This window comes from Cyprinus carpio, unplaced genomic scaffold, assembly GCF_018340385.1.
Source record: "Cyprinus carpio isolate SPL01 unplaced genomic scaffold, ASM1834038v1 S000006749, whole genome shotgun sequence".
In the NCBI taxonomy this organism is placed as follows: domain Eukaryota; kingdom Metazoa; phylum Chordata; class Actinopteri; order Cypriniformes; family Cyprinidae; genus Cyprinus; species Cyprinus carpio.
The window spans coordinates 664989-737077 of record NW_024879348.1 but is presented as its reverse complement, the minus strand read 5'-3'; the positions used below and the strand labels follow the sequence as shown (position 1 = coordinate 737077).

General features: G+C 36.8%; 1 protein-coding gene across 1 annotated transcript; it reads left to right on the top strand.

Moving 5' to 3' along the window:
- Positions 1 to 21595: 21595 nt before the first annotated feature.
- Positions 21596 to 68241, top strand: LOC109071522 (ephrin-A3-like). The gene is made up of 5 exons (XM_042755794.1): positions 21596 to 21650; positions 56981 to 57442; positions 60365 to 60430; positions 62332 to 62403; positions 66371 to 68241. The coding sequence occupies exons 1-5, from the start codon at positions 21596 to 21598 to the stop codon at positions 66487 to 66489; spliced, it is 774 nt and encodes a 257-aa protein (XP_042611728.1). The 3' UTR covers positions 66490 to 68241.
- Positions 68242 to 72089: the final 3848 nt, after the last annotated feature.

Sequence of the window (72089 nt, the reverse complement as noted above, 5' to 3'; positions counted from 1 at the left end):
AAGTTAAAATCAGCGCAAACTTCCAAGCGAAGCGAATCCATTTCATTATGGCGCGAGGCGCGACATAGTTCGACTCCAGACGCTCAGATTAAGTGGTGTGGACGGGACGTCATTACATAGGAAATTACATACAACGTTACTACTCATGGGCAACAGAGTAGGAAGTCTCAAAGACAAGTTAGTGGAACTAATGCCTACTTCATTTCTTAGGTCTAAGGAGCCTTCATCAGCGCTCACTCCATCGTTCTTATCACCCTACATTTGTTCAGTGATTGAAAAACAAGACTACAATTATCCTCAATGTGTCATCCTTGAGCGAGCGAAACGGGAAATGAAACCTTCATCTCCATTGATTGAGCTCAAGCTGCCTTGAGTCTCTCAGTGTCGCCCCATTTCACGGCTAAACTTGGACCAGAAAGCACAAACGGGGATCGATACTAAACCCCTCCCCTCCCGACATCGACATGGGCAGCTCGGGATTGTTGCGGGCGATGCTCCCTGCACGTTTTAGCCTCATCATTTACTCTTGTCTCGTGTAGGCCTGCATCAGAAATCCATTTGGCCGCCTTGATGTGTAAATTTCTTTATGGTTAATACATGAGCACAGGCATCATCTGTCTACCCTTTACAAACATTCACAAGTTTTAAATCTCTGCTATTTCCATTGATGCCGCCTTTGCCATACGTGTCTGACCAATCATTTAGCTTATATGCCTTGCGACATGCATGCAGTGCATCTCGATGTGGACGGCAGAAAATTTGGTCGTTTGAGCATAATAGAGCATCGTTCATGGGTTTATCCCAATATTTTTCTGGGGGGAGCGAAACCTGTTTGTGTTTACAATGCGCAGAGCAATTTGATTGGGAATAATGCCGTGTGCGCTTGAGTAAATTTGTGTACATTGCGAGCTAGTCTGCCTAATGATGATACTGCGGAGGACTGCGGCTTGTGTGTGTGTTAACTAGGAAAACTCTCGGAGAGTCCAGATCTCAGATCCCAACCACAGTGTGTGTGGGTGTTCTGAATATCAATGTCCTGCTGTGCTCTCTTCTCGTCCGCCCCTGAAAGCGAGCGCGCGAGAGAACGTGTGCGTTGTGAAGACTCTCACACATAGGTAGCATATGCAGTATCATTGTTTATTAAGCATACATGGGTTTATTGTTTATTTTGTAGCTTATTGTGGGTTTTTGAGGTGCAGACCATGTAGGTACCTCGGGCAGGATGTGTGTTGGTGTGTGAGTAGGTGGATGCATCACCGTGTCGAGTGTTTACAGTTGCCTGTGTGGGTGAGGTAGTTTGTACGCAATGTCAGGGAGTCATTTGTGGGGGTCTTTGTAGTCGTCCGCTGCCCACAAATAAATATGTGTGAGTGTTTCCCGTTAAAATACACACTTGATACTGGACACCTAATTCTGTGTGGGTATGAGAGACAGGAAGTGGTTTTATGCAGCCTTTTAGAATAGTACTGCTGAAGCCCTGCGTCAATGGAAAGTCCCAGAGGAAAGGACATGGATGTGGAAGGTGTGTGTTTTATGAGTGTTTGTGTGTTGGGAATTGGCTTTTATGGCCAATACAAAAGGTTATGTTCGGAATTAAATATTAGCATACTGCTTGCTGCATGCCACTCACATGCAAGGTGAAAAGTGTGGCTTACTACTGTTTGAAATGTTTGATCATTGTCCTTCTGTGTCCTATTTCTGGAAAATATGTAACAGTAAACATTTTAGACTGTAGTATGTAGGGCTGCTCGATTATGGCAAAAATCATAATCACGATTATTTTGGTCAATATTGTAATCACGATTATTTAACACAATCACGAGGGGGCCATATGACCAAAACTTTATATGAGTGATTTATTTAAAGATAGTGATACATATCAAATATGTATTTCCTGTAAATAAGGTTGCTACAATCATTATAGCTGCACTGTTTACTTCACTGGTTTGCACTCTATCTGCCATGTGCCTCGTGCTGCTTTACTTATCTTTCTATTTACATGACCTATTTGTATATTTGTATAGTTGTACTTTATATTTTTATTATCTGTATTTAGTGTTCTACTGTTAGTGTTATCTGTATGCACCAAGGGTCTGAGAGTAACGCAATTTCAATTCTCTGCATGTATGTACTGTACATGTGGAAGAATTGACAATAAAGCAGACTTGACTTGCCATGATATCTACATTGTAGAGACGAGCGGAATTTCAAACAAACAAAAAGTCCTCAAAATTATTGAAAACAATTAATCTGTATTTATTGCAGTTTATATGAAAAGGTTCATGTAGCGTGGTACAGCCTACTGCAGAAATTAATAATCAAATGTAAAATAAAATATAGCCCGCTGTCACTTTAAGAGCCGCACGGATCCAAATTACTGTTACATACATATTTTCATTCTCAACTCTTTACATTCATTACATGACCGACGAAGGTATACATGAATAAATCACCAAGCACAGCATTTTTGCATGTACTTGACCGATTAGGCGCGCACCTTGAGCTTAAAGATGACTTTAAATGTCCGTGTTCTGTTCTGTCTCTGAGCGCTTATATCTTCCTGAGGGGCAGCGCAAGTTCTCTTTCACGCTTTTAAAAACACGAATAAATATACTTTGATAATTCAAGCAGGTCCCTTTTTGCAAATGTCACGTTACATGATTTTACTGATTTGCACGGGAAATTGGGCTTTTATGGAGGAACGAAAGTGCAGCACTGCAAAAGGGGGCAGAATGGGGCACAATAATCGTTTTATCTCGATTATTGGATTTTCATAATCGTTGGAGGCCAAAATCTAAATCGAATCGCTTTTTTCGATTAATTGCAGAGCCCTAGTAGTATGCTACAGTGTTGCGTGTCACATTCACATTCTATGTTTAGGCCTAATTCAGGAAATTAATTCAGTTAATCAATGCAGATATTTTGCATTTTAATTAAATTTTGGCTACCCAATTAAATAATCCAATTAGATTTTAAAATTTGCAGTTGTTATTGCTACTAGTTCATTTGTCTGGAAATGGAGGGTCCAGCTCAGATGCAATATCCCACATAGTTTGCTTAGGTTGTACCCTGCAAGTTTTAGCAATTAGATAATCTGTTTTTTCCATGGATGCAGAATGGTATGCTAGCATACTACTTTTTATTATGTACTTTTCTTAAAACAGTACAATATATCAAACTGTATGCAAGGATAAACATTTAAATCAATGCTGCATTGTCCCATGACCTTACTGTTTTTTTGTGTGTGTGTTAAATTCAGCTGATATTGTCGGTGCTGATAGCCTCTTGTGCAGCGTGCCAACATATGGCAGCACAGTTGCGCTTTGGGTGTCCAGAGTTCGAATCCTACCTTGTGGACCTTTCTCAATCCTGTCCCTCTCTCCCCCCTTCACTTTCTGTCAGATCTCCACTGTCCTATCAAGAAAAAAAAAAAAAGACCTGATATCTTCTCTGAATTAAATATAGTTATTTTGCTTTTTTTTTAATTTTACGTCTTATTATATTTATTCAATTAGCTATAGCTTTTTTTGTAAACATGGTTCATTCACAACTGCCATGCAGCATTCTGAGCAAATATTGACAACCATTCAGGAGTAGCTACATATGTCAGAATTTTGTAATCAACATATATTGTGAATTTTTACATTGAGATGAGAATGGGAATGCTAGCAGATGGCTTTTTCTGTGTTTTGCAAATTTCTCAGTATGCAATGCAGAGTGCCCAGGTTGAATACTGAACATTTTGGGGAACGTACTTATTCATCAGGGTATTCCCTGCTTACAGATAATTTCATACAGTACCTGCTTTCGAAAATAGTAGTCAGCGTGCCGTTCCAAACCCAGTGCATTTAAATGTAATTCTGAAATGCAGGGGTGCAGGGTTGTGATGCATAGATTTGCTTTTACAGCAACTTAGATATTCAAACCAACTTCCTGAGAGAGGGTGAGTGAGAGAGACAGGATAACATATAAATAAAAGTAGGAGAAGAAAGAGAAATTGAGAGAAAGATACAAACGGGAGCTATAAACACATTTTTTTAAATAATGAGAGGCAGGAGGTGGTAGGATTTCCGATAAGAGGGATAGAGGGGAGATACTAAGATTGATGGAGAGACAGACAGAGCGGGGAGGGAAAGAGACAACGCAGGCACTGAGAATATTAATGTTGTGTCAGACAGTTGAGATTCTTCATAGGCCACGAGCATTTCTCCCTCAAGACATCCACAACACACACACATACACACACACACACACACACACTGAGAGGTACTCAGACAACAAGGGCCACCTACCCTCATGCATTCAGAGACAGACCTTCCAGATTCACACTGTAGAATAAATCACAAGCACACACACACACACACACACACACACACACACACACACACACACACACACACACACACACACACATTTAACAATAAAATGTACTCTGCCTGATGCACAATTATGGAATATTTTAGTTGCATCACCACTGCAGTAATCTTCAATCTGAATTCATCAGCATCTAAAACTCTGGGTGCCCTTCACTGATTGTGGATCATTGTAATCAAGCCTTGATGGTTGTCTATAGCCTGTTACGCTTCCATCACGCAAACCTGCTCAAACGCAATTTTGTTATGACATACACACACATCCATTCTTACAGGTGCTTTCCAAGTTAACACTACGTCAGGATTGTGAAATCTCTGACAAGACCTGTCACAGGGCACATTCAGCTTACAGACAGAATAAAGAAGACAAGCAGGAGAAATAGGAGGTGAGGGAGAGAGAAAGTGGAGGGTAAGAAAAAGGAGATTTTTTAGATGTTCATGATTTGTAAGAAAAGAGAGAATGTGTCCCATTGTTCATATATAGCTGAGTGAATGGACAATGACAGCTAAGGTTATATCCATAGAGGAGAGAGGGAATAAAGCAAATATAGAATAATGGAATAGGAGGGGAATGTGGATATCACATCATGGGGAATACTAAACTTTAAATAAAAGACAGCTGGAAAGAATACTGAGGAGATTTCCACAACAAAACGTCAATATTATCTCAAGCTATGAATCATCAGTAGGCCTACATGGATTGTATTCTTGAAATTCAACATTGGGGCATTCTGGAAAATGCATTTTCCAGTTGTGTTACCGTCATTTTTTTCTATCCAAAAATCCTAGTAAGTGTTATTACAAAGAACTAAGACTTACTGACTTGGCTCCCACAGGGTATAACAATTGAATGAAATTTAGTTTTTGTACTTTTTTAGTGCTTTTTTTATTCTTTTATAGTTACACACAGCATACGAGTCAATAGGTGTCATCATCGTACAGTCTACATGCATGTCGTACCCAAGTTTATTAGATCCATGTTGCATGTGTGATTTGCAAAGATTTTATAGGATTGCTAAAATCATGCAGTGTGTAGAAGGCTTTAGACCTGATTGATCGTAGACTTCATTGATCTGAGCTTATGCACCTCAGTTTTTGAGTGTACATTGCCAAAATTATCCACAAAATAATCCTTTTTTATGGATAACGCATAAGTTTAAATCATTGATGAATTGTGTTCAGTCGGTTCAAAAAGAAATACAAAACCTGTGCCATTTGAAAGAAAACAAGTTGACAAAAAGATTGAATCCATGATGTGGTGGTGTTGTACCATAATGACAGATTTGCAAGCAATTTTTAAAAGTCATTTTTTACCGGGAACACCAAATTAGGTAAAGGATTTTCAGCACAGCACAATGGTTAAGATGATTTATAAATTATGTTTTTGTAAGAATAAAATGCTCTATGTGTTTAAGAATGTACTTATGTGTTACTAAATTGCATTGTGCCATCTCATAAATTTCAATTTATGTTGGGACATAATTATGCCTTCAGACAGCTAACAGGGTTGATGGTTTTATTTGACATTACAAGCCTTGTGCTCAAGGTTGTAAAGCTACAAGGGGAATTTAATTCTGATACTTCCACACGTATACTTTTTTTAATATTATCGATTATAAGTAATGTTAATTGGGTTGACATTTTAAATCCCTATAGAGAAACATCATGTTAAAAGAACATTAATTTGTTCTTGTAGCCTTTTTTGAGAGTGATTGATTGCGCTCTTGAAAGGATGATGTTGTCATTATGTCAGTTTTTATTTTTAATTAACGTGTTTTACTTAAATGGGAATCATTTCTCCTTTATATGGTACTAATTCTTTTAGCTGTCAGCAACAGCTTATGTTTAAAGAAAAATTCAATTCAGTAGTTTCCCCCTAACTAGTGAAAATGCCTCTGAATTGGTTGCTGATAGCTGCAATATTAGCAATTGTTCTTCATGTCAACTTTGAGCCAACACCCTAGCGATTAAAAAAGCTATCAGATTAAATTTAGGGGAAATTAAAACTTTAGACAGCTAAAGAAAAATACTGGATATCCACAAAAAGCTTTTCAAACAAAGTGAGTTGATTGCTCTTCTGTATGTCGTCGTCAAGCAGAAGGAGAACAATAGGAATTTGCAGTGAATGCGCCATCACACCTAATCTTGTTTTTGAATGGAGAAATTTAGTGCTGCCCTCTCTCAACTAATCTTAGTTCATCTGAACACATTTTACCGTATTTAAATCAGTTTTACAAAATTCTGGACGTGTTCTCCCAGGCAATCCAAAGTTTATTTTTGTCAACTCTACATGATTTTTGCATTTCTCCACATTACTGCCCAAAGCTCTTAACTACCCAAAGGTGCCGCTATTATCCATTTAAAATGTGATAACCTGAGGCATTATGGTTTAATTGGCTGGTTTTATTAACTAATTGGCTCCTGTTTAGCTGTAATTTGTGTAGGTAAATTCCAAATTACTTCTGAATGACTGGAGCTTGTGGAAATCCCCGTTTAGAGTGTCAGAATTGCATTATTTTCCACTGATTTTTAGCATGTGGGTAATGGCAGTGCAGTATGAGCGATGGAGAGATATTAGCATTCCCATTGCACAGATTGCCTGCGTAGTCACACTTTTTAAACCCAACACGAAATGAACCGTTGTCAGCAGCCCCACCCTCTCCCCTCATTAGACATCTCATCAGCAGTCAGTCGTCTCATGGATAATTTATGAGTGCTGCGTTTTGGTTAATTTCGCAGGCAGCGCAGGTTTGCTTTTTAGCTCTTGCGCCACACAGGGGAGGTTAGCATTAGCTCATTGTCTGCTCTGATTTTACAGCCCAGAGCAACAATGCCATTTAGAAAATAAAATCAATCCCAACAGGTACCGACGAGGTTTAGTCTCAGGCACTTGATGGCTCCAAGATGCACGTTTCTAAAAAACCTTTAGCAGGATTCGGTAAGCCGCTGGGTTGCTAAATGATTTATCCAGCTTTCGACTGACCCACAGGGTAACCCTGTTAACAATCACGCCTTTAATCATTGCACTCCTGTTGAGAGTGTCTGGATAGACTGGTGATTGGCTGAGTGGATCAGTGTCGGGAAAAGGAGACACTATACCAACAAACCACAATGCTCCGCTCACCCACACAGCGCCGCTACCAAAGATGGTTTTCTGTGACAGTCAGGTGAACAGTGCTGAAGTCATTTTACAGATAAGAAAGTACACTAATCCTTGCATTTAAGGTTTTAGTTCAATAATAAATTATTATTTTTTCATCTTTTATTCACTCTCAGGTTGTTTCAAACCTGACTCTCTTTATTCAGTGGAACACATAACTGATCATCTCCTCCGCTTTAATAATAAACATGAATAAACATCTGAAGGCATGTTAAAATTGTACAGAGTATTGTTTCAACTTAGGAACGATGTGAATGTAACAGCTTGTAAACAATGTCACAATATGTCACATTAACCTCAGAAAAAAACATATTCTGTGAACTCTTTACTCAGCTAGAAAAATTAACTCTGAGGAGCATTTTGCTAAATATATGCACCATATAACATATTCATTATAATTTTTACTATTCTTTCAATGTTTACTTTGAACATATCTATCAAATTTTTATGACAGCCACCATTTAAATGTTTGTTGCAAAAACTGAATTGGAGTAGAAATACAATTATGTAATTGCAACTTTATTATTATAAAAACTTCTTTAAGGTGTAATTAAAGCATTTGTATATAAATCAGCTAATTTTAAACTTCAATCTTATAATAATGTAGTACAAACTAATGTATATTTTTCATGTATGTTTTACAGCATTAGTTGCGAGAGTTTTTTATTTCCTTGAGAAAGTTTGGCATGTACTGTACCTCATATATATTCAGAATATCCAATAATGAATTGAATCGAATCGAATCTTAACAACCACTAAATAAAATGACTTGTACTTTCAGAAGTTAATTTCAGATGTATTGAAGAAATGATTTATCTTTTAAAAATATGTAATTTAAAAAATTTTGTCTGGCTAAAAATGAACCTGTTTGGAATGACGTGAAAGTAATTAAATGATTACAATTTTCTTTTTTTGTCAAAGTTCACAAAGACCGAAAAACAAACAAACAAATGAATGAATTTGGTGTGTTTACATCAAGTTGTTTGAGAGGATGGCGGTGATATTGATAATCTGCTAACCAACAGTTATGGAGAAACTGGAGAGACACCATCAGTGCAAACGGCTGATTAGTCACATGGGTTTAATGTTCTTTACATCAGAATTTATTCTGCAAATGCCTTTCCATACACCATTATTTGCATTAACTCTTTTCAAAAACCACCTCAAGCAGGTATAAAAACTTTTTTGTGACTTAAGGAATTTTTTTCCAAAATTTGTATTTCCATCACTCAATTCTGATGCGATGCTTCAAAATGTGTATAAAAACAAAATGATGATGGAAACATACTGTGGACAGTAGAGTGAGGACAGGGAAACAGGAAAAGTCCAAGTCGCACTCAAACCTGTGCTGCCAGTGTATGTGAGCATGTGCGCTAACCTCTAGGCCACAGCTCAAGCCTAGACCCACTTTTACATAAGGCTTCTGCACCTGCAGCGGAGCACAGAGGTGAAGAATTACAACCCATAGCTTGAGTATTTCATCAACCTGCAAGCTCATTCATCTCCCCCTGCAGATAGCATATTGCAAGCAGATTGTAAGGGGTGCATGTACCTCGCAATATACTAATGCATGAGTAGGTGTTAATCCAGCAGGACCTCTGTAGTTCTTTCTCCTTGCACCTCTTCCTTACCTAGATCTGGCACGTGTGGTCCTGACCTATGAAGTGGGGTGATTAGCATTAGCTATCATTGGTATTCATTTCCAGCTCTTAATTCCCCAGTCTTACTCAACCTCCCACTCCCAACTTGACAGAGGACCCGCAGGTTAAATGCAAGGGGAACACTCCATCACGACTAGATTTGATACAATTAAGTATAGATTTAATCAGGCTTTGTGTTTCAGGAGGTGAATGCGCAATGTGATCCGCACAGTAACCGCCGACTCCTCTGCATGGGCTTTCCGGCTCAGTTTGCCACGGGTACTGGCTGAGATTACGGGCTGGTGTGTGTTTTTTTTTTTAGTTACAGTTTTTGAAAAATGTACTTAAAAAAAACAACAACTATTAACAGTATAATTATTTATAATAGATTCTATATACAGTGGAAAGTCATCAGTGTCCAGAGTTTGTTAGTTCGCTAGAGAAATGAAGTCTAGAGAAGAGCATTTCGCAAAATATTAGACTGATTAAATTTTTTTTTAGCTTGTTAGTGATGTCTTAGTTATATAATTCACATTGAAAAAAATTTGTTATGAAACAAGTTATGACAGCCACTGTGTAAAAGAATATATTTCAACTACAAATAGAAATTTTGGAATATAGAAGTTGCTGCATAAAAACTGCATTATGTGCAATTTTACAAGTTGAGGTTTATCATTATATTTAAAATTAAATAGTAATTAACTTTAAGTTTGGGCTCTGTAGTTAATTGTAACTTTATAGTAATGTAAAAGGGATCTCTATAGCTTAGAGTATAAGCTGAGGTAGATTTTTATCCCTAGGAAAAATTTTATTATAATTGAATTTATTTAAAGAGCAAAAGAGCAATTTGTTCAGTAAACCAGTTTAATAAAAAAAAAAAAAGTTTAGTTTTAAGGAAAACCATACCGAACCATATGAAAACAATACGAAGTCAAAAACAAAATACATATCGAACTGTCATGTTTGTGTTACTGTTACACCCCTAATACAGTATATGATAAATCTGATGCATTTTTCAAACATAGTTCAGTTTATTTCAGTCAGGCCAGTCCCAATATACTTTGTCTGGATTATTGAATCAAAATTTCTTACTTTTTGTGTCGAGAAATGTTGTTAGCACATTATTGGTTTCCTGTAGAGTTGTATCTTCTTGATAGATCTTTTCTGTATTTTCTTCGTTATTGTTGAAGAAATCAAAAAACCAAACAAATACTCTTAGACTTTAGGCGTCTTTTTCAGATGTAATGAAGGAGAAAGTTGGACAGACCTGAGCTTGAGAGATAGGGATGTAGAAGCATTGTGAGTTTTATGATTGAAATGTGAATGGCAGGAGCAGCCAGGAAATTACATCTGTAATTTTCTTTCTTTTTTTAGTTCTGAGTGGAAATTAGCCTAATTCACTTAGCAAGCAATATTCAATCTCCCACTTTCGCTATTCCAGCAAAAAAAATAATAATAAAAATAAAAGTATGTGCTAACCCTTTCATTTTGTAGAGAGAAGGAGCATGGGAATGATAAAGCGTGTTATCGCCTGACTCTCTTCGCCTGAGTTAGCACATCTAAACACAGCGGGTGATTATGCAAAAAGAGAGAGACGAGCACAAATTCTATGTTGACACAAACACTCGATTATTTAAATAATGAAACGATTGAATTATCAGCCAGCAAGAAGACAAAGGAGCAGTTCATCTTTCATTACAGGCGGCGAATACAAGCCTTTGTAATTGAGCACAGAAAGAAGAGACACGTTTGTGTGTGAGGTATTGCTAACGGTTGTGGCGAGTTACAGAGGGTCTGTGAGCTTCTCAAAGTAGAAACTGCATTGCTGTTTGAAATATGGCTCCCTGGTGGCACATCTTTCCCTTGCTTTCTGTCTCTACTAAAAGTGCAGCGTCACCTTTACGGTTTCTGGACGGGGGGTCTCATTAATGAAGGTTGAGTGATTTAAAGGGATATTTCACCCTAAAATAAAAGTTGTTTGCATTTACTCATTCTCTAACTGTATGATTTTACTTCTGTCAACCATAAAATTCATAGGGTTTGTATGGGTTTAAAACAACGTGAGGGTGAGTGAATGATTTCTGGGTGAACTGTTCCTTTAAATGGCCGAATGTTGAGATCATATTTCAGCTCGTCCTCAATTCTGTGAGATCATCAATCATGACAGACCAATGTAACCACACTGGACTTAATTAGAGTATCTGCGATATAAGTGTAAGCAGTTTAGAGAGTTCTTCTTTTAGTGCCATCTGTATTTATGGATGTAGTATGGACTTTATGTAGTCTTATGGTGATTAAACCAGACCAGAAAACAATGGAAAGATGACATGATTTGTGGAACGATATGTAATGATCTTGCAACTTGTATGGAATTTTAGGAAACTCTTTTAAAATGGCAATAGTTTGGTGAACCCTTCAGTTCTTATTCATTGTGTGTCTGTATATACTTAATTGGGTCTGTGCCCTTCTGCCGGAAAGCAAGCATTAATTTTACTCTAAATTCAGAGTCAGTTCCCTTCCGTGTATTTTTAAGTTAAGGGCTCAGTCTTTTAAAAGTCCTCAGTTCTTGTGGTCCCTCAGGTCCTCTCTCTTGAAGAAAATGACACAAAGCACATTCAGAGTGCTTAATTTTTGCCCTCAAGTGAAACAATTATTGGAGAAATTGTATTAAACGTCATTGAGCTCTCAGTGAGCCAGTCAGCAGTATCCAATAGCTTCAAGAGATGGAGACTTTAATAAATGTTTTGAAACTGTTCATCAACAAAATATTTGGTTCTTTTTTTTACACGGGTATTTTTTAATTTCTTTCTTTAATTTTAATTTAATATTTAATATATATATATATATATATATATATATATATACTACCAAAATGAATGCTTTCATTCAGCAGGGATGCCTTAAATTTAACACAAGCAACTTCTCCATTGTAACAAAAGATTAGGTTAGGATAGGTTATTTCACACTTGTTATTCATCAAACAGTCTTGGTTCCAAATAAATAAAATTAGCAGCAGATCTGTTTTCAACATTGATAATAAGAAGAAATGTTTCTTGAGCAGCAATTATTTCAAAGCCTTGGTGAGCATAAAAATGTAATTCTTCCAAGCGATAGACTGATACAGTATGTTGAATTTGAAATATATATATATATATATATATATATATATATATATATATATATATATATATATATATATATATTATTAAATTTATATTGTATTGCTTATTATAGTTTTTGTAGACCACTTCAATTGAAGGAGGAGCCACATGTGTTGTGAATGATTTTATTGCAGTTTTCTGAGGTTGTTGGAAGGAGGACAGACCCACGAATGATTAGAGAAGGGCAAACTTCAACACCAAACCACTAATGATACAGGAATATTAATGCTGCTGCTAAATATTTTGATTTCTCATAGAGCGATTTAACACTGCGTCCTCTACCCTTGGGTTGGCACCATCGACTTCCACCACGCCACTCCAGAGTCACGGTCTATAATTGTATTCAAGATGGGATGAAAGCACAAACAGCCTTCCCTCCTGTTGTGTTCAGGTGTGAGCAGCGGAGGGAAAGGTCACCGGTAAAAAGTTCTCCCCTAGGATCCGCATCTCTTCAGGGTTGAGCTCGGCTCACCTCCTGCCCTAGCCTGATAGCTCAGACTTGCTTTCTTTTTGTTTTTTGAAGTGCTCAGTTGGGCGTCTGGTGCAGCGTTCGCATGCCGCTCAGCTTGAGCTGCCAAGCACCGCCCCCCGCACATACACAAACACACTCTCATGCTCGTTAAGCATCTCCTTTCCTGCATTTGCATACGGAACAAACAGGAAATTGTGTTCATTTGTATGCAAATGCTTTTGTCCCCAAGGCAGCGCTTTTGAATTAAAAGTTTTACCATCCCATTAATTCCAAATTACAGTCAGGCACAGACACGGACGGCCATCTTTGCTGTGACGGAGAGGATAAGTACCGAAGGAGGGTCCTCATCCCAAAACAGCCGCTTCTGGCTGGGGCACGTTAGTGTGCCATCTGCACATGAGGTCACAATTTGGCCCCATCCAGTGGTCCCCAGATTGATTGGTTGTGCTCTGTCCCGGGCTTTATGCAAACTATCCAGAGAGGAGTATGTGCTGATTTGGCGTGATTGATATTCCTCAATATACTCAAGGACGGGTGAGCGGAGACCTTGCTGGAGATTTGATGGACAGGTTGTTAAGTAGACAAAGAATGGTGAAGACCAAAACTCAATATCTTGAGAGAGGGTGCGTTGACATTATTGATTCATTAACATATATGTAGAGCATGTATGAGCTCTTTATTTTTATATCTGTACCAGTACAGACACATGGGAAACTGTGCTCCTGCATAAATATAAATATAAAAAACTCTATAATGTCAGTGTCTTTGTATGTTTTATAATTGGGGGGGGGGGGGAGATTTGCTCTGTATTATACTGTAGACTAGCCAGATCGACTTTTCTTGAAAAACAGAGGAATAGGAAAATGAAATCCCAGTTGAACTGAGCTGCATTTATTTATCTCCCTGAAAGTCAATGGGCTGTGAAAGCATAAATAAGAATAATAAGATTAAGAGGATTAGTTAATTAATTGATTGGATTAGACATTTGCTGTTTGCCTCAGCACAGGTCATGTGCAGAATGCTACTCTTTCTTTACTTGCATTTCTAAACTTTTCTTCTCCGGTCTGTGTGAGTTGCAGTGCCTTTCAGCTGGAATTGAGAGGTAAAAATAATCCTAACAGCATTATTGCAGAATTCATTTATTCTGTATATGGGTCGTAAGCTTCCTTGAATAAAAGCTTCTTAACTGCAGAAACATAAATAGGCTGATACTTTTGTAGTATTTTACAAGCTTAAAAAGAGTTAAACTGCTAAGAAACTAATCCAAACCATAATCTATGCTCATTCAATCTGAGAGATTGAAGAAGAAAAAAAGAAGCATAAAAAACTGCAACGGCAAGCTGAAGAGGATAGGGAAGATGACACCTCGAGTACACCTGGCGACCTTCAGTAAACATGGCATCTGTCCTAGAAATCCAGGTAGTGTAGTAATGAGGGTTGATGGGGACACAGTGATGGAAGAGAAGGCAGTAACAACACAGCATGCTAGCTGCCACCACTGACACTTTCACAAGTCTGAAGACAGACAGCAAGATGACCACATGCCTGACCACACTCAGACACTAATCAGAAAAAAAACTTTCTGATTTGACAAGATCTCGTAATGAATGAGAGAGACTCATTCTTTGAGGGTTTCCAAGGAACAGTTCACCCATATGTGAAAATTCAGTCATAATTTACTCGCCTTCATGCCATTCCACACCTGTATGGCTTTATTTTTCCAGGGACACAAAAGGATTTTTTTTTTTTTTCTTCCAAGAGGAGAATATTATAAATTTTTTATAGAGAGGGGAAAATATCTTTTTTTTATCTGTATTTTGGCCAATATTGAATATACCATTTAGAAACAATCAACATGTATGCTTGAAATATTGTAGTTAAAAATTTACCCCATAAAGCCTACTTTATCACATTTGATTTGCACATTTCTAAGGCCTCTGAATTATAAACAAGATCAAAACTTAAAAAATCATTCGTACACACATTCTGTCGTCTGACTGATAGTTTATACTTTTTTTATTAAGTAAAAGGCTTTTTAGTATCATTCTAAATATATCCTTTGATCCCAAAACCATAACGCCGGGTAAAAACTGACGCTAACCCTTTACCTGGGGTTAAAAGCAGTGTTCGAAAGACAATGACCCAGGGTTAAGAACAGTGTGAAAAGCCCTATAGAGTGGCAACAGATATTTATATGCATTTATGCAAGTAGTCTAATGTAACATTAGAAAGAACTTTCATCTTACTTTTTTTTATTGTGATTTTTTTGATTTGCATTTTTTTTTTTATTTTAGGTGAGTTTGGCATCTAAATAAAATGTAGGTGTTATTTTTTATTCTTGAGTGCGAGCTCCATATTCTCACTATGTTATACTATATGAACCATAAAAGCATGACCAAAAAAAACAAAAAAAAAACATATGCAAACTTTGTTTTAGATTTTTTACTATATATATATATAGTATAAAGTTTCAATGAACTGTTCCATTAAAAAAAATAAATAAAAAAAAATAAAGGCTTTTCAGGTTTAATAATATTTAGACACAACAAAAGAAGGAAAAAGTCAGGAGAGAGAGGCAAAGGGTTAGTGCTTGAGAGTGGGAATGTTTTGATGATTGACTATTCCAGACTCATTTATGATTGTGTAAGAGATGGAGAGCTAAAAGACTCAATTGAACACACAAGACATTTGCAAAGCTAATCGTAACTCTTGAAATGCTCCGCTCTGCCTTCCAGTGTGACTTTATCCTAACCTTATGCTTGATGCTTTTTGATTAATGTTTTAAAAGCCTCCCTGCCCACAAGAAAGTCATTTGAGAGCTCTCTCATAACAAAGGGAAGAACATTGCGTCTAGCATAACAAATGCACTATATTATGCTTTGTAATATGCCTCACCGCCTTTGCACAATAAAACTGAATCCACCACTAGAAAATATTCTGTAGATGGGACTTTGCACATGTAAACTTGATAATGACTGGTTTTATTAAAATTTATCATTATCTTTAAACCAAGCAGCTCACTTGAAAGCATCATAAAGCAAACTTGCGATAGGTCAGATGCTAAATTAAGTCTGGAAGGCCATGGTCTTGGCTTGCTTCCATAATTGGTTTATTCACTGCTGATTTGTTAGGTAAGTAATTTTGGTATTCTGATTTATTTCTTTTTTGCTGTTGTTAAGTCATATATAGGCAAAAAAAAAGTAGTGAACGAAGGACAATTACAGTTTTGTTGATGAAGGCTGAAAGTCTCCAAAAGTGACACAGTCAAGCAGGGAGAACGAAAGGTGAGATTGTGGCTGTGAAAGTACAAGACGAATTATCTGGCATGCTTTAATAACCTTTCTCCCTCCCTCATATCCCTCTCTTTCTCTTCAACTCCTTCCAAACAGAGGCAGCTATTAGTGCTGAATGGAGCGGAATTGAATTAGCGCTGCCCACCGTTTTTCTAAAAGCGCCAGGGCCCAGGGGCACCATCGCCATGCTAATAAAGCCCAGGCTCTTACTGTGTGAGGAAAAGTGGCCGGAATTGCTGATGGGAGGATGTCAGGTGTGGGCGGGGGGCTTTCTTCATGACTCAAAGGCGGACATGAGCAGAGAGCAGACGGAGCTCGCTTGAATAAGAGCGCTCACCCCTGCGAGCCCATCGGCATTCCGCAGGCCTGAGTGACACTGCAACAATAACTCACGCCACAGCGTCTGCGACGCTTCAGGCCGCCTAGAATAATTTTAGCTGCTCGCGGCGCTTTTGGAATAGTGGGGCGCCGCAGTTTAACTGTAATTACATTCATTTTCCCTATTCTAGCTCCTGCAAAATGCCAAGACTGCACTCAAAGTAAGGAAATGTGCGCCGAGGGGATCCAAACTATTTGCTGAACGTATCATCATCCATATTCACTATTATAACTTTGTTACAAGTTCACATTGTAGAAATTGACTCCTATGCGTAGGAAGGCAAGGTCATGGGTTCAGTTCCCTCACAAAATGTTTCTCCCAAATGCACAGGGAGTCATTTTGCATGAAAGCTGCTGTCAAATGCTTTATTGTAGCTGGGCTTCTCACAGTATGAATATTACAGTAGTTGATACTATGGATGTGCAAAACTGCTCCACTAAATGATTGGAAATAATAGACGTCTAATATCCAGCATCACTTTTTTTTTTTTTTTTTTTTTGCACATTTGTTTTGCTTCATATTTTTACAAAAGCTGTGTACATTATTTTGAAAAGTGTATATCTGGAGTCAAAAGGCAAGCGAGGTGAGTGTGGGCTATGTCTAACTGGCATATAACAATTGACCGGTCGCAAAGAGCTTGGTTGACAGGCGATCTGACCAATCAGAATGCAGATATTATGTGCCGCTGCTGCTATCCGCCATCTTGCCCAACATCTACGGCCGGTCTCCATAGAAATCCATGTTAAAACAGGGTAAAAAGTTTGAATTAAATGAAACTTTTTCAGTATAAATAAATATAAATGTGTGCGGAGGGTTAAGCTGTGCTGTTCTTGGCTTCCACAGAAATAGCAATAAGCTAAGGAATTCCTTTAAAGTTATTGTTTTGCATACCAGAAAACCTGTCATGTCCGGCGCTGTATGCATTGCTTGCAGAGTTTAAGTTAAAATCTGTATATGCACATGTGCGCTCATCTGTTTTCAGTGCAGCTAACTCAACCCCCCCATTACACACCAAACAAAATCAAAAATGCAATCAAATACTGTATAAAGACGCACAATTTACACGATTTTAATAACAAATAAATGAGCACAATGTGCACATCATAATCCCATAGGAGGCAAAAAATATGTAGTCTACATAAATGAAACAATATTATCAAGTAAAAATCTTACAAATCAGCAATAGCCCAGCAAATAAAATTAGAGGGGTCATATGATGCGATTTTCCTTTCTCTTTGGAGTGTTACAAGCTCTTGGTGCATAAAGAAGATCTGTAAAGTTGCAAAGACTAAAGTCTAAAATCCAAAAAGATATTATTTATAAAAGTTAAGAGTCAACCACTCCTACCTAAACGGCTCGTTGAAACACTCCCCCACATGTCACAATGTGGGAAGATTTGCATAATGCCGCCCAAATTTTCATGCAAAGAAAGAAGGCATAATTTTTATTCTCGCTGTAGTATTGTTGTTCCTGTGCCGCCATGTTGTGGAGATGCTGTGTGTTTCATTGTGAGTAAAACTGCTTTGTTTGGCCTTCCAAAAGAGGACGATATCCGCTTCGTCATGCCTTGAGCTGATCCGTGCTGGTCGCTGAGGAAATACATCAACTTCGTGCTGTGGCTCGCTGGATCGGCTTTCACCGTGGACAAAGCAGAGTCTAGCCCGGGGTTGTCACATGTGGTTGCCACAAGCCCGAAGGCTGCTCCTTCGTCGAATCTGCCAGCAGCACCATTCTCAAGCCCACCACCCGTTCCTCACTCAAGCCGGCCTCCGCTCACTCTAGCCCGCCGTGTGTGACGCTGTGTTTTGTTGTGAAAGCGAAACTACTTTGTTTGGCCTTCAGTGTTTCAGTGGTTAAGTTGTATTTACAAGAACAGAACAGTAAAACCCAAATATTCCGATGTTTGCAATGCATTTTATGGAGGACTGTTTCCTGATCATGGGAGAGAAGACTACAATGCCGGCTGTTCTGACTCACAGACTGTAAGTAAATTTTTTATATGTAAAGGATTTGCCACTGATGATTCAAATGCGAGTTTTGAACAGTGTAGAGTAGCGCTTGTTGTTTGTCATTTCTCCAATCACAAATGCAGACATAGTTTTATGTTTATGCGATGCAACGCAACACCTAAAAAGACAGTATAATCAGTTATTATAATCAGTAATTATGTCCCCACTGGATGCAACAAATGCCTCGTTTATAATGGGTTTTAATGTTTTTGTCACGTCGCTCCGGCTGGGACACAGCATCACAGTATGGTGAGGGGCATAACATTTCCGTCACACGCTTGAAGTATTTGGCCAATCACAATGCACTGGATAGCTGGCCAATCAGCATGCACCTCACTTTTCAGAACGATGAGCTTTGTAAAAATCGATGCATTTCAGAAAGGTGGGGCATAGAGGAGAAACAATAATGTAAAGTATGTGGAAAAAAAATGTGTTTTTTGAACCTTAAACTGCATGAACACATTTCATTACATCAAATACACAAAATAATGTTCTTTTTAGCAACATCATATGACCCCTTTAAACATCACTCACCACTAAAAGGGCTTCTTCCTGCTCTTCTCAAAATGCGCTAGAATTGGCAAAATGCTAGACATTTAAAAAAAATTATAATTTTGTTTCTCAATTTAACACATTAACTTACAATAGTGAAAGACATCTTCCCTATATTTGTATTTGTATTTATTAAGAATTTTTATGAATATTTGATTTTGTTTGTGGTGCTGTACAAATAAAATAAAAACCAGTAAAAAGATTAACGTCAGTAAACTCAAAAGATAATTTAAAATTCAAAGTTTAAAAAGCTGAGGTAAGAAAATAAGATTTAAATTTTGTTTTAAACTCATATACAGAATTTGAAGCTTTCACATATAAAGGAAGGTTATTCCATAGCCTTGGCCCAACTATTGCAAATAGTAAAAGGTAGATAGTATGTTTTCTAGCTGGATGTTGTGCTTACGATCAATAATCGTGTCTTTGCATTCGACCAAACTGATCTGCAGAAATCAAAACAAGAGTACCACTCGCTGTGAAGCGGGAGTGACTAGGCGGCAGAGGATTCCACTTGGTCTTTAAGCCTTCCTTGAGCAGCTTTGTTCGCAATTTAAACAATGATTTGGAAAAAGAATAATTAATTTGTTATTCGTATGTACTAGGAAGTCATACGGCGTATGCCTGCAAATACAGGACAAACTGATGCCTTAAATACAGGATGATTCCGTATTATACAGAACGGTTGACAATCCCATATGAAATGCAAAAGAGAATCGACTCGGTGGCCCCCTAGTGTTCGGGACCCTGGGCTGCATCCCATGTTGCCCATTAGGATAACGCGGCCCTGGTAACACCGCTAGTTGTCATAGGAGATTTAGTCTTATTAGTCTCATGCTCTTTCGATCGCATTTCAATCCATCTTCATTATCACGAAACCCACGACACACCACAAATACAGCTCCAATCACTGCATCCTCCGTTCACCGGTTTTTGATGTTTGTAAATGTCTTGAATAAAGATGTCGCTTTTGGCCACTTCAGAGTTCTTGCTGCGGTGTGAATGCAACCAGGAAAATGGCTAGGGGGAGAAATTGGTTCTCTAGGAAATACCCTGCTAGTTCCTACAATTAAGTTCCTAAAAAACTACACGGTGTGAAAGCACTTACACAGACTGTTTTTTTTTTTTTTTTTAATGGGGGCTTTTTATACTGTTTTATATCATTAACTGAAAAATGTCTATGAGTCTTGATACCACTGAAAAAAAACCTCTTTTTACTTAAGTGCCGGTTCTTTTGATATCCTTAATAAGAACAGTAGTTGACTTTCTTTAGAACATACTGAGTTAAGTAGACTGTGTCTGATAGATGGATTTTATCCAAAGTGACTTACCATACACTTATTACAGTCCTTTTGGAGCGTCCTTGGGTGTTCAAGGGCAAAATGGTCAAGGGTTGCTGGGGATTCTGACTATCAGCCTTCTGATTAACACCTTCCCTTGCCTGCAGATGGAAACTTGAGGGGAAATTAAGAAATCCTGAAGCCATTGGGTCTCATTCACTAATAAGTGCATGCATGTGCCCTTACTTTTGTTCTCAGAAACATTCTCAGATAAATTGACACATTTGCAAGTGGTGTAGATAAATTTCTTTGTGCAAAACATTTTGTCTAATGTTGATGAGTAGCTTGTCTTCCCAGAAGAGGTGGTGGTGACTACACTTCAGCCAGATATGGTTCTTCTGTTCACAAAAACCATCTTAATAGTCGAGTTGACTGTGCCCCGGGATGACAGGCTAGCCATCTCTCATAAGTTAAAGAAGGCTAAGTATCAAGATCTGATCAACGACGCTTCTATTAAAGAATGGAATGCAGCTTTGTTTCCTATCGAAGTCAGCAGCAGTGGCTTCCCAGCTACATCTGTGCACTATTTCTTACAGAAGATTGGTCTGGAACCTAAAAGACTGAGGAAAGCTGCCGGGGAGATAGCAGCAGCAGCAGAGACTTGCTCAAGGTGGTTATGGTCGATGAGAGATCGTAAGTGGAATCCTTCTGCAGGTGAAGGCTGATCTTGTCTTCACTGCCCTGCTCAGGTGAAGTGTAAAGGTTAAGGTGCAAAATGCTTATGATCCTGAGGTACCCTCTGAAGATGCAGAGGGATTCCCAACAATACCAGTGCTCTGACCATACTGCCACCAATGGCTACCAAGAATAACGCATCTGTAGTTGCTCTTGCAGTTCCTGCTTGTGGCAAAGCATCATTGATGTTTACTTCACCTGAGTCATTAAAGTAGGCTGAAGGAGGCCTTGAAATTTTATTCAAAATTTAGAAACAAATATTTCAGTTAAACCATAAAAATTGGCGCACACAGATTATGCTTCCAAGTATGTGCATTCACACGGTTAGTAAATGAGACCTAATGTGTGCCATTGGTCCATGATGATATTTGTATTAAGCAGGCAGTTTCTTTTTCATGCTAGTTTGAGATAATCTGTATTTCAAGGCAGACTATTGACTGCTTATTAGAGAAACTCCAGAGAGGGTTGATCAACCAAAACAACAACATTACTGAAAGAATTATGGCAGGTTTGAGAATCGAGCCAGCTGTGAAATGTACCCATCATGGTGCTATTCAGTGATCAAAGAATCACGGCCATAGCGGCAGAGGAAGGAGGAGGTTAGAAGCAAGAATTGTAATGCATGTCCATGCAGAGAACAAGGCAAGCTGAGGAGTAGTAGCCTTGCTTAATTCCTGTATGAATAAAACGACAACATGCTGAGCGGCTCGCTGTGCATCTAGGAAAGAAAAATCTGTGGACTGAAGCGCTTCCTCTAATTACACACTCTGGTAGAGCATAGCATAGCACATTTGAGAGGCATGGACTGGTAATAGTCCACACAATCTCTGCATCTTTAACGGTATCTAATTGACGGCCATGAAAGTAGCTAGTCAGTGCCAAAAAAACATGACCCAATGGACCCATCACTTCAATCTAACACAGTGTGACCGAAAGTTGTAGGATGCAGTAGAACCAATTAACCCTGTTAACCTTGATATTCAAGATAACAGGACAATGTTGGCAGCTAACAACCAACATATATAATATATCCTATTTGATTGACTTTCTTTTTCAAAATAGTCAGTGTATATGACTTAAAAAGTTAGTTCCTTTTATAGCTTGAAATATCCGGTTATCTTTCAGTGCAAGTGCATGGAAAAGCGTGGTCAGCACATTTCATCATGATATCTTTTGTTTTCCAATGAGGAAAGTCAGTTTTATTTATTTTTTTATTTTTTTATATTCTGCATTTTCTGCATTTTCCTTTATTATAACAGGACAGATCAGATCTGACAGGAAGTGAAGTGGGAGAGAGAGATGAGAGCGGGATCGGGAAAGGTCCTTAAGTTGGGATTCCAACTTGCATCCGTAGCGCAGCGGCGCTGTATGTTGGCGTTTTTGGTGGCGTTTTGCCCACAAGGCTGTTTTTGATAGTTTTTATTTTTTTAAATCTTTGTGTTTTGGTTTTTTTTGTTTTTTGCTACCGTCAGCATTTTTGATCAATTTCACAAAAGTTTAATTGCACCCAAAATGTTTTGTTGTATGAATATCTGAACATGCATCAACACCAGATCATTTTCATATAAATCAGTTTTGATTTATATGCTGTTTAATGCTTGATGATGATGTTATTCTACATATGCATCTGCTTACATACGCGATCGCTTGTTTCTGCTTCTTCTTCGCCATGTTTTGATCCAGAAGTTCAGTACTCTTTCAAAAGATGCATAATAGTACAGTACCTCCTATGGTACACCAGTGAAAACTTGGAAAGCTGGAAAATTCCATAAATGGCGGGGTATGGGTTGATCTTACAAAAAAAATCAATCTGTACTGCCAACAAAAACTTTGAAAGTTTAGTGCCATCTGGAGGTGACCTGGGAAATGGAAACTTAGTACCACAGGTACTTACACTAGGGTTTGGCAATAAACTGATATCACATTAAGATCAAAATAAAATGAATGTTGGTAAGCTCTAGGCATTTTTGCTCTGTATGAATGAATCAGTCTATCACTCAGTAGAAATAAACATGATAACAGCCAGTAAGTCTGTGTGTTTCTGTGAATGAATGACGCGATTTCCATTTTGATATATGAGGTTAGTCCACTCTGAACTCTGAGAGTCACTTCACAAGCTTTGCACTGTTTCATTTTTAATTTATAAAATGAAAATACTCCTCATTTAGCTATATAAAGAAGTATGTAAACACTGGTTGTGTAGTTTAATAAGCCATGTTGGCACTAGTTACTAGTCTCTTGAACATTGCAAACAATTTTTTAACTCTAAGCAGCAACTCCCAAGAATGCAACATTAATCTAACGCCAAGTGGATATCCTTTCCTCTGCATTTCTGACATTGATCTGAATACAGGGGGCACAGGGTTTTCCCTGTTGGCATAATCATTGCATGCAATTGGCAACCCCTAGCTTTGGCAAAAATTTTGTCACCTATAGCATTTTGCATCTCACCCTCTTTGGCTGACATAACACAAAGGTCTGCCAACCTACTGGAGCGTTGCCTCTTGTCTTTTTAAAGGCACTAAAGGAAGCATAGAGCCATTTGTGCTCAGGATGGCAGGGGAGCCGGCAATGTTTTATCTTCCTGCTTGCAGTTGCCCTACATCTATACAGGACACAAGAGGAAGCATAAAGTCTTAACGTTAACAACAAAAATGAATTTCTAAGATTAATTTGAGACTTGTGTTTGTGCTAGTATGGTTAACAGTGGTTAAACTGCACCGGAGCCCCTTGAGACTAGTAAAATAGAGTTCGCTGGCTTGTCTAAGGGTAAGAACATTGTCAGTGTGGCTTTATTGTGCATTTCAGTGCTGCTCTGTCAACTAGCTTGATGTATTACGTAGCACTCAAACCTCCCATCTGCTTGCAACCATTGTTTTGTGATGTTTTGCTTATTTTAGCGGTCTGCTAAAGTTAACTGTCTTTTCCCATGGCAAGCTTTGTTTTCGTTTAATTTGCTTTTGGCAGAGTGTGCAATAAAATCACTCATTTGTTTACAGGACACAGTGGGTGTTCGGTGAGATTTTATGTCTTTTGTGGTGTAGTTATGTTGATATTTCCCTGAGCATCACACCCTGATTGTTTGTTTTTGTGGCTTGGTTGTAAAGTAAAAAACAGGCACTGACACTGATAGTTTAATGAAATACGCCTCGTTGTCAGTAGTTATTTTCAGAAATTAAGTTAAGTTATCATGTTGATGTTGATATAGTTGGCACCATATGGATCATCCATATTGATGCGGATCTCTCTTGGCTGGAAGTGGATACCCTCATCATTAACATGCACGAAAACCTGCTTTTTTCCATGCTCAGTGACACGTTCCCAGACTGAAGCTCCACTAACCTGTTCGCTGCTAGCTGTTTTCACACTGCGAACAAATGTTGTGTGATTTTACCGGTAATCTGCCCCCTCCCGAGAGAGGTACGGAGGTGTGCTGTAATGACAGGCCTGTTTCACCAGCCACCTGTCATGACCTACCTCGCAGAGGGGCCGCACAACGCTAACTCAACGCAGCCATTCATCTCCCCACGCTAATTGTCATACACTTATTCATCGGATTAGCTGCGTAATTATTCCTCATAATTACCACTTATTGTTCTCACTCGTTGTTTCCTTGCTCAATTTGTTTGTGTGCGTTCACGGCTTGCCGACGAAAAGAAAGGAATTCATTGTCATGCCAAATGAAACAATTTGGATTCAAATGAAATAGATTTAATTTAGAGTGTAGGGGGTGATCTTAAACTTAAGAGGCGGAAAATTGAAACAACAGGTGAACGAAGACAGATAGAGTACAAAGGAATAACAAACACCTGAATGTATCTAAATCTTAGTCTACATGTATCGTTTTAAAGAATTCAAAAAGATCCCTGTGAAAGAGTGAAAGGGGTGTCCCCAAATATTTTTAATAGTAGTAAATATAATGACAAAATCAGTATGCTTTATTCATTCAGCAAGACTTTTGTGAATGGGATATTTAGAATTGATGCATATGTTTTTCACAGGATGTTATCAGCCATATGTTTTCCTATTAGTAGTAGTAGTACTATTTATTTATTTTTTTTATTAGTGATGAATTGCTGCACATTTCTGTGCAACCCTGTGCTAGATCTGCTGTCTTCATTGCTTTCTCCTCACCAGCTTGAAGCCAAAAGGAAAAATATATGGTAATGTTAATTGCACAGTGCAGCAGAGGTCAAGTTAATAAAATCAATTAAAAAATCTGTTAGTTTTTATTTAATTTAACTGTGCCTTTTGTGTGTATTTTAAACTCACATTTTGACCTTTTGACCTATTTTACTTAATTTCTTTATGTCTTTTTTAGTTTGTTTTTTTGTTATTTTGGTTTGTTTTATTTTATCAAGAAAGGCTCACACTTCAAGTTTGTTTGGAGCATTCATATACAAGCCTAAATTATTGCAAAAGCTTCTCTTAGACCCCTGAAACAAATTAAGTGTGAGAACATGTTCTGTGTAGGAAGTGAAACCAAACCAGTGCAGGAATAGTGCAGTGCAGTTATGACGCTGAGAGGATGAAAAAACCTCGGCAGAAGCATGGGTTTGAACTATATGCTGAGAAAGTATCCCCGCAGGGCTCTTCTTGGAAGAATTATATTTGGTGCTCTTTGGGTCTACTGCGTATCTTTACATCAAGATAAAACCAAAATTGTATTAGGCCGCGCTCTGTCTTAGAAAAAGGACTTTTCTGTTCACATTGCTTTATATTAGCAACACTCAAAGATGCGTTCTTAGCTTTACCTTAATGATCACTGATATTAAGTGCTTGTGCTTTCAAATGAAAACAGATGTTCTTAAATCAGCTGCAGACAATAGAGAGGGGAAGAAGGAGCCGCCTGGAGCAGCAGAGTCTCTTGATAAAGTACATTACAATGACCCATTTCTGTCTGTTTGCTAACTCAGTGATGCAATGATGATCATGGCTAAGAAAAGTCTGCAGTTTGTTCTTTAATTTCTTGTCAATCCTTTCACAGGTCACGTCTGTCATCATCTCAGGCAACTCTTCATCACTTTAAAGCTTTAGCTAAAAGCTCAAATTAAGCTGAAAAAGATCTTCAGTCTTATTCGGACCGGATTAGTTTGATAGAACATGGGGTAATGCAATAATTATCAGAGCTTTTCTGGTCAAATTGACCATGTCAGTGATTTTTAAGAGTTTTGTTCTTCCATTAAAATGACCTGAAAAGATAATAGTAGTCATATCTGAATGGACACCAGAAAATGGAAAGATGAGAGAACACATTTCATGTTTGGACTTAAAAGGGATAGTACCACCGAAATTTAATTTCCCCTGATGTCATTCCAAAAATTTCGGGACACAAAAGACAATATTTTGAAAAATATCTCAATCATTTTTGTCTATAAAATGGAAGTTGGTGTGGTCCAGTGTTGTTCAGTAAACAGTTAAAACTTTTTCCAAAATATCTTTTGTGTTAAACACAATAAAGTCAGCCATACAGTTTTAAAACAACATAAGGGTCAGTCAATTAAGACAGAATTTTAATTTTTAGGTGATCTATACTTGTGAAGTGTCTAGTATCTAGTATCTCTTTGTCAATGTGAAGTGTTTTTTTGTTTTTATATAGAAAAGAGGGTGCATGGTGTATGACTTTGAACTTCAGTTGATTTAAAAGTTGTTGAACTAGAAAAAATATGAAACAATAGGGCTTTGATATGACCAACAGCATATCAAAGAGTGAAAGATTTCAAAAAGACTTGGGCATTATTAGTGGCATTTTTGTTAGAATTTAGCTAAATAAATGTCACAAAATCATTGATTGCGAAGGGGAAAAACTAAAGTGATTCAGAACAGTTTTTCCAGAAAATAAAAATTGATTACAAACAATGGAAATGTTTGTAATTGCATACTAGAAAACTGGCAAAGCACCTAAACCAATTGTTTGTAATTTAAGTGACATATAATATTACTAATATCAATAGTTCTGTTACTTTTTGCTTGATGTTCTAATCAATCTCCCTAGATATATACAATATTGATTTGATATTTCCTGCATAACTAATTGGCACAGCTAAATACATTATGTATGCAGTAGTTCTACACCTATTGCTTATCCTGTATGAATTGACATTAAACATATGTCAGCAGGTAACTATTGCTTTACAGACATGTGTCCTGAAAACTAATCCCATCCAAATAGGACTTTTGGCTGAATGATTCTTAGTGCTTGCTTCCCAGTATCCAGGGAGCAGAGCGGGAAACGTTGTAACTGGACCATTCAATTTGTGCAGAACATTTTTGACAGAAAGCAGAGAAATCTTCCCAGCAACCCATGCAGATTGTCAGTGAGCTCCCCATGTTTGCAGTCAGAGATCCCACGGGCCCCGTGCACTCGCACACACTTCAGTGGCCCACTGATGGTAGACGCTTTCCTGAGCCAGGATTACTGTGCGGGGTGTCTGAGGGCTTCAAACTCCCCCTGAAAATCAATACAGAACTCAACTGTGTCCAGCCAGCTGGAACTGGCTCCCATTTCCTATCCAGATTCAATACACTGCTTGGGCTTTATGGGCTTTGCACTGTGGAAATGAACAAACTCCATTAATGTCTTATTAGTATGCAACAATGTGTACTTGATGTGTACGGCCGTGTTTAAACTGCGCCTTAAGAGTTGTATTGGTAGTCATTTTATGAGCACAATTTGGTTCTTGACAGGAATGAATGAAACTGACTATATTCACGAGATACTATGCACTTTCCTATGCTATACTATAGTATACTACACAATCATTTATCAGATATGTTCATAAAAAATTAGGGTATGTCTATAAATGCCCGATTCATTTTTAAATCTCTTTGCATATTCAAACCTACAAGTATTTTGTGCTGTCTCTTCTTCTCCTAATATAGTGTCTAGAGCGATCAATGTGCTTTGCTTATGTAAACAAAGACGCTCTGGCATGTATAATTAATGCGCTAGATTTGAATGGCGGAGCGGAAGATATAATGTGGTTGACTGTTGTCTGCTCCTCACATAAAGCTATCATATGGCTGTAGAAATAGTATAGTGCATGTCGTATTTTTATTATATTTCTTGTGTTTTTTGGAGCTTGACAGTCAGCTCCTATACACTACTGTATTGTGCCATACTACGTTGTGCTCTACCTATTTTGTACTCTCACACTTTTCTTTCTCCTTTGCCCATGTCTGTGGTTGTGGTTGGCTGCCCTCTCTCCATTTCTCAGGCTCTGTATTGACTGGGAGAGTGTTGGGTTGTGCTAAAACAGCGCTGATGTATTAGCAGGCATTAGCCTCCTGAACCGCCGTTAATCTTACTGTAATAAACTTACACTGCAGCATTGACAAGGTGGATTTCACCATCTCTCCACCTCTCTCTTTCTCTCTCTCTCTCTCTCTCTCTCTCTCTCTCTCTCTCTCTCTCTCTCACACACACACACACACATACACACACACACACACACACACACACGCACGCCATTGTCAGTTTAGCTCATATGTTATCATGTCTGTTTGGTTCAGTAAATAATTTTTTTTGTCCCCATTAAGGGTACACTAATTGAGAACATCTATATATCGTTCTATTTATTAATGATTCTGTCGTATTATTGTTCTATCCTTCTGTCATTCTCTTGTTTTAGCTATCCTTCTATCATTCTAATCATTCTCTCTCTATTTGTCATTTTCTCTATCTATCTATCTATCTATCTATATATCTATCTGTCTATCTATCTATCTATCTATCTATCTATCTATCTATCTATCTATCTATCTATCTATTGTTTGTTCTGTTGTATTGTTCTTTCCTTTATTGTTCTCTCATCCTATCTATCCTTCTATCTATCCTTCTATGAATCCATCATTCTATTGCCATTCTCTCATTCTATCTATCTATTGTTCTATCTATCAATCCATCTATTGATTGTTATATATTGCTCTATCTGTCATATTATCGTTGTCCTGTTGTTTTATCTATCCATCTATCAGTCATTCTGTCTGTTTTTGTTGTTCCTTCATTCATTCTTTCTGTCTATCTATCATTCTTTATATTGCTCATTATTTCCTTCTCTGTTGTTCTCTCATTCTATGTGCCATTTGTTGTTCTACAGTTTTATCAATTTGTCTTTCTGTCATTCTATAAATTGTTCTATCTTGTTTGTCTATCTGTTGTTGTATTGTTCTGTCTATCATACTTTCTATCATTCCATCAATCTCTTCCTCTATATTTATCTTGCTCAGTGTCTATAGTGTTTGTATCGGTATCTAGTATCTCTTTGTCAATGAGGTGTGTGTGTGTGTGTGTGTGTGTGTGTGTGTGTGTGTGTGCAGTTGTAATGACCTGTGTGTTGTTTATGGCATATTTCACTCGTACAGCTGTAAGAATCAGCAGCACTGTAAATCGAGCTCTAATTAGAACGGAATTTGAGGAATGCTATTGATCATAAATTACACCCACTCTGCTCTAGCTCTCTCTCTCACAACTACAGCATTTAATATCTCAGGTCTCGCTTGTTCCTTCTCTCTCTCTCTCTCTCTCTTTCTCTCCCACTCGTCTCCTTCCTGCAGTCTTTGTGGTTTATGTCAGTCATGTTCAGTGGAGCGACTCTGAGGAACAAGCCCTCCTACCAGCCCCAGAGCAGCAGGGTCAATGTGCATCTGGAGAAGAGGTGTCTTCAGGGAAGAGTGTGTGCGAGAGAGAATATTAGTATTACACCAAAGAATAACACTGAATTTGTTAGTAGAGAAATTGGAAGTGATATGGCAGAGATTTTACAAATCATGGATCATTACAGAGGGAAAAGGTTGGAAATTTCTTAGGAGCAACCCATTGTAGTGAACTACTATCGATGGGAATTAGACATTTGACCAACGGCATACAATCTGGTCTTCATTGCAGCTTATTGTGGCCAAGAACAGGCCACTTAGACAGGAACAGACATGTAAAGTGACCAACTACAGATGGTTTTGTTTTTATGTGCCATTTGTCCCATTTTGGAGTTTTTCAAGATGTACAGTATGACGATAATAAACAGGAATTTGTATGGAAAACAAAAAATTAACTTTGTGATGGTACATGGAAACATGGGTTATCACAGTATTTTGGTTCTTTAGGTTTAGTAGCACAACAGTTATTCAAAACTGATACATCACAGTATTTCCTTCAATTGTTTCTCTTCCTCTGCATTGGACTTCAGTGGTTTGTGCAGTTATATTATAACTTTGCCCTGGGTCTTAGTTTTTTATTTGAATAGAAATAATGTGCATAATTGACATAATTGATAGTATGTTTTGCCTACATTCAAGTCATGTTTTAACCAAAATATTCAGGTGATTGTGTCATGACAATATTGCCACAGTGTAGTGAAGAAAAATACTGTTGTTAATGTATTTAATTTTTGTCTCCCCACTGCATTTTTATATTTGCTGTGTTGAACAAAAGCTACACCTGCATGCTGTATTCTTTTTGGTTTTCACATTTCTGGTTTTTACCCCAGCTGGAGGCATCTATTCATCACAGGGTGTTCTTTGATGGAGTTTACTTTCCACTTGTATATAGCACACTTGCGGTGCGGCACAAAATCATTTCGGGGTCTTGTCCACAGCATGTTAGCGACTTGACATAGTTGTCTGGTGTTGGAAGGGCCAGAGAGAGTGAAAGCATGAGAACAGACGAGAAGAGAAGGAAAGAAAATGTCTTTATTTGGCTCCAGAAGAGTGGAGGAGAACGCAGAGGAGGTCAGGCCCACTGAGCGGGGGTTCCATCGCACCTGCAAGCTACAATAACAGCCGGCACGGAGCATGCAGGCCGCTGATTGAGTTTGATCGGAGAGAAATAGGTGGAGAAAAAAGCAAAAGATGGGGAGGGAGGGCTATGGAGTGAAGTGAAGGAGGAAAAAGAGAGAACTGGCAAACCAAGCAGGGTTCAAAGGAAGCAGAAAACAGAAGCGAACCTTTGACATCATCTTGCTTTTGTATGTGGGGTTTTAATTAAATATTCAGAGAGAGCAGCGGCGCAAACCCTGCCTGCTTTCACATCAATCATGTCTTGCCTGTGTCACCTCCAGATTCTCACGTAGACGGTGGCTGCAAAACCTCACAGCTGCTCAATTTGCACACTTGTTCTGAAAACCTCAAACGCAGTGGTCTCTAAAGCCACGGGGTTGCTCATGTAAATGAGCTAATCTTTTGTTCATTTTCAGCAGACCCGGAGCACGCAGATGTGCGCTTCCTCCATCGCCACCTCCGGTTCAATCTCTTTATCTTCTGATTGCTTTTTGTAGAGTTTATCTGGGCTCATTTTTGTAGCCTTCAGCATGGATGCCACTGTCCACCATTTCAGCCCATGGGCATGTTTTAATGTGTAAATTTCTATCAGAATTTCTGTTATAATTTTTTTTCGTACCTTTTCTAGTTAATTCTCGCCTTGGACTTAAAAGTTACTAAAAGCCCCACTTAATTTAGTTCCTCCTTGTTTCATAAGTTAAAAATACGGATGATTTTTGAAAATTTCCCAAATGAATTATGGGGACAGATAAGACGAAGTCGCTCTAAGACAATCCGCAGAGGGGACTTGGTAGAAAAGAAAAGTTTATTATAAACTTTTAATAATATTTAGACTTGGCAGACTTAAAAATTTCCTCTTGCCGTGCAAGAACATACTGTATCAAACACACATCCACACTGTTTCATGTAGACCAAAACGTTCTTTCCTGAAATTATCACTATCTGCTGTTCGTTCACATTCTTTATCAAAAGGGTCTGAAAATAACACTTACAAAAGCTAGTTTTTTACTTTCAATTCAAGTTTCAATTAAATTTTATTTGTATAGCGCTCTTCATGGTACAAATTGTTGCAAAGCAGCTTTACAGAAATTTTAATTTCTACAATATATTTAGTAGTAGCTTATCAGTGGTGACTATGTCAAATTGATGTACATATGGCAGAAATATACAGTCAAATTCAGTTAATGACGTAATCAAACAGATGATGAACACTATTAACAGCAATAATTATATATCAAACTTGTAGCAAAATTTGGTAGTTTATGTTGTTTTAGGGTTGGCATCTCTCCTCAGGTGTTCGGTCATCTCAGGACTTTGTAAGGGCTGGATCCAGACTTAAGCTTGTGTATGACATCCCGTGGCAGAAACAGAGAAACAAACAGAGACGTAATTGTAGTAGCTGCTGTTCCAACCAAGCAAAAATTATTTGTTCAACCCAAGCTAAGGAATAATAATGTACATTTGATCAGATATAACTGCAGTACAGGATTATGAGATGCATTATTTGAATGCTTGGCTAACGAGATGTGTCTTTAATCTAGATTTAAACAGAGAAAGTGTGTCTGAAGGAAGGCTATTCCAGAGTTTTGGAGCCAAATGCAAAAAAGCTCTACCTCCTTTAGTGGACTTTGCTATCTAGGTACTACCAAATGTGCAGAGTTTTGCGACCTTAGGGAGTGTGATGGATTGTAGTGTGGTAGAAGACTAGTTAGGTACCCAGGAGCTAATCCATTAAGGGCCTTGTAGGTAAGTAATAATATTTTGTAACTGATACGGAACTTAATAGGTAGCCAGTGCAGAGACTGTAAAATTGGGGTAATATGATCATATATTCTTGACATGCTAAGGACTCTAGCCGCTGCACTTTTGACTGTCTGTAGCTTGTTTATTGAAGATGCAGGACAACCACCTAGCAGTGCATTACAATAGTCCAGTCTAGAGGTCATGAATGCATGAACTAGCTTTTCTGCATCAGAAACAGGAAAGATGTTTTGTAGCTTGGCAGTGTTTCTAAGATGGAAGAATGCTGTTTCTGTAACATGAGAAATATGATTAAAATATGACAAAAGTTTTTTGTCTAATATAACACCCAGATTTTTGACTGTAGAGGAAATAACAGTACATCTGTCTAGTTGCAAATTGTAATCCAAGAGATTCTGTGCACTGTTTTTTGGTCCAATATGTAATACCACTGTCTTATCCGAATTCAATAGGTATATCACGATATCATGTGTCTTCACGGGACCTTTACTGGTTGTGTGTGAAAGCACGCACATATTCCGGGTAATCACTGGCAGTGTGAAAGGGGCAAAATCTAGCGACCCGGGAACAATTGCCGGGACATATTACCCGTGTATTTTCCCGACTAGCAGTATGAAAGGGGCTTTAGAAACTCCAAAAGGACACATAAGGAGCCCATATAAACATATGAAAAAACTAAACCGACCACCTGCTGACTGCATATATCTACTACTGTAGACAAATCCATTCATTATCGTGAATGTGTGTGGAAACAACATGAATGTACGGAAATGTCTGTGCTGTGCATAAATACAATGTGCGATCAGTATGTCAAGAGCACTCATACACGCATTATTATAACGAACTCACACGTGCTTACTGTACGACTCCTGTACCCCACCGCAATCGCCTTAATCTTGATTGTCTTCATCCATCAAAACTTTACTAGCGAGACTGGTTATCCAGTCGAGAAACCGTAGTTTGCGTCTCATCTGGCTATACAGCGGTGAGATGTGTTGACAATCCGTTCAGCCTGTAATTCACACAGTGTGACGTGTGAGGGCTCGCGCTCTTCAGAGACAATCACTGACAGAGCTCTGCAATCTTTGATGTAATCAGCCTGGTTTCCTTTATATTAGTGCTGTTTTGGATGGATTGTTTGAATGCATTCACTTCCTGGATCATTGGACTCAAAAGTTTCCCGGGGTTTAGCGGCTTAAAATGATCTGATCACAAGCAGAGAAGTAAAATTGGGTTAAAAGATTAGACTAGAAATTGTGCTTCAGTAATTTTGTGTGAACTGTGTTAAATTATTTTAACACGTTAAGGATTGTAAAATTAATCGCATGAGTTTAACGGGTTAACGATGACAGCCCTAGTATCACATCCGCCATTAAAGCAAGTAACAGTGAGTAAAACAATGAGTATTTGTGATGTAAGTGAGATTAGCGACAACCATGCTGGCAATGCTAATGGGGTATAGAATATATCCCGATAAAGAATTAATTTGACAGAGCTTAAATTCTACTTGTTGAATGTTAACCATTTTTACTACTAAAATTAATGAAATAGAAGCTGCAACTAGCAAGCGATACAATGTAGGCTTTAAATCCCAATGCAAAAAAAACTAAAGCTCAGTGACTTTTACCTCAGTGGAAAATTTACCCATCATAAATGTAACTAGGAAATGCAGTTTTAAATGTCATAACTGCAGAACTCCATTTGGAGACACATTTACAACATAATGAACACATGAGGAACAAAATAACAATAATTTTCTATATTTTATAACAGGTGGTGAGAAACTGGCTAATGCATGCTGCCTTGAATGACAATGACATGAACTGTTTGCTGGGTAAATCTCACAAAACTGGTCAAGAAAATGCCATAGTCATATTTGAGGGTTATATTGAAAGCAATGCCCCTCCAAAAAAAAGCACATTTTTAATTAATAATTTATTAAAGTGCATCAGATTGTATTTTAATTTAATACACTGCAGTAATATTTTTTTTCATGAAAACAAAATCTGAATGGTCCTAAAAATGGCTTCTTTAAGCAATTTTTGGGGGTGAAATGATTGACAAGTTCTTACAGGTTTTCTAAGATTCACTGAAAAAAGCAGCTAAATGATTTTATCATCACTGAAACAAAAATGTTTTAATGAAATGGTGCAACATAGACAACATTAAATTGTGGCCAGAAATATTTATCAGTTCACTAGAATTTGATAGGAACTGCATGAAAAAAGTTTGTTTTGACCTCACATTGTTTGAAATATATGGATGAGTAGTTATGTATGAGCCCTTTGTGATTTATACAATATGATTTAATACAGTTCATGCAATCCAATAAAATTATTTAGAAAGCCAACAATTGATTCAAGGTGAGAAGACAGCAGGAAGAGCTTAGCAGAAATCCAGAGAAGCAGCTGGAAAGAATTGGTGGAGGGAGGAAATGGCACGGAATACAAGTCAGCATGGATGAAGAGAAAGAATGAAATGAGGTGAAAGACACGGGCGATACACGGGCTGGTGGGGAGAAAAAGGGAAACGCATGGAGGGCGAACCAATCATGTAAGAGAGAGGGAAAGGGTGTGTTGTCAAGGGAAGGAGGAAGAGAGCGAGGGGTGAAAAGCAGAGGGAGAAAAGGAGGAGGCTGTTGTTTTAAGATCAGTACGGATGAATGCGTTCCCTCTCTCTGGGGAGGAGGCCTGCTGCCTTTCTCTGTCTGTCATTCCACTCATCTGTGCAGAGCGAGAGAGGGGGACGGACGACTGAAGGCACGGTCCTTTGCTTTCAGAATTATTTTGGCGTGTGGTTTTCTGGGAATGCTGGAACGTTTTTCCCATTTCTGTTGGGAATATGCAGTTTACTACTTTGGCATGCAGTCGCTGGCTAATTGCAAGAATTCTACTATACAACGGCGAAAAAAACTATACGAAAGTTAAATGTGTGAAGTGTGAGATTAAAGTTGATAGCTCTGTAAAGAACTCATGCATAAAGGTTTTTATAATGAACTAAAGCTGGCAAAACAACAGCACTTTAATGTGTGCCCTTTTTGTATAGGGTTCGTACCTGAGCTTGATGAATGACTAAAGAAACGACTCATTCAGAAATTGGCAAGGTATTGGCATCAGAACTGTAAACACATTAACATACTGCCCACATTTACACATCAACACTTATTCAGTATTCAACCACTTGGCTGACCCCGATGAACAACAGTAAGAGCTATGCCAGTACATGGAGTTAAGCCAGTCATAACAGAATTCATTTACTTGTAGAACTAAAGAGTGAGCTGGAGAGACAGAATTATGATTAAATGGAATAGAATGTGAAAAATGGTCATGAAAAAGTCTAAAACTACACATTAAGGGAACCACAACATGTAGTACTTTTTTTTTTTAAGTAATATTTTTCAGTATTTAAATAAGACATTTGTAAGTCTTGTTTTAATCAGATCGTTCGATTTTATTGCATTTATTTGCAATTTTTGACTATTTAATCAAGATAAAATCTGATTGGTCCTAAGAATGTTTCATGGTTTTTAGAAGGTGAAATATAACCCTTAGAATAAAAAGGGGAACACATTAAAGGTGAACCAATCATATCTTCCATTGGGTAGAGTTTGGAAAATGGTATAGTGCTTTTTGTCACTCGACAGTGCCTGTCTTGGCTTTTCATTGTATGAAGAGAAAGCTGCATGAATATTCTCTCTAACATCATCTTTTGTGCTCTACGGAAGAAAGTCATGTGGGTTAGGATCGACAGAGATCTCATTTTGTGGTGAACTATTCCTTTAAAACCAAAATTGTTCTCTGTGTGATGAAGCAGGAGCGCAGAGGGCATGCTGTGTGTATGAGTGTTATTATCTGGTGTTGGTCATCATCAGCCGTCCACCAGGCTCATGGAGAATCACCCTTCAGTGTCTCACAGTCACCTTCACTCTCTCTCCCTCTATATCTTCTCTTTCACCCTCTGCCCTCTCACCCGCTCTTCCCATCTCATTACACCTTATACTCTTTTCCCATATTTCTCTTGTCTCTCTCTTTATTTCTGATGCTCTTTTTTCAACTTTACCTGCTGTCGTCTTGTTCAGTTGGGATCCAATTTTTTTTTTTTTTTTTTCACCTTGGCCTATAATCAGTTGAAAAAAATTAAATCACATAACTGTAAAAATTATATTTTACATACATTTTTATTTTGCCTTCATTACAATGAATATATATACACTTACATATATAATAAAATTATACACACACACACACACACACACACACACACACACACGGTATGGAGTGATTTAGCAGACTAAATTAAATATATAATGAAACTATAAAATATGGATTAAATGAAGCAAATGGAAATGTGGTAAATAAATGAAATAAAATAAAGCACACGGTATAAAGCAATTCAGTATTACAAAAAAAGAAAGAATACATAATGAAATGTTGCATTCAATAAATACAAGCCTAATAAAAAGTGTGTACAAATAAATAAATTGGGCATGAAATTTATTAATACAACATGAAAAGAGCCTGGAAATACAACATGTGTTTTGAAATGAGAAATGACATGAAATATTCGGTGTAAAACAATATATACCGTATATAAAAGCAAATTCTGAATAGATAGATAGATTGATAGATTGATAGATTTTAATTAATTTTGTTTGCATAAAAGTGTTTATTTTGAACCCTATGTTTAGCTTTATCCTGCTCTTTCTTGTTCTCTCTCTCTTTCTGTTTTCCTCCCCATGAGTTTGTCATTTTTCATCTGTCTCTCTCACCCTAATCTTTGTCCTCTCTCCTGTCTCTGATTCCATTCATCATCTCTGCTGTGGCCTCCCGGTGAAGGTTACTGGCACAGGATGGAAGGATGAAGAAAACAAGAGGGTGGAAAGATGACCGCACGGAGTGACAGAGAGGCCTGGGATCTCTCTTCTCTCTCCACCTCCTCCTCCTCTATCTTCATCCCTCCAGCTGCCCATGTATACCTCTCTGCATCCTTCTTTTTGCCATATCCCTGTCATTCTTTCTCTCTCTCTCTCTTGCTCTCTCTCTCTCTCTCTCTCTCTCTCTCTCTCTCGTCCTCTGGTGCATTATGATGCACCTGAAGGGAAGGGTGACAGCTGTCAAACACTGAGCCAGCAATGACCCATGAATTAGGTGCTGAGAGAGAGTGTGGGTGTCTTTTAAGTGTCACGTGTAAAGGAATAGTTTACCGAAAAAAAGTAGAAGATTGACTCACATGTTGTTCCAAACTATTCACTGCCTATACTGTATGTTGTTGTTCTTTCTGTGAATCACTATAGGATCCTTTTTTAAGAATAACAATGACAAGACACCGAAGTGAGAATTGTGCTTTAAAATATAAGTCTTTGTGTGAGGAATGGACCAAAAAGGTAACTAAATACCACTGTAATTGAGTCAATGAGTTGAATTCAAGAACTGGATCAGTGAGTGAGTCATTCTTTTGAGCCGGTTCTTTTCACTGAACCTGTTGACCTCGCTGGAATAATTCCTTCAACTAAAACTCTTCATCATGACTTCAAAGGGACATACAGGAATATAGTATTGTCATATTGGGTACATTTATGGTTCTTAGTTAGTGTTTCTAATAGTTTTATAGAAATGAACAACCATGATAGCTATGAATTGTTATTATATTGAAAAGACCTGCGTGAAGGTTGTTCAGATTATGTCATTTTTATTCTGCAGAGGAAAGTCTTTCAGTTTTGGAATAATTTGAGAGTGAGTAAACAATGGTTGCATTTTCATTTTAAGATGAACTATTGCTTTAAATATAATAATATAGAAATGTTCTAGTAATTTTCTTGCAGTCGATGGAGCTCAAATACAGATACCGGCACCCAGCACAAAGCAATTAAATAAAGCGCTGGTTTACATTACTCTCAATTTGTTTCAGAAAAGAGGGGCACTCACCTTAATAAATTATGTGATGCCTGCTTTTCTGTTGAGGTAATACTCAGTAATAAGGCTTGGAGTGCAAGAAAAAATTGTTGCATTAAAAAGCCATTCACAGTTGATGAAAAACAATAACAAACATACACCCTCTGTGACATGTATTTTTGGTACATTAGGGAATGGAAAGCATATTTCAGTTTTAAAGCACTATTCCACTGCTTTGAAGAAGAGGTACTGATCAGGCCTATCAACAAATCGCAAGTTTTTGTGACCATTCATATCATTCGCTTTGTATCTGGAATGTCAGTTTGGGACATGAATGGATATAAGCACTTGAAAATCGTTTCCAAAAACTGTAGCGACTTTGACTCAATGTTCTGTCCTCACAATCACTCGGTCATGAAGCTCTGTAAAAACCTGGCGTTAGTGTGTCTGCTGGCACAGATGCCGTCCGCTCGCCTGGGCAGCTGCTCCCATTCACTCAGCTCATCACAAACAACCCCAGACGTTAAACCATTGCTTTCCTCATCTAAATTAGCAAACAATCATTTCCAATCGTCTCTGCACACCTGGAAAATGCAAATTGCCATCACCTCCCTTCATGGATTCAGTCATTTTTTTAAATCCTCAGACTGACTTGGAAGTGAGAACCAGGTTTGAACAAGGTCGGCCAAGACAGTACAGTTCAGCATGGACTCCAGATCGCCACCATATCCATCCAAATCACGCTTTTTCTGATTATACCAAAGTGTTTTTGAATAATTTAACCTCAAATTGTCCTTTATAGGGGAGACCGGGGTAAGTTGCCCCCCCACCCACCTTTTTTCCAGGGAATGTTTCTCAGGACAGGTATATAACATAGCTTAAAGTTTTTGTTACAAAAATAAGATATTAAAATATAGAAGCCTGTTTTTGTCTCAGTGTTAAAAATAAATAGTTGCAATTTAAAAATGTTGCAATTGTCAGGTATAAATTAATGCTATATTATAATATAAAATATATTTATGGGGCCCTATTAAATTAAATCTATGAAATCCTTTTTATTTTTTCTAAAATTCAGCTTTATTTTTTTCCAAATTCCATTTTTTTCTTTTCAATTTTTTCTGGATTGCATTGCAATTTTTTCGTTTTCATTTTAATTTCTCTGTTTTAATGGTTAAATTAAAATTGTCTTAATCAAAAAGTCTGTCTAATTAATTGAAATCATGAAACTTGTATAATATTATACAGCAACTTATTAAAAGTTGAGATGTGAAAATTTTTTGGTTTTTTTTTTTTTATAATTTTTTTTTTTTTTTTTAAAATTTTGTTTTTTATTTTTTTTTTATATTTTTTATTTTTTATTTTTTTTGTTTTTTTTAAATACTAATAATCAAAAGCATCTCTAATTAATTGATTTTAGAAAAAAAATAAAATAAATGTATTATTTTATTTCTTTCTTTCCAGAAATTGTGTTGTGTATTAATTTTTTTCTGCTAAATAAATTCTGCTAAATAATTCTTCTGGTAATTATTCCTATAGAAATAATATTTTGATAAAAATTGTATTATTAGAAGTAGTACTATCATCACATTAAAGGGGTCATCAGATGTCATTTTTCATAAGTTGATATGATTCTTTAGGGTCTTAATGAAAAGTCTGTAGCATAGTTTGGTTAAAATTTCTCAATGGCAATGTAAAACAACACCGTTTTTACCCTGTCAAAAAAAACAGCTCTGTCTACAGCAAACTGTTTTATTGCATGTCGCTTTAAATGTACATGAGCTCTGCTCATCCCACCCCTCATTTCCGAGACGCTCTCTGAGAGACGGTAGACTTTAGCCGCATTCATCATGAAACTTGCTAACTAGCACGTTATTAGGAAAGGTGATTTGCAAAGCTTCATTAAAAAAACTTACACTCACTTCTTCTGGAGCCCTCATTTCCGTTGAAGCGGGATCATGGATTGATATTTTAGTTCAAAATAATTGTAAAAGTGTATGTTGCATCCAACTGGCCCCCTTTAAGTAATATTTCTGTAACAGTTTCTTTAAGTTAAACCAAACTTTTATTTTTGACAGGTTGCTGTGAAGACCTTAAGTTTCTGTTTGTATATGATATGATGATAGTGTTTACTCAAAAGAATCTGTAAAATGCTCATGTAAAGTGATTATGTTCATGTGTTCATGTACTTATATATTGAGGACAGCAGAGGCTGAAAACATTGCTAGTTGTCACTCGCAGTTCAGTATGTGTTTAGTAAATGAACCCAGTGCCTGTCTTAATGAATTATTCAGTTCTATATGATTAAGAAAAGCGTTGAAGTCTAACACAAAGACAGACCAGAACAAAGGGATTCATATTTAAATGGTATTTTTGCGGCTTAATATGTCACATACACTGGTCCAAATCACGTTTTGATTTAAGTGTACTGACCTACTTTTAATGTATCCATCCAAAATTCGGCAAATACCATGACATTCCAAGTTTTACAGTAAATTCTGTTTTTATGACTAGATTCCGCAATTCTGTCTGCGTTTTCCGTGTCACGGAAATCATAGGGCCCTGTATTTATTACTCAGAAGATACAAATGGTCTACTAAGGTGCACCTGAGGTTACTAACAGGCATGTTTGATATATATATAGAATATATATATCTATATATTATATCTATATATATATAATATATGTGAAACTAAGAACCGTTTGCAATTGATAGGCATTTAAAAATTAACACATACCACACAAGCCGAATATGTTAGAGTTATGAGAGAAGTTGAAAATATGGGCATTGTTATTATTTGCATTTTGAAGATAAAAATGGTCTTCATTTCCACCAATATTATAATTTAATTTTTTTTTTTTGGAAATTATGCAGTTTTCATTAAGCACACATTGACTTTTTGTAAAATGGAATAGTGTGGACAACAATGCCAATAACTTTTTCTATTGTACTTGGCTAACTATTCTATGATAAACTTATGTTTTGAAGATGCATTTAATTTAAAATCACTTAGTTCTGCATTTACAAGTATTTTGTTGTGATTTGTCAACATTGATGACAGATTAAAAAAGAAAAAAAAAAACATTTAAGCCATTATTTTTACATTCTATCTGGCTGGAAGTTGCTTTATTTATTTGCCAAAGTCAATTTTCGGTCATGTTTGGTGCATGTCAAGTGTGACTTTTGGACCATAAACAGTTTGAAACATGAAGTGTCATAAGGCTGATCTTGACCAATTATGTTTGTAAGCAAGAAAGCAGCGTGGCACTGGAGAGAGATTACATGCGAGTCAGCTCGCAGCAATTTAGTGTGGTACATTTCCACTGGGTTTCAGCGTTAATTGTTTCAATTTACAGGCTCAGAGCTCTCCTTCCTCCCTCACATGCATTAAAATGGATGGGTGTTATCTAACGTAAGACACGTAACCTCAAACAGGGGGTGACTCGGCATGCATCAGTGCCCAGACAGTCTCCTTTAGACTTCATACACCCTCCTGCATACAGGAGTAGATCTGGTTTCTTTGCCTCTCGCTCCTTCCATCTTCTTTCTTTCTCCCTCTCTGCAATACTAATCGCTCCATACACCAGCAATGAAGACCTCGCCATGCTGGTAGGATCTCTCTTGGTGAAGGTCATGGCCATTACATGGCACACACGTTCATTATTAACATTCTCCTACTCACCCTCGCTCTCTCGGTCTTCTTCGTTTTCTGTTCTCATCTTTCTGCTTCACTCTCTGCACAGTCTAGTCTCTTTTGTTGTCTCTGCTAAATTAAAACCCAGTCTCACTTTTCCTCTTTCTGCACATGTCTCCATGTCCAACAGACCATTGATGGTGCCGATGCGGCATTTATACGACAAGCAAAGTGGTCGTTGTAAAGCTGCCCCCTGACAGGAGAGATGCAGCTTTTATTTACAAGAAGTGTGTTCACCCTCAAAACCGGCTCTCTGACAGGCTTTTGGTTTATATTGAATCGTGGGTGAAAGTGCTGATGTCTGAGCGAATGAGTTCTTGGTTCTTAAAATGTTGAGTCCGATCGTTTCCACCTGTGTGACCAAGCTGCTTTGTGGAACAATTCTGAACATCAGTGTGTGCTAACCCTTTGACAGAAGCATTGCCTTTTCTTATGTGACACTTTGACTGGTTACAGTTCAATACTTCAATACGTTTATTGCGGAAAGATGCCTTAAATTGATACTATTTCAAAGAAATACAGTTCAGTGACATTTTACTTAAAGCCTTTATGTATAATGCATTATGAAGGTATTCATGATGTACATTGTGGTGCTGTACTGTTCATAAATTGTTGTAACCAAAGTTAAAAGGCATTATAATGTTTGTAGGTTTTTAATAATGCGTTATGCTTTCTAAAGGTATGGCAATGAATAGATAAGTATTCTAAATGTATTATAACAGTTATCATGAGAGTATACCATGCATTATATGGCATAATTAATACATTCAAACTTCTTTTAAAATGCAATTAATGTAAAGGCTTTAAGTAAAGTGTTACCAAACTTTCTATTCTGCAATAAAGTCATTTCCACACACACAAAAAAATATTATGTACCAGCATTGTTTCTTGTATAAATTAAAGTCAGCTTTGTCACCAGAAAAAAATTTAATTTTAAAGTATATTACAATTGAAAACAGTTATTTTGAATTGTAACAATATTACAGTTTTTACTGTATTTTTGTTCAAATAAATACAGCATTGAGACAACTATGAGACTTAAAAAAAATCTTGCTGATTCAAAACATTTTTACATGTATTATTATAATATTTTTTCATGATATACAGTATCATTACACTTTTTATTGTTCTATCTTCTTTCTTTTTCTTTTTTTTGTTTCCTCACATTCAAAGTATTCTTTAGAAAGCAATTTTGTAATATCTGGAACTAGTAATACATTTATATATTTTAACTTTTTCTGAAATTCCCTTTCCTGTTCTTGCAGCTCTGCTGTGTTTAAACAGTATTCATGTCTAATATGACCATTACTTTAAAAACTTTCCTTCTTTTTCTTCACCTATCCTTTCCTGTCCATGTTGTCCATATCTGGACACACACAGCTCTTCCTCATTTCCATTCATTCCTGGGCTTATCCCTGAATCCCTTCATCTTCCCCCTTCTGTCTTTTCCCAGCTGCTGTTTCCATGTGTTTCTGTATCTCTCTTTGTCACTTTCTCTCTCTCACCCTGTCCCTCCGCTGTGTCCCGTATTCCCCGGTGTAATGAGATGGCTGTGTTGGGCCAGGTCAGCGCCTCTCTATCTATCTCTCTCTTTGAGAAACAGAATAGCCAGAGTTAGGAAAGGGAGATTAGGCACATCAAACCATAGTAAGCCTCAGTGCACACTGGGCAGTCTCTGGGTATTTTTTAGATGACTCTTTCAAGACATTCTGCAGGTCCCACAGATTGAGTGTCAACTGCAGGCTCACACACGCACACAAAGTGAGAGAACGGGAAAGGTTAACCTGCATGCCAACTCACAGAAATATACAAACACTTAAGAAAAAAAAACAGCTTCCTGCGGCTGGAACGAACACCTATGTATATATCAGTGTAGCCAGAGACACACACAAAACATCTCTCACAGGAGTCTTTTTTTAACTTGGTCTCATTAGCTGTGTTCCAAATCCTAGTGAGCTACCTTGCTGTCTACTATCTACAGTACATAGTCAGCTGTCTTTTAGGGAAACATCCAACTAAAATTAAATCTCATAAGTAGTCTGAACTTTCTCTGATTTTTTGTTCTTGGAAAAATGGGATTTTATCATGTTAAAATGTTAAATGAAGCCAGTTACACTTCATTCTTATCAGCAGACAAAGGTATAGCATAATTATACTAAATATTCCATTGCGCAAATGATGGCTGTTCTATTTCTGCTGAGTTCTGTGTTTAGATTCCATAAGGGCCTGCTCATAAGTGACTGAATTGGAACGCTTTACATACGGCAGCAAGTCAGCACACATCACAAATAGCACTTCCTCCCATAAAGCACAATGGAGACTTGACTCACTATTTTTTACATTTGTTTGATAATAGTTAAATGCTGCTATATGGTAGCTGTAGCTAACAACATGATACTCTTATAAACATAAATGTGGAGTGAAAATGCATTTTTATCATAGTTTTGATATTACTTAATTCATTAATTTATTATTAGTAGGAGAAGTAGTATTTTACATTCACCTTTTTCATTCACAAATAATATTTTTCCATTAAACTTGCAGTGCATTTTGGGATTGTTTCATCTATCAAGAATGCACATGGACATAAGTCCATGTATATGTATATATGTATGTGTGTGTGTGTGTGAGTGTGTGTATTTGACAGTGGACCACAAAACCAGTCATAAGAGTCAAGTTTTCAAAATTGAGATTTATACATCCTCTGAAAGCTTTCCACTGATGTATGGTTTGTTAGGATAGGACAATATTTGGGATGAGTATTTTCAACTATTTGAAAAACTGGAATCTGAAAAAAAAAAAAATCAAAATATTGAGAAAATCACCTTTAAAGTTGTCCAAATGAAGTTCTTAGCAAAGCAGATTATCTTATCAAAAATTAAGTTTTGATAGTATTTACAGTAGGAATATTACTAAATATTTTCATGGAACATGATCTTTACTTAATATGCTAATGATTTCTGGCATAAAAGAAAAATCTATACTTTTGACCCATACAATGTATTGCTGTATGGGTCAAAATATAATTAAAATACACTATATATTAATTTAAACTATATATTTATTTAAATTATATTATATTTATTTCAATTATATGTAAATTCTATATTATAATATATATATATAGTTAAAAGGAAATATAGTACTTCAAAAAAAAACAAAAAAAACATGCTAACTGGTAATGTGCTCACGCTCAAAAACAAAAAAAAAAAACATGCTAATTAATCTCAAGAAAAGGCATCAGCCAGGTTGTTATTCTGAATGTTTCTTGTTGATAATTATGTGTAGGTTATGAAGTGGTGAGTAGATTATGGTCAGTCAAAACAGCAACAGGTATATTAGTGGAACCAATGTAAACTATAAAATATTGTAAAGCATGAAGAACATGGTTGTTGTTGTTGTTTTTTTCTTTGCATTCTATAAATATTTCTGCATTTTTTCATGCAGTACAGTAGAGACAAAGTGATAGTAACCAAATGATGAAAGGAATTGAACCCAAAAGCCATAATTGAACTATTTTGGATGTCAAAAGCAGTTGAGCACCACTGTCTTAGATGGTGCCATTTTAAATGCATTTTGAACAGCTTTTACATCGTAAGCACTATGATGTTGTCTAGGTAGGCAGCTCATTAGGTTTTTGAACAAGACTATTGTTTGACAGGTGGGACTGTAGGTAAGTAGAGTAATTAACACTGATTAGATGAGCTAACGATGCTTTCACACATTGTGTGTGTGCATGCATGTATGTGTGTGTGTTTGTGTAGCATATGTGAGGATCATCATTTGTTCTTTTGTGCAAAATTGAAAAGGGGGAAGAAACAGCTGTGCCAAGGAAAACAAAGAAACTCGCAGAAAGTGGATTTGTGCAACGCATCTAAAAATCTGTAATATTCTTCTTTTAATTTCTTAGTGTATTTATAGTTTGTACTGTGGCATTAAGTAATGAACACATCTAATGTACCTGTATTTCTTAAAGGGACAGTTCACCCAAAAATGAACATTGTCATCATGTACTCTCATGTGGTTCCAAACGTGTATGACTTGACTTCTTAGAACGCAAATATGTTTTCCCTTATCTGCTGCCTTTGACTTTCCACAAAAGAACAAAAGTCATACAGGTTTGGAACCACATGAGGGTGAGTAAATGATGACAGAATGCTTATTTTGAGTAAACTATTTCTGTAAAGTCAAGCAGATGATGTTAGACTTCACACAACACCCAAAGCAAGATCCCGACAGTGGAGCTGAGCAGACAGATGAAGGCTTTTTTATGAAGACACCAAGCCTAGCACAACACTAACTCAACAACCCACTAGCACCTTGATTTATGTCTTCCTGCCTGATACAGTGCTTCAGAAGTAGCCACACAAACACAAAGCACCCGGATTACATGTGTTTCTGTGTGGAGTGCCACCTCTGTGATTATAACCCTGTGGCTCGTGATTCTTCACTCAAACAGGCAGGAACTGCTCGTGTGCTTCTGGAGGGTCTCTAGCAAGGCTTATGCTACTGGAGTTACTCGCTGATTAGCCCTTGGGCAGAGACTGAACTCGAATTGCTTTGGGGTTTCTATTGGCTCCTGAACTAATAACCCATTTGCTGGATCCTAGGGTGTGTGTATATATAAATGCCTATACACACAGGTGCACATGTGCTTTCTCAAACTGTAATTGTCATCAAAATATATCCCAAACGCCCAGCGTGCACAGAGGCTGCTGTTTGATGTGAACGTATGCGCTCAGGGGGCGGCAGTCATTTGCCACGAGCAAACAAACATATTGCGCATTGCAGCAGCTGCTCGTATATAACGGCCCATGCGAGCGACGAGGTTTACTTTCAGTAGTCGCTGAATTTATGGGCCATTTAGGGTTTAGTAGCTTGATTCATTGCGAAATCCTAGCGCTAATGCTCCTGGCAAGTAACGCTCTGGCCCCTGAGGTTCCCCTTAGGGTGTGGGTGGATGACAGCACACCAGACAAGGATTCACTGTCGGATCCCACTCACACACATCGACACAGGAAAGCAGTATGTTACATTAATCATCGCAAATGTGATTCAAAGGGATCTCGGCAGTCTTGTGTCTGCTTTTGCTTCTTCAGTTTTGTTCTCGCAGAAATGAGGCTTGCATTTCAAATGCAAATTCTTGCAGAAGGGTTTTATTCTAAAATCTTGTCACTTTTTTGACTGTAGAGAGGAAGCTATATAGAATAATAGTGATTGTGAGAGTTTAAAATAAAAAGTAAAGTCACATTGTGTAAGATGTATACATATATAGGTAGAATTTAGAGAAAAGTTATAGCCTATCAAGTTGCAGCAAGAAAATTGCAGTTATGAGATATAAAGTCATAATTTTTAGATATGAAGGCAATTTAAAGAACCAGGCACAACTACTATTTAATTAAATTTAAAAGAAATAAAGTTGCAATTGTGAAGTAAAAATATTATGTATATACAGTACTGTTTTTAAGTAAGCATTAAATTACTACATTTTTACATATATATGTGTGTGTGTGTATATATATATATATCAAATAAATTCTATTTCTATTCATCAAAGAATCCCCCCCAAAAAATGTATGACTCTTTCCACAAAAATATTAAGCAGCACACGCATTTGTTTGCAAATGTTTCTTGCACATCAAATCAGCATATTAGAATAATTTCTAAAGAATCATGTGGCACTGAAGACTGGAGTAATGATGCTGAAAATTCAGCGTTGCCGTAACAGTAATAAATTACATTTTAAAAATATATTAAAACATAAAATATTTTATTTAAAATTGTAATAGTATTTCTGTTTTTACAATATATTTGATCAAAAAATGCAGCCTTGGTGAGCATAAGAGACTTGTCTCAAAAACATAAAAAAAAATCTTACTGACTTCAGACTTTTGAATGGTAGTGTATAAGTAATTAATTTTAATAATAAATAATTGCATATAGTCACATTGTGAGATATAGAGTTGAAACTGTGCGAATGTCTTAATTTTGAGAAATGAAATTGATTTTGTGAGATATACTGGTGCAATTATGAGAAATAAAGTTCATTTCTAAACTCTTAAATCTAAACTTAATCTTTTAAATCTAAAGCACACATGCTAACCGCATTTGTCTCTCCATGGTATTTTCTAACACACACTTAACTTTTGGCATGAAACCTAGTTATGCCACAGCTTCGTTAGCATACAGAGAGAGCAAATGAATCCTCAGGGATATGTAAAACAAAGCATCCCTGGATGGTGTCCCAATACGTCCAAAGAAATCTGCAATAATAGGACAGGATTCACATTTAACTCCAACATTGCAATCAAGCTACGAAGCTCTCACTTGATTTCACAAGGTCTTCAGAAGCTTCGCATCTCGAGCCGTCCTAGTTACAAACTAGCCAAAAACACCCCGCAATTTCAAAGTTGTAGGTGTCTAGCTTTCAAACCCTGGCTAATTTACAGCGCCATTACCAGTTTAGCTGGGAACTAAGAGGAACAGTTGCACCCTCTGACATTTCGTACTTCTCAAGAGCCATTAAGACAAATAGCCTCTCCCCTCTCCTCTCACTTGATGAAGGACACTGACCTTCTGATGGGGGCCTTATTTGATGTGAACCTGATAGCACCATCTTTCCAGCAGACAGATCCCACCTCTATTCCCAGAATGCCTTAGGGAGACAGTTTGATGTAATGGTGTAATGGGAGTTATATAAGTTAGCTGTACATTCTCTTCAGTGCTGAGAGAGAGGGAGGTGACGACAGACAGAGAGAGTGTCGGAGACGGTTGTAAATTTTTAATTTATTTGGTGCAGCGGCAGCCACTGTGTCCTGGCCTCATGCACTAACGCTCCGGCTATGTCTGACTCGCACCACAGCACCATCAGATCCGTGTGTGTGCCTGTACGCATGCGCCTTTGTTATTGTGTACAAAGTGTAAATAATTACACAAGCTTTCTGGTTGGCTGCTCTAGCTCTGGGGTGTTTGAACAGTTATTTTAAAAGGTTGGTTATTTTTATGATACAATCAAATATTCATGGGGTATAGAGGCCTTACAATGAAGCACCCATTCGAGGAAGAGCGGGTGTGTGTGTGTGTGTGTATGCGCATGAACAAAGACATTTAAGCACATTAGATATGTGCGAATTACTTTGCATTAGTTTAAATCATGTTAATCTGTAGTTTTTAAACACTCTCTAAAAGGTCAAGTGTGTAATTTCTGTGCCGCTAGCATCATTAAGCTGAATTTTTAAACAGGTTTTTGGGTTTTTCCCACTTATTGACTTAAAGATGTGCGGATATAGGAATTTTTTTTAGGGGGGAATAGTCAAATCACAACGTAGGGTAGATTAAAATCTTCTTCTCCAATGTGATCACAAAGGCCTAATACTTCATGAGGATATATCGCTCACTATGAAAGGAGTATAGGGTTGCAAAAAGGTGGAAAATTTCCAGTAAATTTCGGAAATATTTCAGAAATTTTGGAAACTTTCCAGGATTTTTTAGTATATTACAGGGATTTTTGGAAAGTTATCAGAAATTTACAGGAAATTTGCCACCCCTTTGCAACCCTAAATGAGTATGAAATTCGACAATTTATTTACTGTGGAATCTCACAAATATGAATCCAGATCACATCATCATCAGGAAAATATAAGACATTATGTTGTCTTTTGTAATTTTCCTAATTTCCCTGTTTAATTCATTCATTTATTTATTTATTTATATGGGAATTCTTTTTCTTTTTGAGTAAAATATGACTATATGTTTCATATGTTTCCTTTGTGATTTTGTATTTGTGTATGGTTTATTGATATGTTGATGTTTTTTTGGTTATTTTATAGTTTTTGTTTTTTTTTTTTTTATTTTTTTGTTTTTTGTGTCAATATTGGAATTTTAAATATGCTGACTATTTTGATGATTATAATGCTTATGTTGTTTTTGTATTCTTTAAATCTGTAAATACTACTAGCTATTTAATTTAATTTTAGCAAATTTCAAAATTAATATCTGATTTTCATACTTTACATTATAATGATAGATTTTTGTTTTTAGTGTTTTTTTTAAAAGAGATGCACAATATTAGATTTTTGCTTATATCAGATAGGCCGATATTTTTAAATAATTTTTGCCGATAGTTGATGCCAATACCGATAGTTATTTCCTTTTGTTTTAAAACAACAAGTCTCTCCTTTGCAGAAATTATAAACAAATTATTGTTGACTGTCTTACACACTTGGAACATTCAGTTCTGTACGTTCTAAAAATTAAATGCGGCAATCCAAAACTGTAAATCTAATCATCATTCAGGCAAAAGTTTGCTTCAAGAATGACCACACTGCTGACGTGGTCTTATTTCTAGCACACTCTGAGCACAGTTATGAGTTATTTGTTATATCGGCAAAATATTTTTCAAATCAGCTGATGCCGATGTTTACATTTTAAGCCTTTATCGGCTGACTCCAATAACATTCTGATATAACGTTCCAAAATAGTATAGAATTTTAGCATACAATGAGTCATATCAACAGTTATCAGCCATAGCATGAAAATAATATTTGAATATATATAATAGTGCATCCCTAGCAATCACATTGTTCAGGGTGCAGAGGTTAGCATCATCATAATGCCTTTTCTTTAACATCTGAATCAGGCAGTCTCTCTATCGCCTCGTCTCTCACTCTAGAAGAGGAGAGGAGAGTTAGAGCTAACACCTCCGTGTGTCAGACTTCCTGAAGAGAGTGGCGGCTCCCCATCGCATTGTTCACTTCAAAGACAGCGCTGCTCACTCTATGCTCTTTGAACAGACACAAGTGGGTCTACTGTAATTTGTCTGCCAAATAAAGCTCTTGGAGAGTGACGCGTGTATATGCGCTACTGTAAGAGCTCAGCTGGGGATGAGACGTCCCTCAAGCATGAATAATTTACAAACTTATAAATGTTTGATACAATTGATTAGCATGTAATTGTTCTCATAATGACATCTCTAGTCTACAAGAACTGGTATTATATTGATTTACGTGTGCATAAAATGTTTGTTACTTATTTATACAGTATGTGCTTATACAAGATTTCTTTTCCCATTCTTCATACAAATCCACCATCAAGTTAAAGAAGCTTTGTGTCCTTTTTCAAAATAAATACAAGATACAAAATTAGCTGGATATGAAGTGAAATGCATCCTATTGAAAGCACACAGATCTTTTTAGTCTCACTAAGAGAAAAAAAGAGAAGAGGTTAAGGGTGGAAGATGTGTATTTCCATGTCCTCTATGAAAAGCTCTGCATCCTTTTCTTTTAGAACAAAACGTGTCGAGATTAGAAACCCGGGCTATCGTCCACACAAACAAACATGAAAAGGTCACATACTCATACATTTTCAGTCTGTTGAGTGTGGGTGGTATTATCGGGAAAGTATACTTATTCACTTATTTAAGTGGCCAATATGAGCCTCAATTTCAGTTTTCTAAAGCCCTGACTTCTGAATAATGTGTGAATGCAGTCTAGATAGAGTGGCAACAGACATTCTTTAACCTGCTGAAGAGGAGCATTATTAACGCAGAATAAAAGAATGTCCATGATATTCCAATCATCTGACAATGTTCTGAGAAAAATCACTGAGTTCATTTGAAAAAAAAAGGGCCGTTCGCAATGACAGTGACTTTGTTGTGAGGTCACTGTATTATTGATTGTCCTCACAAATAGAATGTATTGCTGTAAATATTTGATTAATTTGTTTTTATTTTAGCAGATGTCAAGATGTTTTTTTTTTTCCATTTGAAAAACAAATGCTTCCAAAACTTAACAGACCGGAGGGCAAAACATGTTTATTTGCCATTTATACATGTGCAGCAGTGCATAATGATATTGTTTCATAAACCAAATGAATATGAATCAAACTCAAGTTGCTGTATATGCTTCAAGGCATCTTCTAGGCATCATTATACTGGTAAAGACAGAACATGAAAATTTCTAATACAGATAAACAAGTAGTGTTTTTTTAATAGCAATAATAATCATGAGGATGCTTACTGTTATTTATAACATTTATGATAATTTTTTTTTTTTTTTTTTTTTTTTACTAATACTCTTTATTTGTTTCCTATTATCACTATTATTTTTTATTATTTTTTGTGATCTAAATGGGAACAAATTTTATACATTAATTTAATAAATTATTATTATTATTATTTAATTTTTATTTTTTTGGCTTTATTTATCTATTAAGCTTGAAATGCAACAGAATTCTCACTTGAAAATAAAAGGCTATATAAATAAGTAATTTACCAAACAATATATTAAATAAACATTGTTTTCTCTTGAATGCACAGCTGATTAATGGCATTATTAGGCACTGTTCTTTAGCAACAGTTCCTATTGGTTTCCCATTGGTAGTCACAATTGTTGTTTTATATGAGTCAGTCTATTGGGTTGTTAGCAGTGACCGGATGAGCGAGAACTCAAAAACTGGATCAGCCAATTCATTGAGAAGATTAAATTTGAGTCGCCACTTCTTTCAAAAACTCACATGAACACTTGCAGGAGAGCCAAAAAAGATGCCAAGATTTCAATAGAACAACTTATATTTGTCTGTACCTCACACAAAGCTATCATAAAACTTCAGAACACTTGTACAAGTCCACTTTTATGTTACTTTCCCATCCATTTTGAAGCTTGAAAGCTTCAGCTCCCTGTAATTACATGAAAGAGCGACCAGCACAATTCTTTAAAATTGTTGCATCTTCTTCTTTTGTTGCATAGAAGAAAAAGAAGTGTTCCAAATAGGTTTGGAACAGCATGAAGGTGAGCAGATGACAGAATTTTCATTTTTGGGTGAACTATCCATATGTGTGTGATTGTGCAGTTCCTGTAATAAAAATAACCTCATGTGCATGTTTATTTCTGAAGAAGTACAATACATTACAGCATCATTGTGTCTCACATCAGTTTTCTTATGCTCTTCAGTGTACTTGTTCTATGGGTGAAGTGTTACGCAACTATATGTCTGCCCCATGACACCCACAGATGAGAGAGAGAGAGAGAGAGAGAGAGAGAGAGAGATGGAGCGCTCTCCAGGGATGTGCACATGTATTGAAGTGTGAAAACGGAGTAATGGTTTTCCCTCTTCATCTCTTTTCTCACTTCCCCATTCTGCTGTCTCATCATCATTCTCTTTTCAGTGGGAAGGAAAACCTTGTTAGTTAGAAGGCAAAGCGTGAGGGAGGGAGAGATAGAGAAAGGCAGTAGATGAGGAATAAAAGTGATAGATAGAAGCAACGTATCCAGCTAATAATCATCTGAGGATACAATAAACAGCCGTCAGCATAAAATGCTTCAGGGCCAAAGTCTTCACACTAACCGCTTTGCGTTAACAGCGCAAAAGGTTGTTGGTTCAATTCCCAGGGAACATACATATGACTCCACATGAATGCACTGTAAGTAGCTTTGGATAAAAAACATTTTTTTAAATGCGTAAATGTAAATCTGCATTAGCATCAATGGTTCAATGTATCAAACGTATCGTTCAGACCTTGCTCCTTACTGTTGATATTTATTACTCTGCTGTGTGTCTGTTAAATTACACTGTGCTTCACTTGCCTGACAAACAAGTACCACATACTATTACATGCTATACAACTACCAATTACAGTACATACAAGCTTCATACAGCTAAATGATTAGCACCTTGCCAACCCTTAAAACTGCATTCACCACATCTAACAGCCTTTTAACAGCTCTATAAAAGTTGATAACGCTCAGATATCCATCCCAAACTATTTCGTTTAGCCCACACCAGGCTCCACACATCATTATATGTTTTTATCACACAACTGCAGCTCTGTGCACAGTTTGCTTCTGAGCTTTAAACATTGCAAAAATGGTATCTGACGCAGTCTTGGCTGGCTATTACTGTGATGGATTCCCTGTAAAAGGTTAAAGCTATAACACAGAAAATTCACTCCCGGGGGCAATCCGCGAATGATTCACATGGGTGGATAGAGAGACAGCGTGAGAGAGAAAGTGAGATACAGAGAGAGAGAGAGGGAGATTCTTGAAGTACTGTATCTACCATACATAATCTAAAGAATCCAAAAAATGACTTAACATCTTCAGTGTTAATGGTTGAAACTTGAGAACCGCATCTTTCTGCTAAAACACTTTTGGTACAAATTTGCTTTTAACTGCACCTTAATGTGTTTCTAAGTGTCGGTGTTCACACTTACAGCGATCTGCAGCAACAAAGTGGCCATAAGTCATTCATTTTCAATGAGGGCTGGTGATTTGAGTGATAACAGCATTGTCAATTTGGTGTGGTTGAGCAGATCTGAGCTGTGTTTAACTATATGCAAATAAGTAGTGATGCAATGCGGTTACTACCAATGGTAGAAAAAAAAACCTGTTTTATGATAGTTTTATGGTGCTTTTTGTCATTTTTTAATGCTTCAGTTTTCATAGAGAATAATCGTGTTTTAAGAAAAATTACCAGTATACAGATTTTGCAGACATCTCATAGGCTTTTGTTTTTATGCTGTATTTTTAGATGGTTTAGATGTCACGATTCGGAGTGGTTTCAGCACAGCAGGAGGAAAAAAACATTATTCTTTAAATAAATTCAATTATAATTCAAATTAAATATTATTTAAATTAATTAATTAAAACTTGTGCCGTAAACTATAGCCAGCCTTTTACATTACTATAAAGTTACAATTGATAACAGAGCCCAAACTTAAATTCAGTTACTATTTATTTTTAACTATTATAATCAACACTCAAAAAAAAAAATTAATAAATAAATGTATGGAAGCATGTTTTCAAATTAACTTCTAAATTATAAGATTTCTATTTGATGTTAAAATATACAGAGTGGCTGTCATAACTTGTTTTATAAAAGATTTATTTAAACATAAATGAAAAAATTAAGACATCCCTAACAGGTAAAGTAAAATAGAATGAAGTAGTCTAGTATTTCGCAAAATGCTCTTCACTAGACTTCATTTCTCTAGCAAATAATGAGCAGTAGACAGTGATGACTTGCCTGAGGTAATGAAATGCTATGTGACATTTTGTTTACAAGCTGTTTTAATGACGTCTTTCCGCGGTTGAAACACTAATTGAGCGATTACGGTAAGATGTTAATTCATGTTTATTTTGCGTTAGAACTAGTTATAAGAGGAAGGGATGATCGCACTCACTCGTAACAGGCATTAGTATACAGCAATCTGTAGCACCATGTCAAAGAGAGCCAAAACGGAATTTATTGTCTGAATTTCCTGAAAAAAAAAAAAATGGAACGATTTGTTCGGTACACATGTATATCGAACCGAAAGATCCATACCGAAAATTGTCGGTATGATATACGTTGTACTATGACCTGGCAAATATCACTGATCACAAGAAATCACACTTATTTCTGTAACAGCTCTAGACTTGGCAAAATAACGAGTCAAGTGAATGACCCAACATTTTTGGCCGATCAGAAACACTCGCGGCCTTTTATGTGTTTGGGTTTGATGACATGACATTAGAGGGCAGAGAACTGGACAGAAGTGAAATTCAGTGGAAATTAGGAAAATAGTCTTAACTTAGGTCAAACCTAGCTCTTACTACCAGTCAAAAGTGCGGACATTCATTTTTTTTCATCTTTACCATAGCAATTTTTCACATTTTAGAATCATAATATAGTCATTGCAGCCATGAAATAACAAACGAAGGTTTGGAATTACGTAATGTTCAACAAATAAAGAGGTTTTTTCTCTAAATTTGAGTGTCTTTGTCTAGACATTCAATCAACTAACCCTATGAGATGCATCCTGGGACATTACTTTAGTATCTTTATTAAGCGATTTTCCTCATGGGAGCTATTGGCTGGTGCTCACACTGTGACATTTTAGTCTTTATTCCCCTTTTGGGGACATTTGGTCCCTGCAGTGTAGATAAAACCTGACCAACACACACACACACACACACCCATCTCAACATCATCATCTTCAGGAGTGTCAAGTACATCAGAGTCCCAATTCTGCACCTCTCTGTACCCATCTCATCCTTTGTTTTCCTGCACTCTCATTTCATCTTTCCTCACTCTTTCATCTTCTCCCTTTATCTTTCTCTTTTCCACTCCTTGCCTGCTCCCTCTCCCTAAATATAGCAGCTTTGAAGCATCCCTCCCCAAAACACACTGCATGACAAAAATCGTTCATTCCGTCTGCGTGTTTGAGAGCAAGAGAGAGAAAACCCTAATCAAGGATGTGATTGCCATCTGTTGTGTATTGATAAAAGGCTAAGAAAGACACTGATTAAAAAAGAGGGGAAAAAAGCTGTAGGAAAAAAGAAAGCAGATACGGTGAGTAAAAGAGGAGGAGCAGAGCTATAAAGAGGACACGTGAATAATGCGCATTTTAGAAAGCCAAAAAAACAGCTCGCATGTGTAGTAGTACAGAAAGTGTGTAAAAAAAGAGAGAAAGGAAGTGTGAAGAAAGACACAGAAACCGATGAGAAAGGGGTTAGCGGAAGAGGAATGGAGAAGGAGTGGGTGACATTTCTGATCCTCGTTTTGTAATTGAATAATAATCTCCTGCGGGACCTGGCCTAGAAGAGCGCGAGTGTGTGTATTAGCACGTTTTTTCTGTGTGAGCTTGTGAGAGACAAAGAGAGTCAAATGAGAAGGGCCGCCGTGAAATGAAACACTGCCCCCTGTTGTTTGATCAGTGCCTCGCACGCATTAAGCATGAAAAATGATCTGGTTTAATGTGCTGTGGCAAAGCATTGAAATATAACTGCTTTTCCGTTCAAGCAGGACTTATACGTTTTAAAAAGGTCAATGAGATAAATCTACCACTATTCCTCCATTTTCCTATCTGTCCATAAGAAAATCCAAAGAATATGACACTGATGCCACTCGAATAGCAAAAACACTGTACTCTTATGGTAATGTTTTGTTTGTTTCTCTTTTTCCCCTTCCTTCCTTCCTCTCTCTTTCTTTCAGCTTGCGGAGAGAGGGCTACACCGTACAAGTCAGCGTTAACGACTACCTGGACATCTACTGTCCACACTACAACCAGAGTCAGCGGGGGGCGCTAGAGCGTGGTGTGGCTGAGCAGTACGTTCTCTATATGGTCAGTTACCGGGGCTATCGCACCTGCGACCCGCAGATGGGCTTCAAACGCTGGGAGTGCAACCGGCCGCATGCCCCCCACACGCCAATTAAATTCTCGGAGAAATTCCAACGTTACAGCGCCTTCTCGCTAGGCTATGAATTCAACGTGGGTCATGAGTACTACTATATATGTGAGTATTTGTCGCTTTCTAACATTCTTTTTTTTACAGTTTGTTATTTTGTATGTTTAATTTTTAGGACAGAGCATCAGAGTCACAAACCTCAAAATCTCACTGATGTATTAAGATTCTGTTGATTAAGAAAAGGAATAGTAATTTAAAAATGTTTAAAATCATATACATTCACAAGTCATATCAGTTACCTAATAAAAGCTGTTTTATTTTACATTAAGTGGGGCGACATGTACAGTAGGTTGGTATGCAATGTTATTTTAGTGTCACTGACATACTTTTATCGTTTTTTAGTATTTAGAATAAGTTTTGATTTTTTTGCATTTTCCATTTTTATTTTTATTTTTGTTAAAGTTTTAGTGTGTTTTTGTCTTTTTTTAGTTATTTTTGTTTCAGTTATTATTTTACTGCATTAACTTAATGTTGCTTTGACAACTAGCTGAAGTAAATAAGTTTGTTTTGTACATTTGATTTAATTTCAGTTAACATTTTAATTTCAGTTTTTTTATTCTTTTAGTTATTAATATAATAATAACCCTGCTAGTATATTCACATGACCAGCCAAATATGAAAGTAACTAAGTTCAACTTAACAAATTAAATAAGTAAGCTTAATAAGTACCTAAGTGTCCATCCAAGGAAAAAAATATAATTTGTGAGACAAAAAAATTGAATTTTGCAATAATGTTTTGCAAGTAAAGCAACTTTTTGAATTGCCTTCAAGAGAAGAAAAATCCCCCATTTTGGAGTAATTTGCTCAAAATAGAAATGTAAATCAGAGCCAGTGGGGAAGCCATTTTTATAAAACGTAATAAATCACACATTGAAGAATTAAATTTTTGCTAGCAATCTTCGGCAGATGCTTCATGCCTTAAACAGCATACTAGAACATTCTGGAAGGTGATACTAGACTTAATCAGAGTAAATTAATCAGTTACATGACTCAAAAGTCTAATCTTTATTTTTGACACATTAAGGGAATTTATTCAGTAATTGGGTTGCAGTTAAATGTTTATGAGGATTGTTTTCTAACTAAAATAAGAGTTTATACTCGAGCAAGTCTGTACGATGTGTGCACATTCTGCAAATAGAAGAAAAGAGGAGAGAATCTAAATGTTTCTATTTACAATTTTTTATGCAGCATCCCAATATTTGCATAAGAGTATGTGGATGGAAATCTGGTGGCACGCTATCACAGAAAATACTTCAGACTTGGTCCTCAGTTTGTAAAAACAAGCAAACAATAGAAGTATCTGGGGCAAACGTTGCACAATTACAAATGGATTTCTGTCAACAAACTCAGGTGCAAGTCGAAATTATTTCTGTGGTTATTGACAGCTTGCCACAGATGCTGTCCATAGAGCTTAACTTGTATTTAACATAATCATCCTTTAAAGTGTTCTTTAGCTGGCAAGTTCCAGGTTGCAGTAAGCTTACTTTATCTAAACTCCACTGACAGAAAAGGTTATTACACAGGCATAGGCATACTACTGAGCAGATGGAGGTTTAGTGCTTTGTTCAAGGGGACATTGTTAGCAGAAGTGCCTTGGCAGGATCCTCCTTTTCATGATGTGGCGATTGTAGTGCCGAGCCAATCATGGCCCTTCCTGTCATGGAGTTTTTTGAGTTAGGAATAAAGGGAGTGAGAACTTTCTGCGTGAGCGTCATTATGTGCAGGGTTACAGATAAGTCATACAGATGCGGTTAACAAAAGAAACTTGTGAAGAAAACAATTTGCGACCCCAGTGATCGTCTTTAAAAGGCTTTATTGTTACGAAGTGGTGGTTTGAAGCAAGGTGGCGAGTTATTTCAAACACAACCGTGTTTCATTCATTTTTTACCAAATCACAACTGAGAATAAAAAAAGCTCCTGAGGACAGGCACAAATGCATCACTCCCAGCAGCCCATTTGCTCTCAAAACTGCCTTGTTGGTGAAAAAGGGACGGCTTCGTCATCCAGAGGAGCTTGTTATCGGTATATGGGCGTTATGGGCGGCCGCCGATCATCAGTCTTTCTGGCATTTGGGTCAATCACTACCAATTAGAGTGCACTCGTTTTGATTGAAAACTTTTTTAATGCCGGCTATAAACCGAGTGTTAATAGAGCATTGCTAATGATGATTTTCTGATGCATGTCCCACCTAATGCTAATAGTCGTCTTCATTAGTGCAGTCTGTAGGCAGGTTATTAGCGATAGCATGACAACTATTTGGTATTGAAAAATGGTATCACACTCAAACATTTCTATGATAACGTGGCCCATGTGTATATCAACCTGAATACAGGAAACGATATCTTTGTCTGAGCTCAGGGGAGTTCATTTGGGGCCAATTCATCAATCACAGATGGTATCTGCAGCTTGTGGAAATGGATAATTTAATAAACGTACACCGTATCTGTTTAGATCAATGTTATTTATTTAGTGTTTTATCTCAGCAGAAGGAGCTTTGCCTTGGATACCTTAAAGGGACTGTACCGTTTGCTTTGCTCTTTTGAAATAAAGCGTAGAGACACTTTAAACCAGGCTGCTACTCATTTCATATGCAAAGTTAGTTATTCTGTGCTCATTTACGTAAGGAAGATTTAAAGGTACAGTAGCGAAAACAACTTGTTTAATTCTAATGGTCAGAGTAGGGATGGAAATGGTCACAAAATATTTCTGTCATCATTTACCATCAAGTTTGTCTTCATTTTGTTATAATTTACACTCAAGTTGTTCCAAACAGTTTCTGGTACCCATTGACTTCCATAGTAGGGAAAAATACTATGGAACAACATTCTTCAAAATATCTTACAATGTGAGGTTGTACATAGTAAGTTAGTAAGTTAGTATTACATTCAGATCCTAAAAGTGATGTCAGTGCATGTCATTGTCCAGGAGGTGGCAGTATGTTAATGTTTGTGCTGTCATGTGTTATTGCAGCCACACCAATCCATCACCATGGACACAGCTGTTTAAGACTGCGGGTGTTTGTCTGCTGTTCTACAGGTGAGTGACATCACACACACACAGAAACAAAAAGCATGCAAACCACAAGTGAAGGTTGTGATGATGGGTTTAATGTGTGTTTGTGTGTGAGCAAACTATGTTCAGAACTTAATGCTTGAACACGTTCTGTGGCCTCTTTGATCACAGACGTGTGGAGAGCTCCTCTCATCCCCTGCTCTCTCTTTCAGTTTCTCTTGTCACACTTTGCTCTCTTTTTCTTTGATATCATAACAAATATCACAACACAAGTTTATTTACATTAATCACTGATAATTCCCAGTTACACGTGTTTATGTTTTTGTAAATGCTTTGTTTACATACTGTACATAATTATCTTTCAAGTTTGAATGAGTGATGTGTATAAAAAAAGAATAGCAAGAAAATGTGAATTTAATTTAAAAATGTAAACTCAATATTAAGGCGGTAAATACGTATATGCATTTTGCAATAAACAAAAGCATGCCATGCCATAGCAGGTTTTATTTTTTATTTTATTTTTTGAGTATTATAAAAACACTATATGAAAAAAACTGACTGAAAATTAGAAAATATTTGCCCTAATTCCCTCTATATGAGTTTCACCAATCTTCATAAATGTATTTATTTATTTATTTATATTAATACTAAGAAAAATTCTAAGACCAGCTTTTTTTTAAATGCAAAGTCCATCTAATTTATTATCTTAATACAGAGTTTATGCATCACTTGTTCGAGCTTCTGCAAATTACCAAGATTTTATTGTTGTTGTTTTGTTATTTAATACAAGGACATTTGTTCATTTTTAAAAGAATTGTTCACCCAAAAATGAAAATTGGTAACATTTTACTGTAGGGACCAAGTCACACTAACATATAGTTGCTTATAATCATGCATATTACTAGCACACTGGCTATTTATTAGTTCTTATAAAGCACATATTCTGCATGACTGTATTCTACACCCTTTATTTTACCCAATACCTAAACTTAACAACTAGCTTACTAAGCAGTAGTTAAGGGTTTATTGAGTAAAAAAGTCACAGTTAATAGTTAATTAATATCGAAAATTGGACCTTAAACTAAAGTGTGACCTGAACAGTTTCTTTATCAAAACCAGATTTGATGAAATTTAGCATTACAGTACATCACTTGCTCACTAGTGGATCCTTTGTAGTGAATGGGTGCCATCAGAATGAGAGTCCAAACAGCTGATAAAAACATAACAATAATCCACAAGTAATCCACATGATTTCAGTCCATCAATTAATGTCTGGTGAAGTCTGCTTTTTTTAAAATAAACAAATCCATCATTGAGGCTTTTTAATATTAAACAATTGCTTCTGACTGTAATCTGTAATAATTGTTCTTCCAGTGAACAAAAGTACATCCCCTATTGCTCTCAAACCATCAAAACCTCATTGACATATTTGTTTAGAATTGATTTTGGACTGTTTTTCACATGTAAAATGTGCTTGATATGTACATATATCTCTCCTGATTCAGATGAAATGACTTCGACTGGAGAGAGCAATATTTTATGAATAGAGGACTCATTTGAATTTAAAAACATCTCTTGATGAATTTGTTTATTGCAAACGCAGCTTTTCGTTTCACAAGGTTAGTTGATGGACCAGAGTTGTGTGGATTACTTGTGGATTATTGTGATGTTTTTATCAGCTGTTTGGACTCTCATTCTGACGGCACCCATTCACTGCAGAGGATCCATTGGTGAGCAAGTGATGGAATGCTACATTTATCCAAATCTGTTCTGATAAAGAAACAAACTCATGTATATCTTAAATGGCCTGAGGTTGAGTAAATGTTAAGAAAATGTTCATTTTTGGGGTAAACAATGCCTTAAGTGTCCAAATAGTCATTGAGACCACTGTCTACACTCAGATCATGTGTTTTTCTCTGCTCCAGCCTCTAATGCAGATGACGACTCTAACCAGAGTCCACCTGACTACACTGTCACACCCAAACTACATGACATTGGTAAGTGAACACACACAAACATGTGAATCCTGCACAAACATTGGCTTTTAGTATTTAACACAAATGTTCATTTGCTCTCAGAAATATGTTTGTTTTAATCTGCCTCGTGAGCATCTGAAATTCCTCATAAAAGCCAGGATGAACATTAGGCCAGATAACGTCCTGTGACCAGGGGATGGCCAGTAACAAACAAATGAATGCATTTATCCATTCTCTCATTTTTTGTTTTCTCATTCTTACTTAAATATTGTTTTTATTCTGAGAAATCGAGCTGTAAATGTGCAGTGACCATTATGAATGCATCTGAAATGTCCAGCGAATACCCAGAAACCCAAGTTCACATCAGGTCCACAGGAAGGATCATCCAGACACACTGTGGGATGCACAGCTTGGCTCAACGCCCACATGCTCTTGACAAAACACATAACAAAACAAATAGCTTGCACTTTACATTGCCCTAGGCATCCAAAAGCACTCTAGCAGTAGGTCTCTCTGTAGTGTGTGTGCGCGTGTAATGCACAGGCCATTAAAATGGAAACTGATTCTTGTATCCATTTATGAAACACACAAACCACATGAACAAATGACCCTCTGTTTGTACACAGACCCTCCTGCTTCTAAAGCTGTAGCAGTCTTGAAAACTAAGTTTTACTTTGTTTTCTGTCAACAGCTCCATAATACCATCATTTGTGCTGACGCTGCATTAAAACATTCATTCTGCTTAAGTCTGTGCATAGCACACATTATATAGTGCGTTCCAGTCAAGGATTATCTTCGATGAATCAGATATGATAAGATAGGGTTACGGATGTCAAAAAAGCAATGGATAATCACTCTTCTGAAAAGACTTCCAAAGTTTAACACAGTCTTAGAGACCCAGGAGACCTGATGTTTCTTATTTCAGCTTGCCAAGTCACAGAGAAAGAAGTTCTGTGCTAGTTCCAGGCAAAAAGGTGAAACAGCTAAAAGTTAAAGATTTTTTTTTTTGGCTTTTTCCTCTTTATTTGGCTAAAAGGCTACTGTAGACATATCTATAAATAATTGACAAGTTGTTGGGTGACCATACAGCCTATTTTTCCAAGACATGTCCTGTTTGGGGGTTCTAAATTGCTGAAAATGTATGGGATTTGGCTTTGTTTGTTTTTTGTTTTTTGTTTTTTGTTTTATTGATGTGCTCTCTACAGTTCCTATACATTATATGTGCATGTATTTGCATTGCTTTTGATCGTTCTCTGTAGATCCCACCTTCTTGCACACCTCCAATGGTCAATTATGTAAAAAGACTGCACACTATTTCTCAAATGACTTTTCAGGCATTACCTTCAGCAAGTATTAAAAAACAATAGCAAAACAAAGGCAAAACCCAGACATTTTAGGCAATTTAGAAATCCTGGCCAGGACTTGTCCAAGAAAAAGAAGATGCCCTAGTGAGTGGAATCAGACCATGGATCCAGTAGAGGTTTTAGTCTATTGTTTCACCCTGTTGACCATTGTTGTGAGCCCAATTAATTGCCATTTTACACTGGCAAATTATGCTTCTGCTATTTTAATTATAAAATAGCACATTTCCTATACAGCCCATGCCACATTATTGATTTTGCATATTGTTGTGTGGTCATGAAAGTTAAAAAAAACAATGGACAAAAAGCATATTGGTGTCCATCCAGTGTTTTTGTATGCAATATCACAAGAAAACTGGCTACTGGAATGTATTCATTTTATGTATTTTATGTATTGACAGTTCTCTCAAATGTGTAGAAAGTGCTGTTTTATTTTATTTAGCATTATGGCCGTTTTTCACATGAAATTCACACACTTAAAAAGATACTGTTGTTTTTACAAAATAAAACTGGCAGCTGTGGTTGCCAGAATAATTCAGTAAAAAATACAGTAAAAATGTAAACTTTTTTACAGAAAATTTAAACTAGTCAATCCATCAGCCATTTTCTGCTGAATTAACATAACATGTCCTATCCCAATAAAAGGTGTAAAATGCCATAAATATAACTAAAAAAAAAAAAATACAGTGCAGCTTGGATTCACAGCTAGAACATTTTTGTTTACTTATGCACTTTAAACAATTCTGGTACAGTGTTGCATCAGCATTTATTGTCCAACGTCAAATCTGTGTCCTTAAGCAAACCTAGTTAGGGTATAAGACTTTATTTGTTTGACAGGAATGTTTTTCCAGACCCAGTAAAAGATGTTGATCCAGGAACACATCCTACTTTGTCACACACAGCGCAGAACCAGTCCAGTTGGATTTTTACCCTACAAGCATCAACAATAACAAATTGCAGACATTTCCATAATGTGTTGACCCAGCTCCGCTGATACGTCCATTGAGCTGTGTGTATATGTTCAATCACGTCTACTATCACAGCAGACTGTTTAACCTCTGACTGCCGGAGCGTCCTTTATCAACATCCAGCATGGCTGCTGCAGATAAGAAATGTCACACATTCTTTGTTTATTTCTCTCTGATATTCTTCTCAGTCTTCTCTCAATTATATCTCCTGTTTTAATAGATAAGATTTCTCTCTCACTATCTCTCCTCTTCTCTACTGCTTTTATTTCCTCTTTTCTCTGTCTCTCTCTTTCTAAGTGATTATTTTCATCATCAATAACCCTTGTAGAATGTTATAGAGCTTTGGGGCCAGTAATAATACAGGAAATGAATGGATGAGTTTTATCTTCCTTATATTTGGAGAAGACTGTGGGGAAACCATTACAGTTGCTGTAGGTAATGACATTACTCAAAGAGGAATCATTATTCCCCTGCTCCCTTTTGTCATTTGCTGATGTTTAGTAGGTGATAATTTAGCATCTATGTCAACGTCTAACTTTAAGGTACAACTTTTTTTCCTTTGGTTCCTGTTGCTTAATGGTAAATGCATGTGTTCTTGACACTGAGCCATGGTGCTCATGTGAGGTATGCAGGTTTGATTCCAGCTTAGAGTGATGTTCCCATCACATTCTCATTCCCTCACTCTTTTTTCAATCATTTCCAACCTTTCCATTGAATACCCTGCTGATAAGATTAGCCTAACATGATGGAAATATGAATAAACAGCTACAGTTAACATTTCTCATTGTGATTTTTAGATATACATCTGTATGATGTCACAGTCTTTGGATATTTTGTAATATTTCTTTAGCCTTTTTCTTTATCAAACAGAATGGATGAGTCAGTCAGTGCATTTCTTTATCAAACAGAATGGAATATTGTTCATTTCAGTCTTGTTTTTGAAACATTTCAATTAGAGAATGGATGTGGTATTGGTTTCCACCTCAGAGTACAACATAAAATCAGCAATTGTGAGAAAGTTTGAAATAAGAAATAAAATAATTTTGTAGGCTATAAAATCACATTTTATATACTACTATTCAAAAGTTTGGAGTCAGTAAGAGTTCAGTGTCACATGATCCTTCAGAAAGCATTCTAATATGCTAATATGCTTATTTGCTGCTCAAGAAACATTTCTTATTATCAATGCTTCACATTTTGGTGGAAACCATGATACTTCATAAATCACTGATAAGCTACTACTAAATATTGTAGGAATTTTATTTTCTGTAAAGTTGCTTTGCAATGATTTGTATCGTAAAAATGCTATACAAATAAACTTGAATTGAATTGGATTGAATAGAAAGTTCAACAATATTAATTTAAAACTTTTGTAAAATTATAAATATCTTCACTTTCATTTGTCATTGATCAGTTTAATGCAATCTTGCTGAATTTAATGTATTAACTTCTTTAAAAAAAGGTATATATTTTTGAACATTTTACTCTGAGGCAACTTATATAGTTTTGTAAACTTTTTATCTGTATAAAAAAAAGGTTTTAGATGCTCACTAACTTTTTTCCTTCCTTCCTTCCTTCCTTCCTTCTTTCTTTCTTTCTTTCTTTCTTTCTTTCTTTCTTTCTTTCTTTCTTTCTTTGATCTCTCTTTCTCTCTCTCAGACGAGTTTAACCCTGAGATCCCTAAACTGGAGAAGAGCGTCAGCGGCAGCAGTCCGTCTGGAGACCGACTGTTAATCACTGTGGCGACGCTTCTCCTCGCTGCTCTCCTCGTGTCCTAGCAACCGTCTCTCTCTCTCTCTCTCTCTCTGACATTTCTGAGCCAGCAGTCCCGAGCGCTCCAAGAAAAAGATCGTCTTTCGTTCAACCTGTGCGGGAGATTATCCAATCAGAACAGATTAACCACTAGTCGAGCCCTAAACGTGGGAGCTAATTGTAGATCTACCGCACCCAAATAGTGGCCTTTGTCTCCACAATTTTGGACCTTATGAATAAGGATGACATGCATTGATTTTAGAACTTGCCTTTGTGATGGAACGTTCACTCTTCTCAAACAAAAAAAAAGTGAATCCGGTTAGACAGTGAGGTCTCTGCCTCTAGCTAGGTCTGTTCTCATCTTCAATGAACCTATCCAGACTGGGGCAGCTCTTGAAGTGGACATTTTGGGATTGACATGAGCTCAAATGCGTCATAGTGGTCAGTGCTTTGACCGCTGGATCTCAGCTGAGGGACTCAAGGAGTATTGGAGACCTTTGATCCTGTCTTAACATTCTGTCACAACCCATACCTATGTGACTGCGATATGTGTCAGTAATTGATAGTTCTGCAGCAGAGATCAATAAAACTCATTTGCCAGTCACTAAGTTCAGGTGTTAGGCTTATGAATCGTTCACAGAAAGGCACGGCTGCTGTTTCTGCTAGTCGCCGGGCTGGAGTCTCGTCTGCAAGCTGTAATGCGAACGCTTTCCATCTAGTTTCCTAGTTCCATTGCTGAACTTGGAAACTAGAGGCACATTTATCGGTCAGAGACCATCACTTTTGTACATTGTGTGACCGAAAAAGTTTGGTCATCAAGCAGCGCACATAATGAAAGAGAATCGGACCGTCTGAACGGTAGATGATAGATAGACTTCTGTTTGCTGTAATATGTACGTGTCATCATCGGGAGGTACTGGATTGCCACTGATTAGCATAGTGGCCATTTTTTAAGAGCGGTCAAGTCGTAAACTGCAATTCGCTGTTTTATATCGATGAATTGCGATGCAGAAGTAGTTTTTACCGTACAAAACATATTTAACTGCTCTTTGAGTATGTTACTTTATATACTTAATTTATTGAGTTATTTATTGATCATTTGATCCTTTTTTGAAACTTTGTGAGTTTTTGTCTGCTTTCTTGAGGGATCTTTCCTCATCTTTGCTAATGCCAAATTATTTAGTTTGTTTTTGTTCATTTCATGGCCTTTATTTCTGTTCATGTGCCAGCAAATTGAGTCACAACTCATACAGTAGTTACAAAAAAAAATCTTCATCCATTGCTCTCAGTTGAAATAGGTGCATTTTCTTCATAAGGAGAGTCATTATTATAGGACAGTGTCAGATTGTTGTAGTCTATATTGGTGGGCGGGGCTGGGAGGGCATTTAGGGAGGGGTTTCTCAAAAAGGGTGGGGCTTCAATGCAGTAATGGAATGAGTAAGCATTCCTCAGACCGCTGCAGACAATGTCAAGAGTGAATGTCTATGTAAATGTGTCTGCGTATGTGTCTTATGAGTGTGCACTTTACAAAGGGATCGTATGAAAGCGTGCGCGTTTTGGCATTTTCATATGCATTAAGATACACATTTGTAGGATTTAAATACTCAAGCTTGCGTGAGAGTTTGGCTGGTGAGAGCGGGGCGGGCGAGAACGAAAGCATTTATCATTGTTGGAAACAACAGTACCAATCGTGTTTACGTTAGAATGATTACAAACATGTAAATGAATCATGAATGACAATTACCAGAATGAAACTTAATAAACCATTCTTATTTTAACAGTCTGACTGTTTTTCTTATTGTCTGCAGGTTGCCTTCAGAGCATTTCTGAATCGTAATCTGCATGACGTGATTCTGACATGATGTTTTGTGTAAATATGTGTGCACTGACTGACTCATCCAAATATTTTGTTTGTGCTTTTAAAGTTTTGTTTCATTACTATTTGTTGACACTCATTTTTACCAGTACATCTGTCTCGTTTTTATCTCTCCATCTGTGTTCTGCACTTTGTCTCTCGTTCTTATTTTATCTTCTCTGTTTCACACCCAGACATACTCATTCACATTCAGCTAGACCAAACACTCGTCTGTCTCCTCAGGTAAAAGGTTCCTGATGAGAATCTGACCTCAGAAATTCCATGAACCACGAACGCTACTTCTCTTACGACACACAAATCAAAACCTTCAAGGTGCCCATCATTAGAGAACACACACATAGTCACAAACACAACATAAAACACTCCACTGACAGTCCTGGGAAGATGCAGTGGTTCTTCTCAATTTCGGCCCTTCCATCTAAGGAGAGAATGCCTCGGAGCAAAACGTGTTTGTGCACATCTGTCTGTCTTTTATTCTCTTTTTTTCATTATGTCGTTCTCTGTCTCTTCTGTTAAGTGTTGTTCAGTTCCAAGGACCTTTGAGATTAAAGGGTGATCAAGGGTAAGCAAGATTAAATCTCACATCAAACATGCCTGTTTTGATCCAACTCAACTGCACATGGTAATTGTGCAATTAAGCAGTCTAACTAATAACATGGTTGCACATTTCATAAAAGCCATTATTGGCTGTGTATTTGTGTGGATGATCCAATTTGTCAATCACACTAAAAGTTGTAATGGTAATGAGATGCCTATTCTGAGGCGTGTAAGCACGACCAGACAGAATCTGTGTAACTGATGTAGCTTCTAACAAAAAGTAAAGTTTTTAAAGTTACTTTACTTTTGATAAAGTAACTTCTAAACAATTTACTAACACACAAGGGTGTTGAATATTGGGTATTTGTAATTAGTGTGGATCTGCCTTTAAGCAACTTGTGTAAAGGAGCTCACAGCTGACTTCCTTCAGGCGACACATATGCTGCTCCTCGACCTCCCAGATTGTGGTGGCATCACATCATTCTGAGTGCTTTATCTTGCAGAGTTATAGCAGGAATTCATTAAATAGATAAGAATAAAAGATCTAAATATATGAAAGGATAAGTTGCAGAGGGAATGATTTTAAACACTTGACTAAGCATTTGAATTTGGTGTTGCTTTTTTTTTTTTTGTTCAATTTTATATTCAAATTTAGTATAATTTCATAAACATACTTTTTTGTATTTTTATTTCAAGTTATATGAAAGGATACGTTGCTTTTTATGTAATTTGTAAATTATAAATAAAATATAGAATGCAGGTTTAATGATAAATCAGTCTAATACATTACCATAATTTACACCATCAGTCAATTCAACTGTAAAGAGTATGTAAAGTGTGAAAGCAATAGTGAAATTCTGACATTATTTGCCAGTACTCATCCTCTGCATATACTGTAATAATCTTTTTGTGGAGCACAAAATGTATTGTGCAGCATATCCTGACCAGTTTCCATCTAATGAATATGAATATGGAAATGTGAACATCTAAAATGCACCATTATAAAAAGTATTCCACACAACTCATTCAAAGTCAAAACGTGATAGCTATTTGTGTGGAACAAATCAGAATTGAAGTTGAAATCCATCTACTGTAGCTGTTGAATCAAATATCAGATGCACATGGAAATATGAGAGAAACAAGGCATTTGGCACTGATTTTCATCACCACACCTTATTTTCATGTTTAGAAAAGAACTGTGTGAAGATTCTACTAAATTCTCATTTTGTGGTCCACTGAAAAAATAATAATAATAATTACAGCACATGGGTTTGGAACAACATGAGTCAATAATGACAGTATTTTCATTTTTTGACCCATTCAATTTGGTTTACCATTAACTTTCAATAGTGCATTTCAATACCCTTCAAAACTTCACTCCTGAAACTAAAAGTCTTGTTGTGCAATCAGCAGCCGTGAATGAGATGATGATCTCAATCTTTGGCCTGGCATTGGTCCCGGGCACTGAGAGCTTCATTAGCCTGTGGTGTACCACCAGCGGGTGTCAGGTTCATCTGTGGCATCCAACTCCCAATTATCTTGTACCATTAACAACAATAATACTAATTATGTCTGACATTAAATGGTACAATGTCACCATTGTATTGCTTGCTGCAGACTGTATCACTTGGACAGATGGTGCAACTACCAAAGGCCACTAACAGGGATCCTGTTGTTCATTTAAATATAGAGTAAGGTCCAGTTTGGAGCAGCAGCCCTAATTACACCAAGATGGCTGCCAGATTTTGCCCATATGGATTTTGGCAATTCTTTTTTGTCAGTTCATGTTAAATGCTAATGACATGGTACCACAATGATTGTTGGCAATATTAGCACTATTGTATAGTGAGCTAAGATAAAACCATAATGCTAGATTTGCTTTGCCAACCATTTTCAGTCAGACAAGGTTTAGAAAACAAAGAGTTGAACTTTATTGTTATCCGCTTGTTTATAAAGGCAAGCTGTTAGTTGTTTTTGCAGAGCTTAATGCTAACCTGCTAATTCCCTCCATTATTTTCCTACTGTTGTATTCAGAAAGAGCTAAGCCTGACTCAGAGTCTTAGCTAATCATTTGTGTGGCCTGATTTTTGGTAGCGAGGCGTTACGACAAGTTTCAAAGTGTGCGTATTGCATGCTAATTGACTAGTATCTAGTACTAGGACTTTGACTTCATCGAAACAACCTACAAAATGGATTTAGAGTGAACACATTTTCTGGAAATCCAAGACTATTTAGTCTTAAGCAGTTCTCTGTGTGAATATAAATCACTTATTGAAGCTGTAAGGTGTAAATCTGTTTGAATGTGGCTGCTGGCATGTTCCTGAGGTGAAGATCACTCCATCTGAAAGTGTCAGTATTAAATTCCCTCTGGCTGACACTTGGCTCCAAACTGCAGCTCAGGATCAGGTGTTCCAGCTCTCCTCCCTGCCCCGCTCATTATAAGCTTAAAAATGACACCCCTCCCAGATCAATGCCTGAGAGCGCCACTTGAGGAACACAATATGAACCACTTCTAGAGTTACGGTATGTGGTCTGATTTGTGGTCTGGTAGAAGTTTTGATCACATTGTAAATCAAATCATCCTTAAAGCAACAGGTCACCCAAAAGTTTCAGCACAGGGAAAGATTTTTTGAATTGATCCTAATTTTCAATTTGTTCTTCGTACAAAATGATCACTTCAGGACACTTGGAATTTTTTTTTTTTTTTTTAACGCTAGATAATTCTTTTAATTATATGTCATAATTTATCATGGGATAATGATAAAAGATATTCAGTCGAATCTCTAAATGTTTTCTTTATGTGTGTGTGCTATTGTATCAATATTATAAACATACAATTTTTAAAGGTAAAGAATTTTTGTATTTGTTAATTTCTGTTGAAATTAGGTAGGTAGGTAGGTAGACAGACAGACAGACTAGATAGATAGATAGATAGATAGATAGATAGATAGATAGATAGATAGATAGATTACTGTTACCTTACTGAAATTGTTAACCATGATTCTTGAAAAAAAAAAAAGATGATTGCTGAACCTAAAATAATGAATGTCTGATGCTTAATGTACATTCATGTACTACTGAATGATTGTTTAGTGGTTTCATATCACTGCTGTTAGTTTGACTGAAAGAAGACAAAGTCATAAATTGGAAGTGGGACGTTTTGTTTAGCAGTCACTTTGGGTTCATTCGACATTTTCAGCATCATTAGTGCAG

Excerpts from the sequence above, each read along its gene's own strand:
- LOC109071522 (XM_042755794.1), top strand. The coding sequence starts at position 21,596 with ATGGTGCTATTCAGTGATCAAAGAATCACGGCCATAGCGGCAGAGGAA. Across the intron at positions 57,443-60,364 it reads TCATGAGTACTACTATATAT|CCACACCAATCCATCACCAT; the intron begins GTGAGTATTTGT and ends GTGTTATTGCAG. Across the intron at positions 60,431-62,331 it reads GTTTGTCTGCTGTTCTACAG|CCTCTAATGCAGATGACGAC; the intron begins GTGAGTGACATC and ends TCTCTGCTCCAG.